Genomic DNA, 72089 nt, shown 5'->3' with positions numbered 1-72089 from the left:
ACGTCACTTTTGCTAGTTCATTACTACCATCTAGAAGTTATTTTCAAGTCATATCTGCTGATAATTTAGAGTTCACACACGATAGGTTGTCGTCATTTGACAGAATGTTAATTCTCCTGAGCTCTTCCATTTCAGATATCGCAGTCACGTGAGAAAAGTGTTACAAGTGAAAAATTGTCGATTTTCATTTTATCGCATAAAATACTTTCCATATACGTAGTTCTATCATCCAGAAAAATGTCACAAGTTGAGTCCAATACTTCAAGCGAAATGGTGCTAGTGTCACTTTGTTTAATATATAAAGTACTACGGGAATAAATCAGTTTCTTTTCGCCCTCCTGAAAAATTACACCTTTCGGACTTGTAACGCTCTTCTTGGAAGGATGCGATATGATCGTCAATGGCTTCTGCTCACCTTCCACGTAAATACCATACCGTAAAAGTACCGGAGGAACAGATAAATAAACAATTTCGATGCCCGGACACACTTGGAAACGTTTCAAAAATTAAAAGGTAAGAGAGTGGACGAAGCGAGTGGAGGGTGCAGGAAAGACGAAGGAACTCGATCGTTCGAGTTTGCTGGCTGGACGCCAACTAATTACGAATGTAAAGTTATTGTAACATTGATATCGAACGTGGAGGGGGAAAAGATGTCCGGTAATAAAACGGATATTCTACTTCAGCATTTCGGTCTCGCTCTTGTGCCTCTCTCACCTTCTTCGTCTTCTTCTTCTTCTTCTTCTTCCGGGCTGAGCGTTACATTATTCGGGACATTGTTCATGCATGATCGAAGCCAACTACGTCACGACTGGTAATTGAAATCCAATATGCCTACCTCACCTGGCGGTTTGCGGCGGGTCTGGCGGCGTTTTACTTCCTACCCTGCCATCTTTCTTCCGGAAGTCGGACCTCGCCGAATAGACAGGCTCCGTGTGGATCTAGTCGTGGTAAATCGAAATTAGTCCGTTCGAGAGACACGATCCCCGTTCGGTAACTTCGATCGTTTTCGCGACGGGATCGATGTCTGTGCATCCAATCGACTTTTTAGAGTAACGATAATTGAGTCGCGGTAAAGAGTTCCTGTTCTTTGGACAGGAATGATCCATGTTCGATTGTACAGCGTTATTTGACAGGATATGCTGGGCAAGCGAAAGGTTTGGAGTACAGAACTTGACGACATTAATATTTGTGAGGACAAATATTTGAAATTGATTTTTAAATGTGATTGTGTGAAATTTGAGCATGGATAAGAAATCGTTAACTTTTATTTTCTATGAATATGTATTCTGAGTGTTAAGTGAAGAAGTTTAAGTAACTAATTTTTATGTACACCTGTACGGTAATGTATATTGCATTAGTTTGGTTGCAGTTGTAATCTCGTGGTATTCTAGCTGGGTTTACATGTTATTCTGAATGAAATAATCAGTGAATATTAATTGTTGATATCTAGTATAATACGGATTAGCCCTATGTGTGGCAGTATTACAACACATATTCTGTATCAATGATCTACAATCCCCGCATTTAAAGTTACGCCTGATTTCCCTAAAAGTCATTGAAACACATTGTTCCTTTTTTGATTTCACGAATTCTGAAATATTTACAAGAATTAAAAGGGTGACCTGTCCAATCAACAGACATTATACATATATAAAAACGAGTAAAGTAAGTTATAACATAAGCAAATGTTTAAATATTAATTTCTTTCAATTCCTTGTTTCGCGATTAGTTAGAATTGTTAATTTAAGTAATAGTGTTCATTCACCGATGAAATCTGTATTTCTGCTTTTCAATTCAAATAATTACATTTCTCCAGCTTTTCAAATAAAAATCAATACTTTTTAAAAAAGAGATGTAGATATTGAAGAAGTTAATTTTCATAATGCCAAATACTTATTAATATTATTATTAGTTTACCTGATATATTCGCAAAATGAGAGAAGACACCAATCCAAAACAAAGTGAAGTTAAGACCAGTACTTCCTGTCCCAAAATCATAAAAAGCAGAACAAAAAGTACAATAGCATTTATCGAACTCTGTACATTAACCTAATCTCGAAGCTAACAACCAAGACGACAAAATTCCCCTTTGCGAAATTCAATCGGCCTGGCTCACGGCCACTTTCGCGCACCGCAATGTGAAACAATTAACAAATCGCGACCGTGTCGGAGATGCCCACCGTTCCTGCACATGTAACAAGCTGAACGCGACCGCCGCATTATAATCCATTAACAATTAACGAACTGCTAATGAAATGGAACGCCAGTCGCCGTGTCGACCGACGGGAGCCCCCGAAATGGGCCGATCGTTATGATTTCCATCGCGGAACGGAAACGTTCGACTACCGGATACGGCCGCCTACCCCCTCCCCCTTGGGTCCTCGTAACGCCGTCATACCAGCCGGAACTAAGAATAATTCTCTACCCTCTATCCCGTTCGAAACGCGTCTATTTTCCTGCCAGTTTACTGATACGTCGTTACGATCAGGTAATTCTCGTTCCGCGCCCGAATTTGTGGCTCGAATTCGACTTTCGGTCGCGCGACCGACTGAAATTCGATTCCGCACGTATCAAATATCGAAACCGTAAGTACCTAATACCGAACGTGATGGAATCCACCTAAATGAGGTCGATCAAATTATTAATGGTCTTGAATAAACAAGTTCATCTATGCATCACATTAACGGGGTATCGAGCACAGATGATCAGTTATCCAGTTTTATGACCGTTCCATTTCAGCTAGATACTTTAATTAACGAAGACATTTATATTACAAAAGTTACGGTTTATGAACTGAACATTTTAGTGCTCACAGTTGTTAACCAAGTGTAATATTAAACTATATTCACCAAGGATCAGAGAAATATTTGAATTCAAGCAAACTTCACGTCGCGCAGAAAGGAAAATAGTGGATTAATAATTTCTGTACCAATTCTGTACAAATTCTGTACAAACGTTTCCATTCGGTTCACGAGTCAACAATGGACTCTCGCAAACTGTATTTCAGTCGAACGTCAATTCCGGTAAACTTCGTCGGGGGCGGGTTTACCTGTCTGGCGTGATAACTTTTTTTTTTTTTCACCGCCAGTTCCTCGACTCAGTTTCCTCCGAGCGAGGTATATTTTCCTTTCAGGAGCTCCTGTCGGAATACTGTTCTCTATTCGTTTGACGAAGGGTTTGTCGTCGCGAGCCCAGCTCGAGTCGACTCGCTGGCCAGGCGGAAGTTGGGACTGAAGTTGCGAGTGCTTCTTCGGTCGTCTGCTAATTAGACGAAACGCGCGCGCGAGCGAGACGAGTATACACGGGGCGCTTCTAATTAAATTTAATGCGACCCGATGTCGCGCGATGTGTAATTTAGTAGCATCAGGGACGAGCTGGAGATGAGGAAGTTCGGTGTACACGCCTTATATTCTGTCCAGGTGTACCAATTGCAAAATCGTAAACGGTAGCGATCGATATACAGTAAATCCTCGATGAGTGCTCGAAGGCTCCTCGGCACTGAACATGAAATATTTCATAAACTGATGGTCATATGTTGCTGAAACAAATATCATTGGCTTTAGAATCCTAAGCTATACCACTCTGCGAAATCTTATTGAAAAGTCAACGTTGTATCTGAGAAACTCTGATTGTCAGGTAAATTAACGTTATTTGTTAGAATTTAGTTGTACAATTGATTCCTCGCCAACACGAACCTTACATTTAAATCGGCTCTTCTTGTCATTAATTTCTCGTGTTTCACGGTCGCGAGCACTTCGCGTCAAGTCGCGAGTTTTAGCTGGCAGAGAATTCGATCGGAACGATTAAACATTTTAGCAGCTGCAACCGAGCAAAACAGGGAGAGGAATGTCTATTCGAGAAGAATTTAATGGCGGGGAGCGACTGACAGCGGGGAATAGATGTGGAAAAAGGGAAAAAGTGGAGCGAGCTACGTACCTTCAATCAAACGGGGATTTTTATCGACCTTAACGACGACGCCCCACGTCGAAGGAAACGGTTCCAGCCGTCGTTCTGATACTCCTTCATCGACCAACGATATTCCATAGGTTTTTCTGGCGTGAAGAGAGAACAGGCTAATTACGCTAATTAGGGGAGTGTTTAGGTACTCGTGAAGCAAAATACCGATCGACGGACTGTTAAGCTCCGATGACGGACGTGAGCTTCTTGGTCGATTAGTTTTTGCGAGGTTCACTCTTGTGCAGCGCTTTATGCAACAGGACGTCAAATACCTTGGTTAATTTATTGGATCCTTTTTGCCTCTGATTTTATCGTACGACAGGGAGTTCGTGCGGGGTTTCAGCGGTACCTCGTAAAAACCACGGAAACTAATAAACCGTTCAGGGTATCCTAATTGAGATAACATTGTGTTGATGAAGAAAAAATGATTTGCTTTTGGAATATGGTGTAATAATGACTAAAAAATGTGAATGATTTTTGCAATGTTACTTTGGATCGTTCTATAATTCTATGAATTCGATTGTTTTCTCAGGAACATCTGTGTGGATACAGTCGAAGGTGAGTAAAGGGGATCTACCCAGATCAGAGTGTCGATACATCTAAATCTTACATATTTTATATCGTTATAAATACTGTAATCAAGCATGAATCAATTTCATAAAAATAAACTCAGTTTCCCTGAAATCATAGCGAATTATAAAGAAACTATAATGCATACTTTCAACTTACTTTTTGTATACGATAGATACCCTACAAAATACGATTTTTCAATGAAATCGTGTTACCTAATTAGTCGATCATGACACCAACCAAAAACTTGTAGTTACTAGAATGATCTCCAGGCGTTTTGCTTCAATCCCCAAGAATTTAGGATCCTGACTGTCGACGTCGACTCCTCGTTCAATGGTGATCTCCCTTCTAACCGAAGGATCGACCCTTTCCGGCTTTTTTATTTGATGACAACGCAGCCGCACGGCCAGTCACCGCGAATCTTCAACAAGAAATGCCACCCCTCGCTTCCACCACAGAATCGAGAATAATCCTTGTATCCTGAATTTCAATACAGCCCTCTCCCCGAGGTCCCCGGTTATTCGGGAAGTATCCGCTTGGTCTGAAGCGATCCAGTGTAGACGACCGTTTGAGTGCAATAGCTTCTTGCGGCGCAATGGCCCGTGAACTGCTTCGACGGACGGGGCATCTATCGGAGCTCTTAAACAAAGGCAAAAAGCGTGATTGCAAACCACTTCTACCGGTTGGTTTCCGCCCTTTGTCGCGGGATTTCACCGAGGGACGACTGTTTTCTTTAACTTGATCCGGCTTTCACGGGTGCTCGACACCTTTGAAGTATCAAACATCAGGCGAAATTTCACGGAAAAGCGTTCTGTTGGACAATCATATCGGTCGAGGATTCGCCAGAAACCAAATACTCCTTATTTCATTGTTCTGTACGTATGATAACAAACGTATATTCCAGTAAGCTTTTATGAATTGAAATTATAGTAAAAAGGCACTGATTAGGTTTAAGGATGATCAATCTACAAATTGAAATTATAATGAAAAGACACTAATGAGGTTTAAGGATGAATAATCTACTATTTCCTGGGAGTCTCAGAATTGTGTGTTAAAAGAAATGAACTAGATACTCATTCCAAGTTTTTATCAAATAAAAAGGTGATGTCCTCAATTTACTCGAGTCCGAAATGAAATAATCGTCGATACCGAATTCGATGAACGTTCTTACCCGAAGTTAAACTCGCTTACTCCTACGTTCGATTTAAAATTAAATTTCAAAGAAGTTTCTCCTCGAAACCCCGCTGTTGGAGTCGTTCGCCAAAGAAACGAGCAAAACGTGTTCGCGGGCAACAATCTTTTTCGGAAACATTTGTACCCGATTTCAGCAACGATTAATCGCACCACTCGGTTTTTCGTCAATTTTCACGCTTTACTACTAAAGTGTCCGATCAAGCGCATCCGAGTATCCCCAATCTACAAACGGCGCACAAAGTAACGCCCGTAATGGCTATGAAGTCGCTGATAATCGTGCTCCCCACGGAGAGCGTCGATTGTACTTCGAGGGCCATTCTGCCTTTTCTATGGCCACGGAGATAGAGTACGGTCCTCGTTGTCTACTCGAGGGAATTCCAGCCGCGTTATCAAAACTCGCTGAATTGGACGCAAACAATACCTAGGTGGCTACCAGCGATAATGATAACGCGGGAGGGGAAACGTTTCCAGGTTAAATCGTTCTGAAGAACGAACGACTTGCGTTTCGATTCGACGTTTCGTCTGGTTTCTTATAATAACCTACCCTTGAGGAAATTCATGCGTGTGCAAGGAATTCCTTCTCGGTTTTCGCGACCTTTGAGAAGTTCCAGAAATGCATGGCAATATCAATAGACCACGATAAGCATACGTCCAGATTTTTATTCGCTGTTCGATGTTGCCAACCTAAACCACCCAGCTATACGTCTTTGTTAAAGCTCGTCTCGGGATCTTTGCCGTTCCCGTGCCACTTCACAGATCGATATCGAGTACCGAAACTGTCGAGAGCACTGACACTGCACCTGTCGTTACCGAATTGTCTACCCAACACGTCCAACCCTTTCGACGCCACGCTCATCGAAGGTCGAAGTGCTCGCCAGTCTCGAGGGAGCCCTACGACGCCATTGAGAATTCCGCGTGTGTAGGCGGTCTTTAGGGCACAAGTAACCGTGAAGGCACAAAGTAGTAATTAAAGTTTCATCGTGACCCAGACGCCGCGTCTCGAACTTCCGGCGTCGCGCATGACAAAGTTCCTTTGTCTTCGTGCCGCTTCCGTGTTAAAATTGATTCTGTTATCGTTCGATCAACCCGACGAAGCGTTGCGTAGCGAGTACACGGATGCTCGAGTGGAGACTTCGATGAATTTTTGGAAGTGCTCGTGAGCTTTGTTTGTGGTACAATGGAAAATTGGGATTAGGAATTTACAAGAGGAAAATTAAACGTGGCAGCGGAGATATTGAGACATGGTGATTATAAGAATAATTTGATGCCTGTAAGTCTCCTACTGAAAGTTTGGAAAGAAATCACGAATCAACATTATGCTCGGTTTTTCTGAAAAATTATAAAATTGTTTTATATGGAGTGGAAATTGAAAAGAAATTTACGTCCTGTGAAATATGGGGTACGTAAGTTATATTGTGGAAACATTTATTTCATTCTAATTTTCCAGATTAAATACACGCTATATACGCGTATAAGTCGCGGGATAATTATAAGTTATTACCAAGCGTTCTTCACCGTACGGGTCGTACAATACCGCCGGGAGTCAAAGGCCGGCCTATTAGTGCGAGCAGTTTTCATCAATCCAGCCGGGCATGACACCCGAAATGCACCTCTGAAAGACCGAGGCGAGCCGCATCGTTACGGTTCGAACGGCGTTGAACGAAAGCCTTCAACACCGGTAAACAGCTCGTTACCCGATTTATCCGAGCTAAACGAAGCATTAGTAAACCCATCCACCATGTTTAATGAGTACAAATGGCCGGTGGAACGCCGGCACGTGAAACATATTATGTCAATTGGCCCCGAAACGGCCCCAACACCGAGTAATTATAGAATAACAATTATTAATTAGTCGTACCTTCCCCCAACCCCCTCGGGGGGATCATCTGGCTCTAATGCGTTTCATGACCATGAACAATGATTACGTCGGCGTGGCACGTGCGTTCGTTGGGGCCACACTCTGTGCTCTTTGATGAATTCTCCGACCGACTCGGTCGTGACATCGTTCGCCTGAAAAAAGGAGGTTAGCGGAAAATGAACACTTTTGGTGTCACGGTCCGAACGAAAGAAGAAGCAATTAGAGAAAAGATTGAATTTTACCGCTTGAAACATTGTTTATCTTTCCACCTTACCGTAGAATGGAACTAGAAAACAATTGCGAGGAAAGGTACAATGGGGTAGGACGTCACGACCAGGGGGAATGAAGATACAAGGGTTGAAGGAACTTAAGAAGCCCTGCAAAGAGCGTACTAATTCAGACGTAGAACGGTCCCAATGGCACAGCCGGAACCCGGACGGTGACAATTTCGTTTAACGATTATTGCCGCCACTCGGCCGCATATGCTCGGACACACCCACGTCATCCCAGTTACACGCAACACGCGATTATACTCGTTGCAACGTTTTCGCGTAATTTAGCACGCTCAGAAACACGCGCGACGACACCAGGGGCCCGGAGAGTACGCGTGGATTACAAATGTTTGGCGAATTGTCTCGTCTATTCAGTTAGTGGTCTGGTGCTGGTATACAATAATGGGGACAGTTACGTGAATTGGTAACAAGCCCCGTGACACTATCATAATTGAATGTTCAGGTACATTAGGAATTTGATTCGATATTGGCGTCTTGCTGTTTGGTGTACAGGCTACGATATAATTTGTTTTAGCAGGCTAATAAATGGCGTTTCGCAACGTGTTCAATTTTGTGTGCACAAGAATCGTTAACACTGCAATCGATAGAAATCGATAAAGTAAACTTCATTACTTATGTATTGCAATAAAAGTTGGGTAAGAAATCTTAGAGGTTGCACTGTCATGGAATTTAATAATTTTTTTAAGAGCTTACGAACCAGTCGTTCTGATTAGTTTGGTTCTTCTAATGTAAAACATGGGATACCTATGGATAACCAAGTACAGTGAAGACTCTATGAAAGCTTGAAACAGGGATAATAAATTATGCGTTTGGCACGTTTTACGACCCCTCCTCCTCAGTGGTTGGGATAAAGTAGAAACTCTCACGAGAAACTTCTTATGCATTTGAGTCTACTGTAGCTTGTCAATCACCACTAAGAATCTGTCAATTCAAACGGTTCTTCCATCAACTAATACGTTTCTGTTTGAAATAAATCATTAATTCAACTCTTTCTCTTCTGAACTCTCTAGTTAAAAATCGACAATTATTCCACAACAACCAGATCGATTCTCTGATCTCGAAAAGTCCAGTGTTTGCCGATAAATTGTGAACTCGAAACATTGTCTTCGATCCCGTTTGTTCATTGCCGGGGGTAAATTCAGCTAACGCACGAGCGGTCCCTGAATGCATATTGCTCCAATAAAGTGCGTGCGTCGCGTTCCTGTCTCCTTTGGGAATTTCATTATGGCCGACATTCAATTAGAACCACACACGACGGGCCTATATTTTGACGGCAGTCACTTAAACCTGTAACAACGGTTAACTACCCGCCACGCGAAGTAGTTCCCTGTCGCGTTATTAAACACTGGTTAAATCGCGCGGTTATACCAATGCCTCCGCGATGGGACACCGGATTTTACGAGACTTTTCAATGAGTGTTCGCGACCCGCTAATACCGTGCTATGTTAATTGACGTATCTTTCGCTCGTTTCGCGGTTTGTCCATTCCACGCATTTATGGTGTCACGATTACGAATGTTCCAACGTGCGATCGCGAAAGTTCGCAGACGAATCGCACGCGTTAAAATCGAGAAATGATTTCAGGAAGGATGAGTCCCTGGTCTGTGTCATTAAAAGCATATGAAACTCACTTTAGTGGAAAATTCGATTCTAAATTTCGATTTCGGAATTATCACGGGTAAACAGATTATTGCATAAACCATGTTTAATCCATTCCCGTTATAATTAAGGTAGCTCATGCGTTTAGTGTATCTAGCTGGGGGACATTGTGGCATGGGAATCATCCTGCAGTATCTCGTCAGGATTCTGACGAAGTAAATACTGAACAAGTCAGTGAATTTTCAATAAAAGACACACACAAAACGCAAAACGGTGTTATTCGATAACAATACAAAGTTCATAATTTTCTTTGAATAAAAACAGTTTAGAGGAACCATTAATTTACTTTCTGGGGCAACTGTAGCTGTCAATTTCAAGCTATTATACCTTACATTGTTGCATTTGATGAAATAAAACAGTTTACAAAATTCTCGTCTTTTTTCTAAAACGAAGTGATTTCAGTCTCGCTAGAATATCCATCGTCATTCGTCCGACCATCAACACGTTAATGACCCCATCCCCCCGAACAATTGAATCGCACCTAGTATTGCCGAATCGATCCAGGCGCCCATTACATACGGTCGCAGATTCGCAATCCCGGTCCCGGTGACCGATATTTATTGTCCTTCTGTTTGCCAGGGCTGACCATGAATCAGTGCGGCGCGACGTTGTTGATCGCCGAGACGCTGTTTATTCAGACTGTCAACAGGCCCGTGTGCGCGCGCGTTCTGGTCTAATATCCGACCGTGGATCTCTACGCTCTGATCTACACTGGTCCACGCGCACCTAATCGGGCTTACTTCAACGTGTGTATGTAAATATATATATGCTTCTTGAATATATACATATATACAGGGTGTCTCAAAAATATTTCGATTCCCGGAAATCTCGATAACGAAGCCTCGGATAACATTTTCGCTACGGAAAAAGTTGTTTCAAATCATCCAACGAACCCTTCATTTTTGGTAGTCGAAATATTTTTGAGACACCCTGTATATTTTGTGTATATATATATATGTATATATTCCACCTATTCAGGAATTCATTACGGTCGATTCTACGCTCACGGAGATTTACCGGATACGGAACCGCCTCGGAGGGCGAGCGAATATCAGGCATTTCGATTCCAGGTTCCGGCTCGTTGAGAACGACCTGAATTCGCCTTCGACTCGCCGCTCGAACGGACTGCGACCTCGCCTCTCTTCCTCTGCTGGGTAACGAGAGCCAAGATAAAGCTTCCTTTTCATGGAGCCCCGGCTGGAAAAATTTCGCGACTAGCGCGAATTCCTCGGCGTGCGCCACGCCACGCCGCGTGTCTTGTTTATTTATTTATTTTTCCACCGTCGATTCTATATCCGGGAATTTCCGTCTGCCACGGCGATTCGAAGCGAGTCCTGGCACGCTATGAAATTTGATTTACGACATATACTGGATGGATACGCGAGGTGGCTCGCACAGATCGCGGACGGGACGCAATTTGAGGAAGCGTTTGTCGAGGCTCGCGTGCGGAGCTTGATTAACTCTTTGCTACGGGACGGCACGATGTTCCGTGAATCGTGGAAACGTACGGGAATGGAAGGATCGTTCGGAGTGAAATCGAGAAATTAAAGGAATATGGAATATTATCGAGGAAATTATCGAAGCATCGGATTGTTTCGCGAGTTTGTGTTTCGTCGGTTTGTTGGAATTTCATTCGGAACATGGTTCATGTGGATTCTATTCAGAGTCGTCTTCCGGTGGATGGTGGCAGCTTTACATCGCACACGAAGCGCAATTAACAGAAGCGTTTGTCGGAGCTTACACGCGGCTTGATTGAGTCCGTACAGTCCGGCGATGTTGAGCGAGAGACACTGATTTGTAGTGGATTGAAGGATTATTGGGCATGAAAATTGTTTGGTCAGAATTTCTTATTTCATATAGGTTACCATTATCTATAAAATTGTTCGAAAGATTGTACAATTTGAAAGATAATTAGGTTCACAAGTTGAACAGACAAAATTGTCTATGAAAAGTAGGAAATCTACAATTAAGCATTGAGCTCGATTGTTCCAGGGACAATCAAAGAATGTTCCTTGGTTCTTCCCAACAGCACAAACCTACGAAAGAACGACGGAACTTCCGTACCGTAGATGCGCTCCAACGACGAATGGAGTCGATTTTTCCTTTAAGAAGCTCTTAAAACAACCAGAAGATCGACGTTTTTTCGCGATTGTGTCGCGAGTACGACAGAGAGGGGACTTAAATCATTGGATTCGGCCTGGTTTCGCGAGCAACGCAGAGCTCGTGGATTACCTAATCGATCAGGCACCGAGCCGGTTAAAAATGGCACGTCGGAAATGAAGCGAAGAAAAATGGTGTAACGAGCCCGGAGTGATTCGTTCTTGGAATGGTATTACCTGTACAACCGCTAAACCTCGCCGTCGTGCCCCCCCTTTAATTTGCATAATTTTCATAATGCATTAGCGAAATTTCCATCGTAGTCGGGGTCGCGCGCGAACTGCGTCGTGTCCGTGCGTGGCTGAGATCGATGGGCCGGGCACAGATGCAACGAGATGACCGCTTCCGATCGGCCAGACGCGTTGAACCGTCGAAAAATATTGACAATATTCTGTGGGAAAACAGCTGCTGGCTTTCACGATCGAAATCTCATCTTCCTTCTCGCGGCTGATAAAAGCCTGCCGCGTATATAACGTTTAGAAATATATCATATCGTACACATGACATCGAGAAAATGACTGAAAATGTGCATGGGACGAGCGTATCAATAACTTTCATACATTATTCACTTCCAATCTCACTCCCAGCGTTTCAATTTTCTCTCGAGAAAGTAAAATGAAGAGCTATGGACTAGTAGGTATAATTACTTCAGTCGTTGGTTCGACATGATAGACTTGTTGGTAACCAGTGACTGGGCCAATAAAATTAAGTGAAATAATATATTCATTTTATAAAATAACTTTTATAAAATTATATAAACTTCTAGAACAGAAAGTCATGAGTTTACACAACATTTTCGTCTCCAAAGGTATTTTATAGGTCGATTATATTATCCACCGTATTCGTCTAATTCAGTTACATCTAACTATTTTCTCTTATCGAAATTGAGAACTAACAAAGAACGGCAATCTAAAATCCTTCTGACATGCACAAGACTTCGACGATTATTTTCTCCGTCATCTTAAAGAAAAATCACCTCAATTACCATGCGTAATATATTATTTCAGAAGGAAACTACTTTCAATAATTGCTGATAAACAACACGAATATTACACGAAAAGTTGCCGTCTTAACTTTAATTTGGAAACGTTTGGGACAAACCGTGTAGGATTTCTTTTCGGTCTCTCGCAATATCACGATAAACGTGCGTCGTTATTGACCGGAAATCAAATAAAATCGTACCCTGTGCGGCTCCTTGCGGGACAGGATGATGTTTTAATAATTGAACCGTGGCCGGTGTTGCGGCGCCACGTTGCGCAACGTTTTAAGAAATTAAGCCGGACGCGACCGTAAATCCTTCGTGGCCGGGTCGACGTTAATACATTCCGTCGTGTGTACACTCGGTGCACGCGGCCGAGAACTTGGCGAATTTATCGTACGAGTTTACCGTTGTCACTTCGTTATCTAACGTTCCCTGCCGATATTACAGGGCCTTGAGGGAGATCCCGTGTGTATGTTTCTCTCACTTAATCGTAATGCACGTTCAAGGAAGGGGGGTAGCGCGGTGTGCCTGTTAAACAGGAACAAATATATTGCTCCCGGGGAGCCAGTTCGCTAATATCCGAGATTACACCATTTAAGAGGAAGTTAGTATCGATAGGATATATTTATGAGCTGACTTTTACCTTTAACCGAGGATCTCCTCGTTGCAGTCGCGGTGGAGGGAAACGATGGGAACGGATCACTTGGTATCCTCGTGGTTTCGATATAATCTGCTTACATGCCGTCTAGAGTTTCTCGAGGGCTCCAGAGACGAAAGCTTGTGATTGCAGTAGGAACTCCTAATATGCTTACGACCGTTCAGATTACGAATACTGGGATAGCTTCTTGATAATTACGAAATTGAAATGGAGAGCCTGTATACTTTCAGAGTACGGTGACTTTATAGAATAGGCAAACTCTCACGTCGATTTCAATGAAATTTTGGATTCTCTACCAGTTCTTTGATATTCTCTGTGGTTTATAGAATTTGCACGTGAATGGCGATTAAAACAATTTCCTTCGAAGGGCCACCCTTATATGCAAGGGAGAAATAAAACTTTTACTGCATTGTACAGATTACTACAACTATTTTCTATACAAGAAGAAAGAAATATGTGTTGCTCGCTCGATTGCTAATCTGCCTCGCTTTTCTAAGCTCCAGCATTTTGGATATACCTACAGACTTATTCTCAGAAATAACAAGATCTTTTTTCTCAGTCTATCCATAAACCGCCCACACAGGGTTCTAGCACTTTATGTAAAAATTTATTATCGTAGGATGAGGAATAGAATTGGTAACGATGATAGTCACCCAGATCGGAGATCGAATCGTTATGCAGAGAGTTCACCGACAAACACGTAAATCCTATCCGGCCCAACGTCCCGTAAATCTGGCGCTAATTTCTCCGCGAGAATTGGCCGATTGCCAGGATAGCAAAAACTTCTTGGTGCCTCGAATAAAGTCGGTTTCCCGGCGAGAGAAACTGTCGAATCCCGGCGACACCGTTGCCACCCGCCAGAGGGGGTGGTGTAGCCAGGACTCGAAGCAACACAGTTCTCAGTCGTCGCGAGCACCACCCCCTTCAAAGAAATACTGGTCCTTAGTATTCTAGGGTCGCGGTACACCGCGTTGGCGATGTCCCGCATTCCACGCGTTCCCACGGCCATTTTAATCCTGAAAATGCACATTATTACAGGGAGTTTTACTACGAAGGAAACTGAAATTCCCTGTGTCGTCGTGTTTCCTTGGACTTCGTTAAATTGTTTGGACAGCGCGTTAAGCCTTGGGGACTGAATACTTTCGGGCCTTACGATCATTCTTTCTTGATCGTGAGAAGTGATGCTGGTAGAAGAAGTAGTAAATATTTCTAACTTTGATTTTATATATACTTTGTTTTTATAAAAACGCCGCGTGTCACATGTATTCACTTTCCAGATATTCTCGTTTAAAGTTCTGAACACGAATTCTTTTTATTTGCAAGGTTTCTTTGTTTTCTTGTAACGGTATCAATATATATTACCTTCAATTTGCATAATATTCTTCTGTGCCTTGCGTTGTTTTTTGTAAAATACAAGTTACATATGTGTGTATCACTGGTGTGAAATTGTGTGCTATTTTTAGTAAAATACAAACATGGAATATGATTTTTGTTCCTTTTATTTTATAGAAAATAGTTATAGTAAAAGCAGGTAAAGAGGAATAGAAAATAAAAAGCAATCATAATAGAAAGATGCAAATATCCGTCGTATTCAGCAAGTTTTGTGGAATAGTGGACTTCGGTTACATTGCATTATTTTTTCGAACGTATGAAAATTGTTTTCATGAATTTTTTTTTGATTGATACATGAATCCATTATATTCCACAGCTCAATTACTGCAGTCAATATTTGTTAAAATTGTGACAAGCGGCGTTTTTTCGTACAGTCACACATTTATACAGGCATATCTGTCATCGTCGTGTAATTTATGAAAGTTATTCTTACGCTAGCAATGCACGAGTTAAATTCCTCCTAATCCAAAAATTCCAAATACAAAGGGAACTATCCAAGATCTTTCAGCGTTCCTCTTACGTCCTTTAAAGAAACGAAACAGCAGATGATGCGCACTCAAAGAATGCACCTCGAGTTTCAAGAAGCCATTGTCTCCGACGACCGCGTCTCTTCCAAAAGTCGGCGGAGTTACGACGGGACCGGGTCGCCGCAGAGAACTTCAGTACATTCTGGTGAAAAAGATCCCCATTGGAGTGTGGGGGTGAAACAGAAATTGATAGCCATCGAGCTGCTAAACGCAACCCCGTATCGATCGATGTTCGTCCGACCTGGCAACCCATGGATAAGGCGCGAAGCGTTTGCAAACTACGATTCGTAGAAGTTCGCTTTCCGTGACTGCAGTAAAAACTTCGACCTCGGAAGAACAAACGATTGTCAGCTATCCCCTTTTCCACGCAGTTCGAAGACTTCGAACAATTAATTTTCATCGAGTCGTGGAACAGAGTTCACTAGGGGATGAATCCCAGAACAAAACTGGAACGAAGACGGCCGACACCGGTACCGATAACACAGCTGCGAGTGTAAGATGGCTAATGAAAAGCCGGCTGAGAGTAAGAAAACCCTGGACGATTGCCGGCAACAAAGGCCAGCTAAAGTGGTTCTCCCCGAGACACCTAATTCGTCCCCTTTCACGCGAGTGGGGGAACAGTCCATGCCCTCGCTACCGACTCGCTCGTATAGACGCGTACTCGCGGAAGGATTCAGGGACAAAGTTCTCTGGAAGTTTCCCGGAAGATAGTCGAACACTTCGGGACAGGGGGCGAGGATGGGGCGCTAGAAATTCAAAGTTATTATCTGTTAGTAGCAGAAGGCTTTCCGATCCCTCCTTTCAGCCCTCTCTTCTGCCCTGGTACTGCATTTACTACGAAATGATGACTAGCGATTAAACCTGCTTCCGATCTAAGTTATAATAGTTTTTCGTTTTAGCCTGGTCCGGGATGAATCGACAAACTGGTAGTTAGAAATTGAAGGGGAATGACCGAATAGGCAATGAGTTAAGGGATGAAGAGAAAACTTATGAAAATGCGATTCATTCAACAGAGATGCAGTCAATGTATCCAACGTACTGATAAATAAGTAATTACAGTAAAAGTTCTATGAGAGTTTGAAACTCGGGACCGCTTCAAAACTTTCACTGTGCACCGCGAATCATTTAAGCACCTCACAAATCAATATTTTGCCCGAAGCTCGAGCCTCAAAAGTAAGGTGGCTCTAATGTATTTTCGAAAATAATATGAAATAGTATAACTTCTGATAAGGTATTTAAACGAAGATAGTACTCCTTCGGAAAAATCGAATGTGGTTATTGTTGAATAAAAACCTTTCTTAAATCAGATCAATTCATGGTTTCCAGGCACGGTTCGTAATTTACGGTGGTAAGTAGCCGGCGAACAGGAATGTAATTAGCATTCACGTGTAAATAAAATTACTACGGTGTCGGCAATTCCAACTAGCAGATTTCCCATGTGACGTTTCACGCGCCGCGTACCTAAATACGGTTACAATAATTATTATTGCGGCCGCCGGAATATATTTCGGTTCACGTGTTGAGCCTCGCGGACGCGGCCAAAGTGGAAAATTAATTAACCGCACGCGCGGATAATGAGGTCGACGTTATTTCAGATGTTCCGTCGAGTACGCCGCCGGAAATACGGGGGAGAAAAAAAATTCCGACCAGAGGATTTTCGCGAAGATTCCACGGCTTATATTCAGTCTGTTCGCGGTTGTTGCTGTTCGTTTCGCTCTGACATTCTCGGATTTCCATTAACACGTTGACCGTGCCAAACGTCGTGCAATTTCCTCTATATTCCTAGGGTTGCATTTTTAAAAAGTCGATCAATATCATTTCCGTTGAAAGAGAAACGATAAAACAAAGGCGAGGGTGGTAAACACACAATAGAAATTCAAAGTAGTATGGTTCACACGAGCAAATTTAATGTATTTGCAACAGACGTGTCCCGAGTGGCAGTAAATACATTAAACAATGCATCGTGTTGTTGATGCCGACAACTGAATGTTTATGAAGTGGTACATGCGGTCAGATGACAATGATTCTCTGTATGATAATTCGTGATGCATCTGGTGTAAATATAATTAGTAATAAATGAGGTTAAATGAGCGAAGTGTCACCGGTTGGTTACAATAATTAAATAGAAGTGTGCATGTCAATGACATTGGAAGTTAATAAAAAAATAATATGTAGTTTAAAAAAAGAATGTTTAGCATGATGTTTTCAAAACAATCGAATTTGAAATTCTATGAAATAGAACTTGGCTCACTCGACTGCCAATTATATTCAGTTTCCAGTTACCATTACCACGACCGTCGGATGAATATTGAAAATAGATTATTTCGAAAACCAAGAATCATACGAAAAAATTTCATTCCACATTTTCGACTGATCTTTGCGCGTACAATCAAATTCTCTCGGATTGTACCACTAGTTCGGAAACACTTCGTATAATTTCACTACAGCCCGATTTAACGAAGCATTCACAACACTCTGTTCACTTCCCGTAAAACGATCTGCTCCTTGCACAATGCATAACCGGAGGAATCCCAAAGCTACAAAGAAACAGACAAAATATATTGGAAGCTCTAAATACCACAATTCCAACAATTTGTCCAGCAGCCAGAAGAAGCAAGTCTCGCATCCCCATCTGTACAACTCCTCCTCGACGTTGCAAACCGTGGTCGTTAAAAAGATCCCTGTACTCGGTACCGCTTCCCGGCAAGAACTAAATAAACCATCGTCCAATCGATGAGAATCGATGACGCATGGTTGCCAGCGAAAGAACGCCTGCTCCCTCTGGCGGCGTTATTAGCGTCCCAAGGACTAACGACGTCCATCAAATAGAAAGAAACAACGGCGCCCCGGCTGAGGTAAACAAGCGGCCTGTCTTTCAGCGTAACAAAGTAGCAAATTGTTCCCGGTTGTAAAAGCCGTTTCGTCGCTAAGAACCAGGACAATGGGACACAGCCAGCGGCATTGTTTCCTGCTCGTTCCTCGGTAATTATCGGCCCCACTGCTGGGGAAGAAAATCTACCGTGAAACACGTCGAGCCGCGTAGACAGGTCCGTTCTCTTAATTCGTCTTAATCATTTAACCGCGTCACGCGATGCTACCGATCGTTGGATCTGGACAAGCTGCCCGCGTCCTCGATCTTCTGCTCGTTGCCGTTCGTGCTTCCTCACAGGCCATTTAACGGGGTATATCCCCTTAAACGCCTGCACGTCCCGCGTCAATAACGCCCGTGGAATACGAGGAACGGTTTTATCAGTTAATGGAAGGTGGAGGGGGAAGGGGGCCTGTTGCGTTTTAAGAGTCGATCATCCGACGTAAATGTACCGAAAACGAAGGGACCGGTTATCTGCCGGGAGGAATTGGCGTATTATAGACTTTGCACGTCGACGGTGGGGATCCAGGAGTATTATTGGCTGGTCTGCTCGCCGTTCGGATGGAACGGAGTTATTCGAGAGATTTATTGGATCTTTATGTAGGGTATTACGTTCAGTGTTACCGTTCACGGTGAAGGTTATACAGAAAGCGATACGAAATTCGTCGACTGTTGAACGGGATCAGACAAAACCGCTTCTGATCATTATTCAATACCGACCATTTTTCAAATTCATCGTTCGAAGGGAGGGGGAACGAAGTCGATCGATTTTCTTTTTTTCGAGTTAAGAAAACAACGTTCCAGTTTGTAGATTTATCGGGAACAAGTTCTTTCGGGATGCCCGGTCCGTGAGCACTATATCAAAAGTACCCACGAAACTTGGATCGTTCCGCGAAGTGGACTGAGCCCCGTCCGAGAAAACCGACGGTTATTTCGTTTGTCCATAATTCATAACAGCCGTGGCACATACATGTACACGTATACTGTGGTAAATTAACGAGAGCTAGGTATTGCTTTAATAATCGCAGACGACACAGTCGTGGCCGGCAGGAAATTATTGTTAGTCTTCCTTTCGGGTATGATCCGACAAAGATAAGCGGCGGGCCACGTCCGCGGCCAGCAAATTACGATGTTTGAATACTATGCAGAAGCTATCTCTCCCGCGCTTTGATGTAACACCGGGGGCACCCGTTCCCTCCCCCAACCCCAGATGGGTATTCAAAGCAATCGTCCGCGAATGAATCCCGACGAGACGAGAGTTAATTTAATTTTCCGCGGCGATGTTTAAACGCATCTCGAGCGCGAGGGCGACCCCGAAGGATCTTGTTTGATCAGAAATAAAGGCCACGGCAAAAGCTGATTATATAGAGGACCGTGTAAACGTTGTCCTACCGTTCGCGAGATCCCTCGAGGAAAGGAAAAAAGTGGATTAAGACGGTTACAATTACAACGAATTAGGTGCAACTTGGAATCGAACAATTTGCAGCGATCTTTGAACACTTTAGAGTTGGGCTGTAGGAAGATCTGGGCTGGCAGGCCAGTTTTTCAGTGTTTGATTTTTAATAAATTATGTGGGCGAAATATCATTATGATAGTTATTAGATTCTGTAAGACGTATATTTAGCTATCTGGTTGACCGATTAAAGTTGACTTAATGTGATAACAATTCAGGTTTTTTTAATATTTTCCATGTTTTAAAGTATTTCTGTAACATTTAATCTACTATAATTGTATAGAGCGTGAAAACCAGAAATCTACAAGTAAAAATATATCCTGACGTAGTCAATTTTTCGTCAAACATTGATAACTTTTAAAGAACGTGCAATCGCGTTGTCGGAAACGAAGACAGTAATTCCTCGATGAATGCGACACGAGCAACGGCGCGTTATTTCCACCACTGGGGGAGTTCCCCTTTGGAATCAATCAAAACAGAGTAAACAGAAGCTAAGCAGAGGCTCTGCTTCGGGTAAAAAACAAATTTATGAGGGGTTGAAAGCCATTCCGCCTTGCCATGAATGCTTCGAAACGGACCCGACTACGTCGCACTCATGGAGATATTACTCTAAATGGCATAGTACAAGTGACTTATATCTACAGTAAATCTGTCCGCGGTAGAGCACACGTCGGAACAAAATCATTAACAATTAGTCTACCTACCCCTATAGGCAACCAGCCCCAGTCTCCCCTATTTTCGAAATTAGTCTGTTAGTCACTTTGTAAAAATGAATTTCCTAACAACCGATGTCCTTGCATTGTAATTTCATCATTAATGTAACTACCATTTCAATTCTTCCAGTTGTCATGTTTAATGCGCAATTCGTTTGATCCACGGTTTGCCATCGACAGCGAGCACGATATTATTTGATTATTCATGAGCGTCGTTGCAGGCGCTATATCGTTTACGGTTGGAGGTGTGTGGAAGGGGGAAAAAAGGCTCACGATGCAAATGCGGTCCCGTGTGTATCGCGAAACGGTCGGAAAGTTAATCGAACGTTATTCGATAGTCGGCATTCATAATGCAGAGGAACGTTGTTAATTCACCGGCAATGAATATGTTTTAAATTTCAGATTGGTACACGCCGCCGGTTACGGTGCCGTTCGCGTCATTAATCATTCAATAAATAAGGGACACCAAACATTGTTCTGATTAATATCCCCTCTCCCCTCCCCGTTGTGGCCGTGCGTATTTAGCATTCATGTATTCATCACGCTGTTATATACCGCACTGTCACCATTTTCAATTACACCGACGGATTTTCAGCCGTTCCGCGTTCGTTCTTTTCCGATCGGATCTCATTGACTGTAAACACTTCATCGAGGTCGAAATGAGTGCCCATCCGCGAATCGCGTGCACACAACCGGGTCTGTTTAAATTGAGATATCAACGCTCGGAGGTGGATCGAAAACGATGCGGATCGAAGTACAGTGGTTTGGGTGGAGGCGCGAGGATTGTTTCGAATTCAGCTCGCAACGAACATTTTCCAATTTTCTTCCGGTCGGACTAGATGGTCGTGGAATATTTTCATTTTTTTTCTGATTCGACTTATCTCGACACTATTATCGCGGAGAGATTTCCAGTCACGACGAACGCTTCGACGTGTTAAAGAAATTATATTAAAGAGCGCCCTTTAAATATGTATTTTGCTCTCGAGCGAACACTTACCCGTATTCTTTTTCGCTACAAGGAACCTCTTCCGCCTTGTTGGAATTTCCTGTCTTGTTAAATCGAACTTCACACGCGTGTGCACGATGGGAGGGGGGGGGAGATTCCTTTCGAAAAAACAGGGAGTTTACCTAGGCTGAGTCTTCCAGCGTCTCTCTTTGATCGGTCGCTGTTCTCGTTTTCACCGAGATGATACCTACGTGCACGCGACAGTCGGTTCCCTTTTTGTATCTCTAGACTGTGCAAATAATACCATTCGTTCCTTTCGGCTGCGTCGTTCCCTGCGCGTTACTTTTACAATGTGCGAGTGAATGGACTCGGTTGTTTACCGGCAACATTTCCGAGTGAGTCCCTGATGGGGATGAAAGTGGATGGAATAGTCAATATGGGCAAAAGAGTCGAAATAAATGAAAGACTGAAAGGGGACATAGTCAATGTAGACGAGAAGAGTGAAACACTTGAACGTTACGACAATGTAGACAGTCAGATACAATGAAGAATATATAATACGCGCAAGTTTCTGATTATGACTGTCTTCATGATCTGCACAGAACAACCGATATGGGCTTCCTTTTCCGTCAGTTCAGTTACACGCGTGACGAATTAACGACTGCTATTTTTAATTGCTTGAAAGTGTAAATTTCAATTTTTATAACAATATAATATTTCTTCATTGAGTAGACACTTGTCAAACAATTATTTAACCTCATCGACTGTTTCATACTTCGACTGCCACGTCACTCAAACAACGGTGTCACATATATTGTAAAGGGAAATTTGCATTGTTTAAATAACTCTACAAAATTTTGCATAAAATTAATACTGCAGTATAATATAAAATAAACTCAACAGCCTCTTAACTAAATGCATATATTTTCGATGATTTATGACTTGAAAAAACGGAATAAAGTGTGTCTGACTACGTACGACCTTTTCCACTGTGACACTCTACGTGTTATACGTCAGGTTAACGTTCTTAGATACTGCTGCTGTTCACTATGCATTATTCGAATAAAATTGTGCACAACTCTGCTACAACTTCAACGTTCCCGACTGTCCATTTCTATTTGCAACCAAGCACACTACTCTGTTCCCGATAACGGATCGCGGTTACTTTCGTTATTTCCATTTACACGGCAAGAGTCGTACACCTGAGATCCCGCGATAAGTCGCTATTTTGTAATGTCAATACAAAGATTGCTTCGCGGAAATGACGAATCGTTCCGATCGATACTCGACAAGATGGATTCTACCCAGAAAAATGGTGAAAATAGCCAGAAGGGGAATAAACTCTTGTAATTCAGTTCCAGTGGGTTTCACTTTCCGGACGCTCGGAAACGCGAGAACATACGCACGCGAGAGACCGACCAAGATGGATGACGGTTGCCACGGAATTGAACAGCTTTATCAAGAGACATGTCGAGGTCGCGTGAAAACACGCCCAGTGAAAAAACCAAGGGACCCGCTTCCTGTTATTCCAGTCGATCCGGCTGATACTTTTTCTCGCTATCTCGACGATCAGCTAGCTGATAAACGGCGTACGATCGATGATTTTTCTCTTCACCGGGTCACGTCCCTGGATCTACGGCGTTAATGCAATTAACTTCGCGTCCAAAGGCGTGCCAGTGACAAACTCCCCTGGCTCACTAGCTCCTTTGGAAGATATATCTTCCTCGAAACTTCGAATCTCAGACATTCACACGCCGGAATTCGGTTGAAGTGGCGCGCGGAGAGAGTGGGTCAACCAGGTACTTTCATAACTCCATAAATATTGACTTTATCGAAGCTTGTTAGGGGCCAGAAGGAGGCTCTGTGCGGCGTCGAACATGATTCAAATACTCCTCCGAGGCCCATCCTTCTGGAGATTTTAACGCTGAAAGGATCACACGCCTCTGGAGAAGCTCATTGCAAATTCCGTACTGATTGTCAGTATAGAACAACGGTGGACAAAAAAGTATAAATATAAACTTTTATATTTATACTCTGTAGCACAAAATATGAATAAATTTTTAAAATAATAATTCCTTTGGTTCTTGAACATTCAAAAATCTATGAAAAGTATTACATGTGGCTCTTATTGTCGAAGAGACTTGCCCACCCCTGGCACAGAATGATCAAGTATAGCAATTTTGCAACTGATAAGTAATAATAAATTCCACAGGAGATAGAAATACGGAAGCTCACTTCTCAGCTCTTGGCCCCGAAACCGTCTTGTCGTTCCATCGTCCTCTATCAGATCCCGTTCTCGCCTCCACGGTTCGGGTGACAGGCCAGGAAAGAGTAAAACCAGAGTGTGAGTATGGTTCCATTTCTGGCGCATCAATCACCGACCGTCGATACGTTCGTGCTGTGTTCCACTTTTCGTGGAATCGATTTCGGAGTCGTCGCGTCTTAATAGCGACGCGTCGACACCGCAACCGCCACTTAGCGTGATTGCGTAGGAAAGATGGCGGTCCTCTAACAACGTTGTTTGTCTTTCACGAGTCGACATGAAATGTCACCCCGTCGAGGTATGACCGCTAGAGATCAAGGATTCCTGGATAGGAGGAACACGACGACCTTTCGACCGACAATGTGGTTTCTCCGCCCTGTTTTCCGTCGTCCAAGGAAACGAGCCACTCGTCTTGGTTGTACCGACATTTTCACGACGACTCCTCGTCTTAACCACGTCAAAACGGGCCAAGGAGGTGGATACGGGGGGACACGGCTGACGTCCGCGGGTTACCGAATGCCGTACCGTGTCCTGGCATCGATATTCGAAAAGTTGGCAGCTGTCGCCGCGGCGGGTAGGGGGCGGGGGGAACGGCGAGACACTGGGCCGAAGCAGCACGAGGGCGAAAAAGAGAAAGGATAAAAAACGAGGCGGCGAACGAAGAAAAAAAAAAGGGTACGAAGTGTCAATCGATACCGTTCCATCCGCTCCGCGCCTAAAACCACACCGATAGGGTCGCCTGCGAATCGTTCTTGCACCGTGCTATCCCATCGTCCTCACTCTTTGCTGACATAGCACTCGAGGGCTGCTATTGGTTGGTTCGTGACTCGCTATCGTAATCTATTCCCTCGCCTCGATCGTTTTCCGAACGATCGAGGGGTACGTTCCGAGCACTGGATTAATGAACCCTCTGTGTGTGTGCTCACCACGGTAATAAATATTAAGTTGTTTTATGTTTTCAGAACGGAGATTCCTTTTCGTGAGATTTCATTTTATAGCGGATCCTGTGTAATCAATAAACTAAGGAATGCTTTTTGGAGAAAAAAGACCAGTCGTACCGACAACACAATATTCAATGTAGTCTGATATTTCAATTGTATTATAAATTATTATATCGGTAACAATATACTTATCACAATCGTGAAATATGTTGTTTTCTCTACCACATTATTTTCCTCGCGCTTTCTGCATAATCTTGACCAGTTCACGCATTTCATTTACTGAAACACAAAAGGTTTATTGTGTTTTCTTTTCCTCGCGTCTAAAGATGTATATTACAAAGCTACGTTAACGTAAAATATCTCGACAATTGTAAGTAAAACACTGTAAGTTAAAGAATGGGGAGTATAAAATGAAATTCTTTTGTTCAAAAGACCCGAGCGCGTTCTACCCAAGCGTGTCCAGCTAATTTTCTTCCGCAAACTCTTCGCGGAACTGTCGAGCACATAGTAAAAACACGTGGGTCAGTCTCTTGATTGTTTCTTCTTACGGTAAAAAATTCTATTACGTAGCGACGTGGTCGTGGCTTTTCCCTCGAAGAAATTTGATAACAACGACTCGATTACGTTTCATAAAGTGGAGAAACATTCACGGAAGTTCCTTATTTCTTTCCCTGGTACGCAACGCATAAGCTGCTCCCAGGTATTGCTTATCGCGGATAAACGATCAGCAGAGCCATTGGGATTACCATTGACAAACGGAAAATCGATCGGGGTTGCTCATTGCGAATTACCTTATCGGAAGCAAGAAGTTCCACGAACAGATTCGAACGAATTACGGTCCATTAGCGTATTGCATTCAAGATGGCAGCAAGACCGAGTCTTAACCTGCGGGTCTAGGTATCTCTTTGGATTACAAGCATTCGGACACACAGCTCGTTCGAAACTACGTGAGTATCGCTTTGTCGAGGTTTAGGCGAATCGAATAAAACTCGGCGCAACGGAAACGAATCTTAGTAGAAACTGTAACGTTGATAGCAGTTCTTACAAGTTATCCCAAACGTTCGTTTGTCCCTCGATAAACGCCGAGACGAAGAAACTCCGGAGTTTTGGAGGAGCCTGTAAACGAGAGCTCTCCGCAGTCTCGTTCACGGAGTTCGATTCATTGCCCAGCCGGCCGGTCAATCGTCGAGCCAGCAGAGTCTCGGGGAATTGGTGTGCCGGACGAGCCGGGCCTATTACCGAATTAGTTAACCCAACCTTAATCCAGTTTACCCGGACTGTACACACCGACTTGCCTCCAATCCCAGCATTTCGAGGAGTATTATGCTCAATGAATCATGAAAAAGCTGATCGTAGGATTCGCCGGTTGGGCTCGCCGATCGTTCTAGGTTTAGTGGGCTGCATCTAAATCTGCCGATTACTCGAACTTCGGGGTCCTTTCTTCTTTTGGAGACATGATCTAATAATTCTGTTTTATGCGTGGTTCATTGATAAGTACCATAGTTGACCACTGTACTTAATTAATTCTCATGGTGTCTGTCTTCTGGGACTTAGGGGTTCAATCTTCTTCACTAGACATAACCTAACAATTCTACTTCATGTGAGGTTCACGGACAAGTATCATAGATGATCATTATTATATTGTTGTGGCGTTTGAAGCCACGAAGCTGGCTTCTCGTTATAACTGAAGATGCCTCCGACTCCGAGGATCGATTTGTGAATCGGTCAGTCGTTTCGCTGACAACCGCCAGTATTTAAAAAGAGAGTCTCTGATATGACATGAGAGAGAATAGACGTATCATAATTAAGTTGTACATATTTATATATAATTAACCTTGTACAGTTGTACAGTTATAAATAAACGTTGGGTTGTGTTGTGTTCTATAATAAAACTGTTATGTCGTGTGGTGGAACGCCACGGCGTAACAATGTATTAATACTAAAGGTGCAACAATTCAACCTCACGCAAGATTCTTTCATAAGTACCATAGATGGTCACTGTAATTTATCAATGCTAATGGTGTCCCTCTTCTGTGGCTTAGGGGTTCAATCTTCGTTTGCGGACATGATTTAAAAATTCTGCTTTACGCGAAGTTCATTAACAAGTACCATAGATAATCACTGTACTTGACCACTGCTCACGGTGTCTCCTTTGTTACCCAGCATAGTAGTTTTTGAATTTAGTAACAGCTGATGTACCTTCACTGTAGGCCGCTCCATCGTCACTAGACTCTAAGTCCTAGAGTCTAGGATGAACTCGAGCGTCCCCGTCGAAGTGGATAAAATGCCAGAGTGTATCTGATGCTGAGAAGTTGCCGTGCAGCGAACCTAAGATCAGGAAGCCGCAGGCTGCCGGCGGAGGCGGTCGGTTTGTTCGCTGAAATTCAAATACCTTCTGCCGGTGTGTACTTCGGCGTCTGTTCCACGTAGCCGAAGGCTCGTCTGCCAATCACGGCACGCCTACCCAACTTTTCCTACCGTGGCACGTAAACGCACACGCACGACTTACATACATACGTACACCCAGCCACGGTTGTTGCCACCAGCGCATCAACCGAGAACCGTATCTCTGACAGCTGAACTTTCGCACAACTTTTTTTTGCTCCTTATTCCGCCTTTCTCCACGGAAACTCGGAGAGAACCGGGCATTCGTGTTTAAGTAAAATTAACGAGGCCATGGGAGAGAAAGGACGTGGTTGCTCCCTTTTTACCGAATATTAGACGGGCTGCCCGTGGTCTCGGTCTCTAGTCCGATCTAGTTTCGACTATTTAGAGCTTTGGTCCTTCAGAAGAGATTTCTGTGGCAGGTAGACGCTGGAATTTAACAGCAATTTCTCAACTTCTTAATTATCGGATCGATATTCAGTGAGTCAGATTTTTTCTTCAGGATGCTAGTTCAGTGACTCGAGATGAGGACTCTGTCATGTGCAACAATGAATGTACTCAACTTCTTGGCTCCAAAAGATGTTGCACAACTCGGTCATTATAAATGTTGACCTGACCTGACCTCCTAAGCACAATTTTCTGCTTGTCTGTAACAATTTTCTCCTAATTTAAGGATCATTAGGAACTTTCATTTTCACACGGCCTTTGAATAATAGGAAATTTAACACTACCAACATCGCATCTTGATCGAAGTCCAAACCCTCGAACAGCAGTCCCACGGTAAATACTTTCCTCAGTCGCACGTCGCGGAACAGCTGATGTAGCATCAAGAACAACAACCAACTAGAGGGTCCATAAAGTCGCAAAATTTCGCCGGGAGCTCCATTAACAGTGACCCAGAACCGCAGAACCATCTGCCTCCGCGTCCCGTGGAAACAAAGGTTACACCGGAGGAATGGAACGCGGTTCCTGGCAAGATGCTACATAAATTTCCGCAACATTCGCATTATTTATCGTCATCCCTTAAGTAATCTTCATTAAAAGCCTCCGGGGGCTTTGTTTACAGAATCAACATCGTCGGGGGGCGGGCCACGGGACAGGGAACTTCGCCGTGGCTGAAACGGTCGGTACCTTCAGAACGCGTTGGCAGAGTGTTAGTGAAGGAAGATAGTATCGAGACAGTTTGGGTGCATCACGGTCAGGTATACACAGACAGCATCTCCAGAGGAAGCAGCGTCGGGAAAGGAGTCTGTCGTGGATAAGCATATAAGCACGCGCCGTTAAGGTAATTAATAGCCAGGTTCGGCGAAGTTATTGCCAGGCTTTATGTCCCGACGCCTGTTCGAAGGAGGCCAGGAACACCGGATCTCCCAGAGTTCAGCACATATTTATTAAACGAGTTACACGATTTGTCCGAGCAAATATTGCACGGTTCCGCTTGGTGTCGCGCTTTCGTCCGCGGACGGTGCCAACTTTTTTACGAGCCCCCATTACGGATCCTGGCCAGGGGGGTACAACGTCCGATTTCCAACGCGGCGGAACACACGACGCACAAAAGTGGCCGACTCGCTCTCGAAACCGGATAGACGTTTTATTGATTAATGCGTTTGCGCAGTCACCGCCCTCCCTGCCCCTCGTTCACCACTTCGCGCCGCGATACTTGTTGTTCGGTTTTATTAGCCGGAAACCGGGGGAATTCTTCACTGACGATGATTACGGTGCACGCTGACGTGCAATGTCCTCCACTTGACTCCGAAGCGATTGGCGTAACTGATGGATAGGCGTTGAGGAGTTGGAGTTGATTCTGAGTTGGTTTTTGGGGAATTTTTTTGGAACGATGTTTCGATTTGGTTGAGATTGGTTAGACGATCTTGGGGGATTTGGTGATGGAGAGAATAGGTTGGTGAAAGAAGCTTGTCTTATTAACCCTTTCATATGTTGGCGCACGTTGGTGCAGATCTGTATCATTGATAGGGACTTGAGATATACAGGCCAGAAATCGGGCGTTCAATGTGTTAAGGTACAATATAAAAAAGTAATGTGAAGTGGGAGGCAAAGGATTAATTGTGAATAGTATTTGTGCTTTTAGTGAATTTCTCGGAGCTGAGAACGAACTAGGTGACTCTGAAAGCGAAAGAAAAATTTGTGATACCTTGTCGTAAGGAATAGAAAGGTTGTCAGAGGAGATTTTGTTAAAGATTGACGACATTGATGTAGTATTTACGTTCTAGTAGGCCCTAATTCACTATACAATTTGGTGAGTATACATGATTGAGCATGAAATTCGTTTATGAAAGTTCTTGAAAGGTAAATTAATGATTTGATGAATATGTTAACCAAACAATGAACAGACAAAATCGCAACGAGCATACGTGACGTTCTTTATGCTGTAAATAGTATAAATCATTTGTGCATTTTAACATTTAAGTAAATCGAATTGTACAGACTAATTTATAATGAATAAATTTCAACATTCTTCAGTACCAAGCAAATTTTATATCGTCGTAACGCTTTTACGCTTATACGAGTCGTAAAATGTTAATTGCAACGTTTAATCCTTCTTTGACGACCTAATTTCGTAACTGACGTCACACAAACACACGCTTGAAACGAGGAGAACGGTAATTTCCAATTTTTTAATTTCCCGTTGAAACGTTACACGGACGAAAATTGTTTCTAACGCAATACATGTGAATACCTCGCTTTTCATCGTTTCTTTATCACATTGAAGTAATTTTTCGTTAAGCGAACAAAGCTTTTAATTTCATTCCGTTAATGTCCCACATAAAACGATCGAGTTCAATTTACATATCGAGTATATTTCTTGTTTCTCGATGTCAAAAAATAGATTCTCCCGGCCAATGATTCGCGAAACCTGTGAAATCAAGCGAAAACTGTCGCAATTTACTGCATGAAATTCCGAAGAAATTACATTTCGCTGAAGTTCCATTGAAAAAGAGGCGCTTTCAGACCTTGAAGACCGTTATGTTTCGCCCGTTTTAGTTCGCTTCTTACTGTTCCTAGCTAAGTTTCAATGACTGTTCCTCGGAGTTGGAAACGATCGCGCGATGTCTGCTCTAGAAAGCGTTACCGCCAGACCAAAGACGGTGGATAGAGAGCGCGTGGATGTTGAGGGAGAAAGGGAGAAAACGCCGAATGGAGAACTGAAGATTATCCGTCAGAAACACGCGGATCAACTGGTGCTGGAATGAGACCGGGAGATGAACTCCGTTTGTAAATGGCCGGCGATCTCATTTTGTGGTGTCACTTTGATTGTTAAGTGGGCGTTTTAGTTGGAACAAAATAAATTGGCACCTCATGGCTATGGTGGTGGTAGTCAACCACCACTGGAATGAACGTATCTGAACACGTTTTTATTACACCAAACATTTTCGGACCCTTCACTTTTTCACTTGACAATATACATATGAATGCTAGAGTTGGTGTTATATTTGAAAAAAATATGAGTTGTTTCAATAAGAACACGAGGTATTCATCACTTCTATAATGTGTTGTTAATTGAAGAAGTGTTTGAACGAGAGTTGCAATTTTCTAAACATTTGAGAATGAGCATAACGGAATGTATTGCACATAAAATTTGATTAAAGCGTGGAAACATTTATAAATTTCGTTTATTTACGTCGAGATAACCGCGACCTCGATGGTACGTAAAACGGACCAAATACTTCACAATTTTGATGTTATCGTGGTTTCATAGCTCCCAGCGATGGCGATGGTAATCGGCTTCCACATCCACCCCATTTTCCTAAACACTTCAGCAATTTCACCCCGAATATTGCTAGCTTCTTTGCCGTACGAAGTTCCGAGTGTCCAGGCAAATTGAAAATTCCTGTCCTTTACCTTCTCGATCGCTCGCTCTTTATACATCCCCTTTGTTTTTACAGACTTCAATTTTGTATTTTCGCTACACCGTTACCTGTTCCTTCTACGAAACTTTGTAATATCCCGAAAGAAGAAAAATATCATAGGGCAATCAAGGAGATGTTTGGAGCCATCTATTACGTGAAGCTCCAATTTCCAAAAATAATGAAACGTGGCAAAAAAAGTGGACAAGGATCTGAAGACTTCTTCTAGACACGAAGCTTCCTCTCATCCCGCGTACATTCGATCGGTGCCAGAGGATACGAGTCCACACCTGCATCGATTGTTCCATAACTTGTCGGACTCCTTTTATCTCGAAAACGTTGAATTCCACTTCGTTTCGCCTATCCGTGACGCTCCATCTGCTTAGCCGCAAGTTTTACTAGCGGGCATCGCGTTCCACGAGCGACCTCGTGGCAATTCGATAAGCGATGCTCCACTTTTTCTGCCTATCAATATCTGCACGATACTCGGGCGGCCATAAATTTCATGCATTATTTTCATCAAAACGCCATTCCATGCGAAATACGACAACGACCGAGAGCCCCGACGAGAAAGATATTCGATTTACTTGTCACTATAAAAAGTTTATTATCGCGGAGCGACATTAGCTTTCGATTTCGACGAGCACTCTCGTAATGGAGGATCGCTCCCTCTTTTCAGACACGAATTAGATACAACATTTTTTTTATGGCGTTTCCTACCTCTAATGGACCATCGTTATTTCGGCCATATTAAAGGTCTAGGTGACAGTTAGTGGAAGTATATGACGATTGAATAATAGCATTTAGAAAAGGTGGAGTATCGTTTCCTATATTTTCCGTAAGTCCGTTGTCAGTCCTAAATGATAAAATTGTTTGAAGGAAATATTTTAATTCGGTGCAAACATGATTTTGAAATGGATAACTATATTTAATAAAATGATAGGGATAATTTTTAATATACGATCATCCATTTCGTTATTCACGACAAAGTGACCGTAATGTCGGCGTGAAAATGATTTGCCTCTTGGTTTTCGGATATCAACGCTTTTTGCTGACCCGTCTTCGCTCTCCGACGTCACGAAATTGGAAATTTTTCATGCAGATTGGCCTGACAGGAGGCACACGTTCCACGCTCATGTTCTTACATCCTCCACCCCTGGTATAGCTCACCCTACTTTCGGATATTACTTCTGCGATTGACACGCTTTTTACCTTTGTCAAGAACGACGCAGGCTCGTAAAATGTGAATCGAGAATTTTACTTTTCTTTCGTTCGATCCTGACTTGTGTTTCGTAATACATTTTTTATTGAGCCTTGATACTCTAAATAATACTTTCTTCTATTTCTATAATTCGATTAGTTTGCTGGCACTTTACGAACTTTTTATAAAACTATTCTGTCAAACTTCCAACATGTCTATTGTATTTTTAATCACGTTTCGTTTAAATTATCAATCTGACTTCATTAACCTTCACTGAACACTTGTCTCACAGATAAACGACTACAACACTATTTAATGACCAACTGAATGTTCTTTTTCGTTATAGAAATAGGGTGTCACTTATTGTCATTTGAAGGCACTCAAATATATAGATTTTCAAAAATTCTCCACTAAATCGTGATAGTGGAAGAAAAATGCAAATTCATCTCTAGGTCGAGTGGTTTGTAATGAATCCTTAACCCTTCAACGCCCATACCTTTAAATCGTTATTTAAAAATTATGAGACTGATCGTATATATTATACCCTGTCAATTTGAAATCGAAAATATCAATATTAAACATACCCACGTTTTTTCATTCTTTTTCTTTTTGTATTTATTTTCGCAGGGAATATTTAAATTCCTCATACGAAACCGTGAAGATCTACTTCATACCGGTCAAACTACAGATTCTCGCTGACAAAATTTAGATATCAACCAGCAATAGAATTTGACTCAATTTTAAAATGAGTGTTTCACCGGCGCAACACTGGACGTTAAAGGGTTAACCGATGAAACGAGTGCAGAATCACGTCCACTGTTCTCTGTGCTCACGTTACCAATACCAAACAGCGCAACTACAGTGAGGGAATTCTGTACATTGAAAAAGGGAAGCGAATAGTTCTTCCTTCGCCAATAACACGTCACATATTGTATGAAATCTGGCCCTAATATCCACCTGGCGGTAAGCCCAGCGTCGCATAAAATTGTATTAACGTATCAAGCCCTATTGTCCAGAGTGTAACGCGGGCCGTCCAACCTTTCTTACGATAAGCATATTTTATTGCGGCCATGAGACCAGTAGTTATATTTCGCGGTGTGAAGTTACCCCGAGAGAGAAAGAGAGAGGCAGGCGAAAGGTGTGCGGGCGGAGACGCGGAGAGACAAAGCGGAGCGCGTACGAGAGTCCTCTTTCCATATTTTCTGGGAATACGGGCTAGGCACGGGGGTACGCGCGGTCGTAATATTAGATAAAAGCTCGCAAAATTGCATTTTCGGCCGCCCTTGTTCCGGGCTACCTGCCGCAGTAAATCGGATTTTCGGATTTGCTAGATGCATGCACTCAAAGAGTTCGGTCAAATCATACTCAGACTCGAAAAAGCCGGCCCCTAGTCGGCCGTCTGTTACTGAATATTTAATGTGGATATCCCCGGCGTTGTACGTGTGTCCGGCCTCAGGCCGCTGTGTGAGCGAAAAGGTGATACTGTTGGGAAACATTTATCCTTCGAGGCAGAATGAAGGAGAGCATGAAAGCAGAAATTGTGTGTCATGCTTTCAAGTCCTGTAAGCAAGAATACATAGAATGATTCAGATTTAATATATAAATTCATAGAAATGTCGGAGGAAAAAAGTTGAACCTGGTATAATTGATGATTTCTACCTTTTCTCTGGTTCATAAAATTACGAAATATGGTCGAAAAATGTTCCAAATTTTGTATGATTTAATTTAGTCACATTTTTTATAAAAATATGGAACGAATATATTTTAAATATGTTTGTACGCTAGTTGTTGAAATATTCTTGTAATTACTCGTTGCATAGTAAATTTGGAAGCACGGATTACAGATAGTTTAAACATGGACCGTAATAAACAGAGCGATACGTTCCGCACAGCCTGTATGACATACGGGCAAACCAGCGAAAGGGTTAACAAACATAGCGTGGAAGGAAAATGCTAACAAAGAAGCTGATTGTAAAAAGGTTGCTTTATATGTAACATCTCAAATTCAAAGAATGAATTTATCCTTCAAAGCGACAATCTCATGTTTGTAAGTCTCCCAAAGGTGTTCTTTAAGGGAGAAACGCAATGTAATAACACGAAGAAACTTAGATATTGCTGTTATAGTAGAGAACGATGGGAATTGAAAATTCCGAGCGGAGAGTAATCTTTTCTCAAAGAGTATCATTTCCACTTTATACCAAATCGATTTCGCTGCTCGCCGGGCAAGTAGAAATATCCAGTGGCGCAAAATAATTCAGCTAGTTTCGGAGAAGTATGCGGCCGGTTCTCCGCGGTATAATTTTTCATCGTGGCGAATACCACCGGCGAAACTTTTCCGTCGAACGAATGAAATTTTGATACGTTCCCATCGCTGCGGGCGGTAGTTCCTATTAATATTTCGTGACCGCGGTAATTCGCGATCCAACGGCGGGAACTGAAAATTTCTGACGATTAGGGAGTAGGATCCCTTGTGCTTATTGACTCGACTGCTCACCCCGTGGGAGCCACGAGACACGATTGTCGACGTTCGGGGGGATTCGAATTCGAACATTTTTGCTCCACGCGGAATGTAAATTCGTGGGAATATTTCTGATCGGGCGGAGCAGTGTGCTGTATCCCCTTCTCTCTTTCCATCTCTCTCTGAGAAAACGAACAACCCGTCAAGTGGAAGCATGTTTCGGCTCGCAATCAGTTTTCCCATCGACGAAAAGAAGCTCCAGGATTGTCGGCTGCATTGACCCGGTCCCTTGTAATTCGCAATTTCCTTTTATTTTCTCCGCCTCCGTTACCCAGTTCCACGCCAACAGAAACGAAGATATTTTCTGTTTCGATCGCAAGGATTCCTGGGGGTTACGGAAGTGTTAATAATTTCATGGCTCGCGACTCGAAGTTCGCTTGAAAGGGAACGGGAGGCATCGATAATTTTAGTGCTGCATGGTTCTTCTGTGTTCGATGAATACACGAAAGTATTTCCACCAATATTCATTAGATACATTTTATATACTATCTTCAATTTTAAGAGACATGTTAACCCTTCGTGAACCTCCGGATTTTTTATGACAGTGGCGAAATTTCGCGCTGGAATATCTCCGAAACGAAGTGATTGTTATTAAAAAAGTCCTTCGAACATTAATGTTTAAAATATAGTAGAGGCCCTAGAAAGTATCCCTGAATTTTTTTAGATCTTTTGGAAACCCATAAAATAAAAAAAATAGGTCTGGACATAAAAGGCTCACTGAAGTGACTGAATCAGTAAATATAACAAGAGTCTTTTAGGCTTAATTATATTCTTTAGTTCTTTAAAGACTAGCGCACGAAAGTACTGAATGATCCACTGACCGGAGCGTTTCAGCGGTAGCTTAGCTATTAGTTCGTCGCGGGTGTTTATCAGAACGCGGTGTCGAGCGGAAAAGGAGGACGGGAGAAAATGATGATTTCCCCGGGAATAATTCCTAAGGTACGAAAACGTACGCATAGGTTGGCTGGGGACCATGTGCGAGCCGAGCATCACGGACACACCGCGCCCGTGGTTCGTTTATTTTCCCAGGCGCTTTCAATCGCGAGAACGAGAGGCGCAAAAGTGTGCAGCGCTGTGCAACCGCTGGGTGATCAGCGAAACGAGATGAAGGCGGTCGATTCATAATGCAGCCGGCTCCTATGAAAATGGTATGCACGTATTTTCCCCGAGCTTTACAGGCAACGAAAGTGCTTCTGTGTCCATTCCCATTGCGAGAACTGAAAAGCAGATAGGAAGCCTGCACTCTCGAGTTCATTTCCGTTCCACTCGTGGCCCCGTACTGTCGCATCAAAAAACATCATAAAGTCGGCACCCACCACCACCCACCTTCCCGGCCGGGCAACCCCCTTCCCCTTCACCCCGTTCCACCCCCTCGCCACAACCTTTCGTGCCGCATCGACTCTCGAGGCCGACCTTTCCAACGCCACCGGCCGCCAACCCCTCCGGCTATCCCTCCTATCCAACGAATCTCCATTCCTCTCTTTACCTACTCCATAACCGCAACCGCGATCCTTTAACGTTTGCGAGTACTACACCGCCGCTGATGAGAAAGCTCAACGACACTGAGCACAGGGACAGGCTACGAAGCCACTTTATTTTCTACATTCGCGTTTAATAAATTAACGAGAGAATGTCCTTACGAGATTTCTGATCCTCGTCGACGGTTTCGCGATCTTTCTCGTGCACGGTGGATGAAAATTTATTTGCTTATTTATTTAGTTATTATACGGGTATAAATCTAGTATGTATAGGTAAAAATTAAGTAAAAATAAAAATAGAAATGGTTACAGTAACATAATATGCAGTAAGGAATTAATCGTTGAAGAGAATTTTTATATCAACATTATCTTAAATTAATTAGTTCTTAGGGACTTATGTAAGGATTTCTTAAAGCAATCAATAGAGCCATTGAAGAAGTCGATCGTATCCATAAATTTATTGGCTGTTTTCAGCAGGAAATGTTTCTTGATCAGTTTTTGTATCTTACCAGGAAAGTTAAATGGAACTTCCAATGTTCTCCTGAATAGATTATTCAGTTGAGATATGCAGAAATAAAAATTTTTTTATTTCGTACTGTATGGTATTGGTTCTCTGTAGTTATACGATGTGGAACGAACGACGCGTTTATTGAGAGGCGTGGACACGATTTTACAATAGTTTCGTTGGTTACTGGAATACTACTGCCTCGTTCCATTTCTGATTCTATGAAATTGAAGAGGGGGAATATTATATCAAACAGGGGGCGAATTTAAATTCGTTATTTCGGTAACTGAAATGAATTCTCTCTTTCACATTGGCCGAATGTCCATCGAGCCACGAACAGAAGAGTACGTTGAATATAATGACGCCGTTGTCAGAAGCACGTCGAATAACCGAAAGATCGGAAATAGTTCCCCGTTTTCGAATTTCAGCCCCTTCCAAACGCTGGATATCGGGTGAATTCCCGGATTTTTCGTTCACTCTGGACAATCAAATTTTTTTTAAACTGACGCGATTTCAGGAATATGCGGCTAAAAATAGAGGAGCTACCATCCACCTGGTATTTTTCTGCCGCGCCGTCTACGTGTTCGACGCCAGCCCACGTAAATTGAGGACGACGTTACATGAGAGCCGCAAAAAATAATATTTCAAGTCGTTTTTATCGTTGCTCGCGGAGGATACGCTCGTTCACTTAAATAAACTGATGTTAAAAATACATTGTAGCATATTCCGTTGCATTTATACAGTTTTATTAAGGTAAATAACCCATAGCGATACCCTCTGCGCGGTGAAATTGCTATCGTATGCCACTTTTGCAATTTCATTTTACGATTTATCGCACAAATTTATCCGATCATCGGATTTACTACCACGGATTTGTAAAATATACAGAATTTTAATTACATGAAAATAAGGGAAAAGCGTTTTTGACTACTTTTCAATGTTTTTGGACAGCTTTGGGAATCAATTGGCAGTGTGTCAGAATAACTTCGATCACTGACTGATTACAATAGCAAGATATTATACTATCTCCTGTTCCAATGAATAGATTAACGCAGCTATATGTACTGGGGGATCTCACCCAGAAAGAGTGGGGGAAGTACCCCAAGTTCCGGCGGCTGCACAGTACACTACCGTTCCAGATATTCGCAATCTAAATCTACTTTTGGCTTCGTGAGAGATCATTAAAATGATAAGCACTAGTATGTCATATAATTCTCCCATCTTATCGCCTCCATAATGAAGCGAAGCTTTCGTTAGGGAAAAAAAGAACATATCGCATCGAAGGGATCGCACACTTTCTACACCCTCGTCCCGTCTAGTCGGCAACGTTTCGAATTGCTTCGCGATTCAAGGAATACAATACCGTTGTGCGAAATTCCCGTGCAATTTCAACGCTCGGTGTTCTTGCTCAGTATAGTTAACGGGTGGAATTTCGATATTGTGCATGTTTCCCTTTCATTAAACTTATTCGGAATCTTCGACCATAGCCGTGACTGCGCTTTCAGAGGATTCGAGTGTACGACCACGGTGATACACGGAAATTCCGAACTCAATTTTGCCGCGCGGTCGCCATTTAATTCGTCAGCGAGACGTCGTTTCCTTTTGATAGGAATTCACCGTTCAACTCCTGCCGGTAGCAATACCGACAATGCGCTGCATTTCCAATTGTATCGGCGAAGGAACAAAAGGGAATCGTCTCTTAGAGTCTTCTATCCGTTTTTGATAGCCAATCGTATGCACACTTCCGTTGCGTTTCAGAGTAGCTTCGAAGAGGATCTTGGGATCTGGAAGTTTACTTCTCCGCGGTTGTCCCACTTTGCCTCACTTAAATGGAACAGCACTTTGTTTAATTTTCCCGGGAAGAGCATTTCGATGTCGGTGTTCATGGTTTTTCTGAGTACTTCTCTTGCAACAAGAACGCTGCATGATTTGGATCGCTGTGATTTCCTTGGATTACTGACCTTCTTCCAAAATGAGTGCTTCTTGAAGTACCGTTCAGAATAGTCTTGTACACCAAGAGAAGAGTGGAAAATACCTCAAAGTGCTAAGCACAGTATCAAATACAATAAAATATTGTATCCCCTTAATTCTTCTATGCATACGCGGTGTGGCCCAATTAAAAATAAATCGAAAAAAAAGGATTACCGTTTTTTCGTTTGATGCCTCGTTTTTGAGATAATGGAACTTATAGAATAGAACTTGGCTAAAGTGTCTCTTCATTGCAGGCAGTTTCTACTTATTGTCAGCACGAATTACCATTTTACATGAACGTTCAAAACCAATTTTTTTCAAAACGGGCGTCAAACGAAAAAATGATATTCCCCTTTTTCGACTCAGTTTTACATGTAGAATCGCCCCTTGCCCAGTTATATCACCTACTCGGTTACACCCTGTTGTATAATTAACGTCATCCGATAATTCAGGCGAATTCGCCGTTTACACCTTCCCACTGATCACAATGTTATTGAACCAATTTGTACCTCATTATACCACACGATTGTTAATCGTTCTATTTTCGTGTTCGTCGAATTCCGTGCTCATTTTGATTCAGCCACGTGCAATTACGCGCCACGCCGCAGGGGTGCACGATAAAATTATGATACAGCAGTGGACGTGTTTCGTGGAGGATGGTGGAGGGGGACGACGGTCGTCCCCCGCAGCCCTAGAAGCGGAAGCCCTTCCTGGCTTCCATATAACCCCAATCACGGTCCTTTGACGCGCGTATCTGCGCGTCTATTCAAAAGCACGCGGATCACGGCGCGAACACGAACGAATTTCAAATCCAATAGAATGACCCCGATTCCAATAAAATCTCCTGATCGCGCGGGACATTGACACCTTGTGACCCGTTTTTCGTTTTGGCCACGTTTTCGCGCCGCACATCAAGATATCAAAACTATCATCTTTCAGCCCCTCCGCCCTCTGGTTTAGCCGACCATGACTCGAACGTTCGCCTTTTCTTTAAACGAGAGTACATGAAACGGGGAAAAGAGCCACGCTTTTACCTGCGGAACTTTAAATTAAAGAGTCGGCCCGCGGTGAAACGGTTGCGCGTGAAATGTTATTAAACTTCAGGCTGGGGGGTGGAATTTCCGAGCACGATACCTGTCTCGACCCGGAAAACACGTATATTTTGGGCATCACAATGACCGAAGGGGAAGTATAGGTTGCTGTGATATAGTAAATATGAGTAGCTGAGAGAAAGTTTGTCACCAATTGGTTCCATTGGGATAATTAATTTATTAACCTACAACCGCTAACCTGCGTTCTGCCAGACACCGTCGATCATACAATGTTACATTTCGTTTCATGCAAAGTATATTCTGTATAAATTATGTACAATTTGTTCCGTTTAAAATCAAGAATTTTTTATACTTCAAACTAAAAAGTGACTGTATTCAATAAACAATTACACAAATATTTTTTGTTTTAATTATTTCGTGTTAGGCGTCTCACAGATCGGACGATAGCGGTTAAAGGTTAAGCTCTCTGAAATTTCGGTAAAGAAAGACGATTCGAGTTCCAAGTTCATTTTAATTATCACGATACTTTTATAGTTTCTTGAAAGGATGGGTGAACATTTACGAATAAAGAATGCACAATTACCAGTAAATGTCAGGGTAGATGATCCCGTTCTTGTAAATAAAATACTGTTACTGGTATTAAATGGACCATTGTACGATGTAAATTCTTCAATTCCCACGATTACTGATGTCAAGTATCGAGAGACTGTATGTATTTTTCGTTTCTTCCAAAATTGAAAAGTGACTACAGCGAAAGTATCTTTAACGCATATCCACTTTCCCGGTGAACGCGGCCGAAACAGCAACGGAACGAGATTGAATGCGATACAACGACGGGATTCATTTAAACTCAGAAAACCGGTACACTTTTATTATCGGAGATTTTCGACGCCCGTGTTCGTAAAACACGTCGAAAAATTTCGAGTCTGACGCGTATGCCGACGTCGAAATGCGGTTTTCATTGTACCCCACCCCGGAACGATATTTTCTGTCGACGGATTCTTCGCGTTTAAGAGTAATTCGACACAAAGGGTGCTCACAAACAAAAGGAATTCGATATCCAGCCAGGGCTAATGGAGATTTCTCGCGGCCTGTGTGTACGCGACGACGGATCGAATTTAATGGCGCGACGTCCTCGACGTACGAACCTCGCATTCCCGTTTTGCAAAATTCCGTAATAATTTTCCGCGACCGTGGTGTATAATCGCGATAGTTTGCCGTGTGAGCCGTAAAATGTAAATGCGAATGCAAATTTCACGCGATATGGTAACACGAGAGAACATATAAAAATAGCCTTGATACTTATTAAAAGAGTCGAATTTATTTCGGTCGCAGAGCAGTTTGTTTTCCTTGGAAATGCTTCGCTACGGTCTACGGAGCGATATACGTCTGACGTATCGTTGTTGGTCGTGAATGTCGTGCAATCGTGACGTTGGAATTAACAAAAGGACACGAAGTCTTGCAGATGTACGATTTGAAGTGCTTATGATGTGATCCAGGTTGCTTGACGCAAGGGACGTATCAGTAGTTAAAAGCTTCAAGATCTTTGAAGAATTATAACTGTTGGACAGTCTAGACCAGTGTTCTGCAACCTTTTTTGGACCATGTCCCACCTCAACGCCACAAAGATCACGATGCTCCCCTAGCATAATACTAAACTAAGCTTTGAAAAAGTTTAACACTTATAGCTGCTTCAAATAAAAAAGGTACATAGGTAGTAGAACTGTTGCCGATGAGGTGACGAATATCAATGATTTGCTAATTGCCCCCCAACATATTTAAATAGCCTTTCAATGGGGCGTATCACCCACTTTGGAAAACACTGGTCTAGACCAACGATAGGCTGCTCCCAAAGCTACTCTGTACCGCTTCTAAGACAATATTGGGTTTCATTGCCATTTTTCCTAAACTTTTGGATCAATAGTCTACAATACAAAATATAAATACACTTTTAAAATAATACTTTCTATAGCCCATGAACATTCAAAAAAGGATGAGTAAGTTTCACATGTGGCTGAAGAACTTGCCCACCCGTAGTCTAAATTGATTAAAGTTACCAGAATGTATCATCAATGCTACAGGATGTCGAACTTTTCCACGGTCCACATTCAGTTAACTAAAACTCGCTTTCCAGGTGATAGGGTTCGACCCCTTCTGAACGTTCTACGAGATCTATCAAAGCGCAGTTAACCTTCCCTATTCAGTGAACTCCCCTTCCTATCCGATCCGTCCTGGATGTAGCGTCGACACGGTGAACGAGGGTTGAACAACGGGCCTGGCGTGGCGCGATCCCGTCCGAAACCACGGATCAGTTTCCAGTCATTTTGAATCGATTTGACAGGGCAGAACGTGCGGCTGCGTGGCGCCTAGGCGGTCGAGATTTCCACCGGAAGTCGTTACGGCGCCGCGTTCCGGTTGAACCGGGGGACACGTGTAACTCTGCTAGATGCCAGCAGAGAGAGTTAATTTAACCCTCCCTCCCCCGACATTGGCCAAGGCCGCGGGGAGGTGTGTGTGGGAAGTCAGGGGCTGGAGCATCGGTGTCACGGATGTATGCTAATGGAGACCTCGGGAGATGTCTAACATCCACCATCCTGAATTGCCTATGTGCGACTAACCGCGTTTCCATGCGCGGAAACGCATCGACGGGGATTCTGGGTACGCGATTGAACCCAGCGACCGTATAAATCCTCGACGTGGATGCTTATTTCGCTCTCTGAGACGATTTTACCGTCGACGTAATCTGGAATGCAGTTTTGCTTGGGTATCGCCAAGGTCGTGTAGAGTAATGGTGATTGACAGTAAATTGTATGCTACTTAGGGGACAATAGGTATAATAATTTGTACTCAATATTCGTCCACACTCGATTAATAGTAGGACGCGAACGTTACACAAATGATATCGTGAGATACATAAACACTTAATATATAATTAAACGCGTATACAAGATATACTGGAAATTGTGCGCTGACGCGGTATGAAGTGAACGCTTCGGTGAGTTCTTCCAGAATGCTCCCTAAGACCGAAAACCTTGGGGAACAACCTAGTAAAAATGACTTGACAAAATGGTCACAACGTTCGCTGACTTTCACCCTTAACGTTAAAACTGTAGGCCTGCACGAGTCTGGTTGCCAGATGGGTACCTCGACAAAAGCCAGATCCGAGCAAGACTTCCGGAAAAACCCGGTAAATCGTCGCTTACGCGTACTACCTAAAACATGGTAGTGACAAGGTCGCTACACTACTAATCTATCTTTGCGTGGTACTTCGTTGAAATCGGTTGTTTTGGGACTATTATTAGTAGGACGAATACTAGGTTTTCCTTGTAATGCAGTGGTAATTGTGTCGCCTTTATATGAGTGTTACAGATTTGAGTTACTTTAGCTTTGGATTATCGAAGGTAACTCTCACGCTAGTGTTCATTTTAGAATAGATTCCTTCAACTTACACTGCCAGCGATAAAAGCAATAACTTTTGAAGGTAAATGCTCTCGATGCGTGTCATAAGGAAAGTAGTAGTACCCGAATGAAAGTAAAGAAATCAGCGGTGCAGAGTAAGGAAACAGTTCGAAAGCATTCCAAACAATTATGAGTCAGCCAGTGCTTTCTACTGCCAATAAAAAGCTGCGTGTCGAAGCTAGTTTCGAGACGGAAGTAGTAATCCATGTATGCTCTCCCATTCACAGAACAAACACAAAATTGTCGTTTAGATACTTCTCCGGCGTAGTTTAATTCGTCGCTGATTGTTCGGGTAGCGAGAAAAGTGTTACGACGTCTGTCGGGGAACGGGTATATTTTTAGAGGGAACGGATAACGGAGGACAGCTCGCGACGGTAGCAGGAGGTGAAACGGCGAATCCAAAGAGAACCACCGTTAATAATGGAATTATGACTCCGCGTAAAGGGAATATGAAAACGCCCCCGGGCGAGAGTAGACGCGAGCGAGCGGGCACTAGAAAATAAAACCGCGTCTTGAGGAATGATAAAACGCGAATAAACTGTTGCGGGACGGTATTACGTCATCATATCCCGAAGAATGGCTGTTTCCACGAGACTTGGGTACCCGGCTGTGCATGCAAGAGCTATCAAAGCGTACCGCGGAACGTATGAATCTCGCCGCGCCCCGACGTACCGGATATCCGGCTCGTTGTTACGTCCCGCGGCAGCATAAAGACCGTATCGCATGGATATTTATGCAAATTCGCAGGTGGCGCGCGCACTTTTCGAGACACGATGCCCGTGAAATCAAGCGGATCGATTCCTTCGATTCACGCTGGAACAGAGAACTAGTGAGATAGAAAGATGATCGGGGACCAATAGATCCTTGTTCAAGGTCATGTGTTTTGAGAGGTGAATCAACAGTAATTACCGATACAAAGGAAACTTTGAGGTGGTGAGAATCCAAATACTGTAGGATTTATTCATCTCCACAGGGAATCGTTAATAACAATGCTTTGGTTTGGACCTATGTTTCATAGAATTTCTTTGATAACTTTCGGCTCTAGAGTATTCGCAAGTATGGTGATTAGTTCAGTTTAGGATCATCAGGTCGTGAACTTCGAGAGTAATGGACTACTACTGTATTGAGGATAAACTGAAAATGAGAGTCCAACTGGAGGAAAAGCTGAAGAAGGTTCCAAAACCGAAATCTCTTCCATCGTAGCAAGTGTGTAGTCTCATTAAGTTTATGGAAATCTGTTTTAACAAACGCAGCCACGGAAGACAAACTTTCAGTGCCTACATCAATTTGCATGTTAATCGTCGCGATAATTCGTGACAATTTTAAGCGGACTACTAACCGAGCGGCGGATAGCTCCACGCCTCGGCCGTGAATCATCCTGATTCGCGTGATAAAATGACGCCGTGAGGGGTAATAAAATTTTGCAAAAATCGCTGATCCACGTAACCAGTGACGACGGCGGGGCTACGTGCTCAAAATATCGTCGCGGTGTCTGAAAAGGAGGTCGTCGGAGTTGAGGAATGTTTGCTTTCTGGCCCCCAGACACCATCGAGGAGCGGCGTTAATGCCCAGGAAATTCGATTGTCGGTGATAACCGTCGCATTTCCCGAGGAAATCTAAAAACCGATCGTTACCCGCCTTATGTAATGCTCGAACGTCATTTTATTTCGCGACCCGAGTTTGAATACCGATTTCACCGTGAATTCAGTTAACGATTCTTATCCGAGTGTGTTTCTCCATGCTCGGGATCATGAATCTTATGATTCCTATTTAAAGCCACTTACTGTTCACAGTCGTATTACTTTTCCAGACAGGGAAACTCGTTCGAACGGACTTCGTAATATCGAGAACGAGCGCTATCCATAAAACGGTTGTCATTTATACCTGCTCCCATAGTCTACTACGCCATCAAAACATGGCGGAATTGCTGGAGGGTTTTTAGAAAATGGTTTACGTTCCGTTTTAGTGGCACCGTTCTGATTAGTCTGAGAACGTTTACTTCAATGTACAATATTACACCGACTCGAATGGAGGAAATTAGGTCTCGAGGCATTCTTTACACCTCGTTGGATGGGTCCTCCTTTCATTATTTCGAAAATTACTGTTAAGATACACACAACACTACATACAAGCCTTACTTTCAGTGTATACAAACTTTCTTTTCATTAATAAACAATCAATGAAACTCAAAAGTTCTCCAGCAACATTGTGCGAATCACGTTTTACCCGTCATACTCCCTGTTCGTTCCAGCGAAAGGTTAATCATGATTTTAATTTACGGAAAAGCAATTTCCCCCAATGATTGCATCATAGAGCAACCGCTAAACCGATTGGCCTCTATCGATCACACTCCGCGCAACGTTTATGGCAGCGGCGGCAGAAGCAGCGTAGGCGTGGCTTTTAAGCCGCTTCAGATACGCATCAAATTATTATCGCGATCGGCGGATAACGGTTAATAGCAGAGTTAACTCGAAACCGTCCGTGCACCACGGGCACGCGTAGGCGGTTTAATTACTTTATACCTACCGACGAATCGGGGGGCTGGATCGCTCGGCAGGTTTTTTCGGCTGGTATTATTAACCTCTCGGCGGTCGCTTCTTCATCCGCGAATCGGATTCGTCCATGTAGCGCCGCGCGTCTGGTTATACGTCCTGCTGAAATTGGATCACGTATTTCTTTGCACCCGGGGGCGCAGATATTAAACCTGGAGTAATGCAATAAAGTGGTCCGATGTCCGTCTCCGCCCACCTTGTCCGAGACGGGGCGGGGGACCATGCGACCGGAGAGTGCTGGACGCTCCGTAATCGCTGCACGAAAGAAGCTGCAGCTTTATGGCTCTGTGCTCGATATAATAGCAAACGTATGACATCCTTCGTTCAACAGCGAATCGCCTGGAGAAGACGGTGGACGTACAACCGTCTGGTGCTTTGAATTGCCTAGACGCGATCGAACATTCTCTATATTGACGTCGTAATACGTTCAAAGCTATCGTCAATCACCGTGACATTAACGATTAGGACTTCAGAATTTCCTTCCTGACATCATTCTACGTGAAGTTATAGATTCTTCCAAATGCAATCTTATGCTGTGTTTTCTCGTAATTGTAGGCCGGGTGGGTGAAGGTTAAGGAAAAAAAAAAGATCGTTTATTAGGACACGCGGCGGGCAGGACTACGCGTCGTTCCGGTCACACAATGAATCTGTTGTTTCGACGCGCTTCGCCCGTAGGCACCACCGTCAAGACAAAAATCGTAGCTATTCGGATACGACGCACGGGGATGTCATGACAGGAGCGTAGCTTAGAAGAATAAAATCTTGCATAATAATACTTTTAATTCAATCGTTGCAGGTACCTCTTCGAAGACCGCTGAATGTTCAATAGCAAAAGGCTCTTGACTTCACTACCATTTACATTCATGCTACTCGACGTCTTTAAAAGGATCTCCTTCTACCAACGCAGCGCGTATACATCGTCCTGCGGTAGCTGGACACCGTGATCTCCGACGGTATAAGCCACGACTTTACGTCTGCCTTGATGTAATAGCTAATGTATGATGTCCTACTCGTGAAAAGGGAAGCGAGGATAGAAACTCCAGCGAGATGTGTTCGAGAGGACCGAGCGTAACGGGTCTCTCCACGTCGTAGAGCCACGGAATGGACGAGAAGAAGAAGCTGCAGGCCAGGATCGGTGGAGATACAAGGGGGAAACGAAGGGAAGAGTGGCGAAAGAGGGATGGTTGAGCGACATTGGATAAGGGGGAGGGAAGAAGAACGGTCGGGAAGCGAAGGAGGACGAGAGAACCGGGACGAGAGAGCCTGGGCGACGCCACCCTTTTCACCCTTTACCTATACGTTGGCAGCCGGTAATGGAATTGCAAATCCGACGACATTACATGCCTCTTGGCAACTTGTGATTTCGCGCCCAGTTCTACGCCAGCACACGCCCCTCTCACCCGTTACGTCTCCTCCTGTTTCTCTTCTCGATCTTCACAAGGACTCGAATTAACTAACCAGCAGACGCCGACTCTCACGTGGATGTGACGTGATGACGAAGGTTCACTGGAAAGCCTCTCCCCGCCCCTACCCTGGGTCCGTTCCAGCACACCTTCTGTCCTTCTCCAGCCATCCACTGGAACATCGGTTCTTGCCCATCCGAGTGGTCTTTAGTCACGGGACATTGGCGGGCTGGCGCGTAGAGAATCTGAGGAATTGTCCGGGGTCGCGCGCGGGACCATGGTGGACTGTCCACCCAGGTGTCGGCCAACTTCGGACGTTGCACACTTGCCTGACAGTGGCATGGTCTAGGGGGTTACTGTGGTGATCGTTCCCTGTTGCTCCTGTCATTACCTGCCTGAAGTTTCTGTTGACAGAAACCTTCACCAAAGGGGAAACTTTAGTCTGAATTAGTTTAGGATTGTAAATGAAATACTGCATGTATTTTTTCTTGGAAAATTGTATTCCTTTATGTATCACGTGACTTTGTGCCGCATTTTTTAACTCTGACTTTACGGGATTCGTCAATTTGATGAGTTTTTGGATTTCACGAGAAAAATGACAGAAGCCAGTACTGTTGCTTCAGCAATTTCTGCTGACTGTTATAAGTGGAATGATACGAATATACATATATCCAAATCGATTTCCTCAGTAGGCTTCGAATTTTGAAATCTTGTGTATAGTAAGTATATCCATAATTTCATAATTAATCCTAATAAATTGTCCTCATTCATGAAATTATTACTCCAGGAACAAATATAAAAGTAATCAAAAAGGCGATAGTAAATAAAAAACATATTACGACGGAGATATATTTACTGCTTCGAACCCAATATATCTCGCACGCGCCGGGGCACTGTAATCTAAATAAGGTCGTATCGGGGTAATATACTCTTAACCAGATCGTATGGTGTGTTTAATATTATATTATCTAACTATATAACTCAAGTTAATATTATATAACTGACTTCTTTCTAAATTAAATAAATGGATTTTTTCAAGAAAATGCGTATTTTCGTTTACCCGTTAATTTGACAAATTTCCGTAGAAATAGGTACCTGTACAGGAAATGTCCGTAACCGTTAAACAGCTACAGTGGCTCCAATTAGGTGATCCATCGATCAAACATACCTGATACGTCGTGAATGAGATTAATCCGTGTGATAACTGTAATCCATTTATTTTTAGAAGTATTAAAGTTAGCTCCGTCTCGGATGAGAATAATTCTTCCGTAGACGTCAGTGAAATATGCAGGTGACCGACGATACAACCAGGTCGGGGTTTATTTCTCGCGCAGAAATGGGTCGGAACCGTGGAATAACTTTTTCTCCGTCAACTGCGGGGAATGCAGCGCCGTTCGTCCCGTCGTGGTGGTTCGACTAATTGCTGGGGACACGGGGGAGCGGTCACGATCTTTAATGCCGCGGCTCATGGGTACAGGCGAAATTGAAATATCTCACGAATGCGGCTTTGGCAGAACGTCCCGTGTACCGGAGTGTTACGTGCCGTTTCGCAGTAGCCCGTTGTCCCGGTTGTCCTCGTCGCAGTCCACGACGCCTTCTCGACGCCGTGAGATTAATTTTCCGCGAGAATTTTGCGAAACAGTCTCCGGGAACTAATTGCGCGAGCAACACTGGACGGTACTGTGTGGAAATATGTCCCGAGACTTTCGATAATCGTAAATTTTCGTCGGCTTCTTTTCCTCTGTTTCTTAATGGAGATAATATTCTCTGGAATTTTGCGTTAACATTTAAATGAAAATTGAATACAGAGACCGACCCATAGAATCATGTATTTTCATTCATTCTTATGAAGAATTTAATGATATCAAATGAACAATAGGAAGTACATTTCTTCGGTCGTATTAATATTAATTTAATATTATCGAAACTGTAAGACATTTATAATTATGGAAGGTCTTTGTAAATTTTCCCAGTTCCAAAATATTATCTTTCACCATTCGCTTCCATTGTTCTCGTAATAAAGTTATATTATTATTTCCATTATTATCGAAGGTTTCAATATCTGCATAATTCCCTGTCCCCAGACAATGCATACATTCCCTATATGACGTTCATCATTGTTTCAACATACCCAACATCATTTCTACCAAACATATGGTCAGCGAATGTCGGTACCCGAATTTCACTGGAATTTTCATATTTATTAAAACATAATCTGAATTTAATTTTGGATTTCCATGTTCAATTAACCGATCGTATCCGTGCACGCTTATGCGTGGCAGATATCTGAAGTCTTTCGCTCCCGGAAACTATAACGCTTAACACCTCCACGCTCTGGCGAACGTAAAAATCGTAGCTCAGGTGGAACACGGTGCAACAGGCGATAAACCATAAGTCGTTATAACCCAGACGGGGAATAATATCGGCGACACGAATTTCGCCGGAATTTAAATCATACACGCGGCCGCGGTTAGAGAAGGAGCGAGGATTGTAAATCTTACTGGGTGCGAACGCCCGTGCGGCCAGATTTATCGTAGCTCTACTAATCCGACCGCTCCGGCGCGCATTTGTTGCGCCGCCCGTCTGATATTATTAGCCGGACAGCCCGCTGAGATATCACAATTAATTCGTTTCCTCTGAATGGGCTAAACGGCCGGAAAAGAGGGGCGTTCTTCTTCACGCTTCCTGGCCTGATATCGGTTATCGGTTGCACGGTTGTAGAGTCGTTAACTGTTTGGGTACTTACAGAGATTTATGGGCAACGAGCGATAGAGTTCTTCCATGGTTAAGGCTCTTCGATTTATCCCACGCTTGAAAATTTTGAATCAACCGAAATTCGTTCATCGCCATGCTTCGTCGCTAACGAACTATAGATGACTATTTTGAAACACTATTTTTTGTTACATGTGTAACACTTTTACTGCTACCTCACTCAAATGTGGCTGATACATAGGCACATTGCAAAGAGACTGGATTATTTAAATACCATTACAGAATTTTGTAAGAAATAAATATTACAGTATAATTTAAAACAACATCAACAGCCTGTATTAACTAAACGCATATATCTTCAACGATTTATGAGTTAAAAACGATATGTAGTGTGTCTGACTACTAATGGCTTTTTTCGCTGTGCCAGTCAATGTGTCATCCTGCCCCACTCCATCTTTCTGGTATTTTGAACAAAAATTTTGTTTCATGGAATTAAGAACCAACAATCATTTTAAAATTATTCATTACATTTTTTTGTATAAACAATGTGTTTTCTCATGATAAATAACGAACTAGTAGGAATCTAAAATGCAAGGGGTGAAGAAAGTATTCGAACAACCTGATTCTCTTTACGAATCGTAAACAAATTATTTTGATTTACTATTATAATTAACTAATTTAATAACTTCTGATTTAATTACTTGAATTCATTCTGAAATTCATATGTAACGATTGAAGAAGCATGTGCTTGTTATTCCAATTTCGTTTTAAAGAAGTGTGTATTATTTTAATGTGAAAGCACAATTCTTCTAGGGCGGAGTTGATACTGTAATTTATTTTAATGTGAGTTACTGGCTCCTAGGATGCGACAGATATTTTCAAGAGCACGGTTGTTTGATATTTGAACAATTTCAAGGGCTCGTAGTTCGAAATGATGTTGCAGTTCCGAAACCACAGCTTTAACTCGCGACCGTGGAGGCGAATTCGATGACCCCCAGGCAGCACTGGGGGTTGACCTCTCTTTTGAACTCTGAAAAGATGAAAAAGGGTCGTCAAGCCGGAGACTGTAATCCCGGAATCGACAGTGACGCGAGACGAGCCCCCTTTATCCTCTATTCCGCTTCTCTTCTGCCACTTGAAACGTACTCACATTTAACTACCCTACCTTTTCATTTTCTTTTCACTTTGAAAGGCCCACCATCTGCATTACAATATTTTACTTCTGTAACTTTCCCCTGATAGTACAACCCAGACAGGGGTACAGAGAGTGAAGGTATGTACATGTCGGGACGAAGTATCCTCGCGTGAAACTTTGGAACACGTCTTTGCAGTCCATTTCGAAAATGATATGTCTATCCGTGTACAGTTTCGACATTCCATTCGAGACAATTCTTCTATTCAACGATTGTGAATCAATGCTTCCTGCAAATTCAGATTAACCGAATATAGATAGAATAATGGAAAACCGAAGTGTGTGTACAAAAAGAATGGAACTTCACTTCGTATAATGAAGTAAAATCGGAAATTATGCAAAATACTCCTCGATATCGGTGAATTTCAATTTCCACGCGAGTGGAACTTGGGAGGGGAAACGTATCAGCGTTATCGGAAAATCAAATATTCCGCAAAATATTCAGTTCTTCCCGGTCCGTAGAAGCCTGTTTGCCTTCCTGCATATCTTCAGTCGTTACTTATTAACGACCAGTTACAACCCCTGCGCTGGTGCAACAATAAATTAAAAATGCAAGTGGTGCAGATATGATGAAACGCGGTTACACGCACGCTACACTGTCAATGCTGGAAAGTTAGTCGTGAATGAAACGCTTTTATGTTCAACACGGGACTTCAATTGCTATATACGAAATATCTTCGTGCAGTTTGACTTTCACCTTCCAATCACCGGTTCTCCTTATCATTCCCTAATTCTTCTGAGCAATTTTTAAGCCCTTTCAACGCCTACCGCCAGGTCACTTTCATAAAACATTTAAAAATAAAAAAACATTGCCAAAATTAAATTAAATGCTTAATGTTAGGAAAATTAGTACGAATTAAAATTTGTTACCCTCGTGCAGTCTAAATTTCCCCTTGTAATAATCGATCCTCCTTATCATCCCCCTAATTCCTCCAAACAATTCTTAAGCCCCTCTGATACCTGCCGCAGCGCAAACTTCACAAAATATTAAAAAAACGTCACTAAAGTAAAATTTAATGCGCTTTAATGTCAGCTAAAACTACAGAAACACGTATACACCTCCGTACAGAATAAGCTTCTTTCAGCTTTTTTGTTTTCATCGCAGTTAAAACGAACTTTGCGCATTCTAAAAGCACGCTTACCAGCCCATCGGTATAATTTTATCCCTCCGTAAAGGGTTTCAATTCGCTCCGTAACACTAAAGATCCTTCCGTTGATCTTACGCGTTCCACCGAAGCGAAATACTCATCGAGGAAAACGGTTCGAATTCCTGTTACGTCGCCCCTCCCGTGAAACGTACTCGCGTTTCCAATTAATTCGGTGTTTCATTGGCGGGCAGGTACAATTCGTGGGGAGGGGAACTCATTCGCGGATCGGTAAAGGGCCAACGGGTCACGGAGGAAATTCCGTCTCGCCGTAGGAATTCGGCCCACTCTCTCTACTGCTTTTCTACCTAATCGCAATTGGAAACGTTTATTGCTGCGTTTCGTACGTACGATGCCCTTGGGGCTCGTTAGTAACCTGCCGCCAGGGCGGTTTCTCCATTAAAGTGGGCTTGTTAGTACACGTTAAGCCCTGGTCGCGACGCGATTCTCGGGCTCGATCGGACTTTCATATCTGTCCGTTGTTGACCATCCTCTACGAAAACACGTTTGCTACCCTGTGTGTTCAGTTGCTCCTGCGTCAGGAAACACCCACGGAGCGCTCACCTCGAAACATCCGCTGATCCCTTGATTTGTGTTAACAAATGGCGGAGCCGGATTTCGAAGTATATAGGTTGCCAAGATGGCTCCCTTGTGGTTGCTTCTTCCCCAGGCCGATCTAACGAGAAGAAATTGAGAAACGTCGAACAAAAGGTAAATGGTACCGAGGTTGAGTGTTGTTGCTGGACTTGGAGCTCCACGAGACGGTCCATGAATGCTATAAACCCTCGCGCCAAAGTTTCTCGCTCGCTACATTTCGTACACGTTCTCGCTAATGCCCACGGAATCTACATAATCCCGCGCGAGTTCCATTCAGTTCCGACGGGGGATCGGTGTCCCGGAACAAAGAGTCAAGACAAGTTAACTTATGCAAACAGGGTCGAACTGGCGTAGGTTCTGGTTCCGTTGTGTATGTCGGACTAAACGTCGTCACTGCAACTTCATAACAGGAGTCTCGACGGTGCGTTGATTACTATTACAGGTGTGTAGAACACATCGAAATTTGCTTCTTTGATTCACTGGTTGATTATACTTGTAATGTCATTAACGATCTTCACCTTTAGAATACAGTAAATCATCGATCAATGTTCAAAGGCTCCTCGGCCATGAGTGTTGAGACGTCATCTCTGTGGGGGGTCCCCCGTGGAACCAATCAAGGTGGGGATGTCAACTGAACACTCAATGCAGAGGAGCTTTCGAACACTTATCGATAATTTACTGTATTTTCGTTGTTCACGGTCTGCTTTAGACAATGGACTTTAGAAACGGTAGAATGTGTCAATAGTAGTCGGACTAGAAAGAAGCAAGGTAGGTAGTAGATCATCTTTATGAAGACTAGAAGATAGGGAAGTTTCTTTTTTTACAATTAATATAGGAAGCCAAGGAATTTAAGATACTTCAAATGGGAAGCAAGTTCGAAGAAAATGGCCACAAGGAGAAGGGACATTTTCAGAAGAACGACCAGATTCGGTATTGAGGGACGTTCGATCAATCGTTGTAGACTGGCAACGTGGGGCCAGGACGCTCTCGTAGGTGATATTAAGCTTTCCTTGACAGGATGAAAAGGATAATCCTACCGTATCTTAGGAGGACGTTACGTGCGAGGATTGCTTAAGGTTGCTCGCGAGGCGGAAGTAGGTGAAAAACGTGCCACAGAAATCTAGCGAACTATAGGGGATTCGAGAGCGTACAATAGATGGGATCGAAACGGTTCGACGATTTTTTGTCGGCGCGCGGCTACTTACGAGAGACGTTGGAACGAGTCGATTCCGCGCCAACTACGATCGATCACTCTAATTAAATCGTTTTGTATTCGTAAATTACACGAGCGCTCCTGCAAAGAGATAGATTCAGATATCGAGGGAAGCCGATTAAAGGTTTTACGATCGCCATTAAACACCGTGTCCAGGAGAATCGTCCAGTGCGTCACTTCGTTTTCCGATTCGCGCTACTTTTTATATCGTTCTTCCTGCGCCTCGATGGATTACAAACGGCGGATTTCACGCCCAAGTCACGAAAAAACCGTTCGTCCCGAAATTTTATTATTCATTACAGAAATAAAAAAAAAAACCGTCTGAACACGGAATCGCGCGATCCGCCACGTGAATCACCGTGGATTTACTAAAGAGCAGAAATTGGAAAGGAAAATCGATGATACAGGATGTTTTCCCGGATACAATGGCGCGCAATGTTTCCACCGGCGAGTCGCAATGCGCTACAAGAGAGCGACATTAAATTGGCCTGACGCGTCGCAATAATTCGCAAGCTCGAAAACGTCACTAAATGCTCGTTCGCGCGCGTTTATCGGCTCGGCTCTGTGTTTGCCCTCCCGTCAGAATTCGAGTATTAGCTTATCAATCCAATCATTTCAACGAAACAAAACGTCGATGGTGTATCGCGTCGCCGCTGTGCGTTCCGCCGTTTACAAAACGCGCGCACGACATCCGTTTCCATGACGCACCCGCGACGGACTAATTTTTCGTTCGGCTCGCGATTCGAACGAAAATCGTTTGTTTTTTTTTTTTGCTCGACGTGCATTGTTCCGGTTTGGGAAAATTGCGTTAAAAACGATGACGAATGATTGTTAAGCCCTGGAACTGCAAGATGGTATCGCATCGATATTACCTGTGAAGTGCAGTTGAAATATCGATTTTGTACAGTTGTAGTCGAAATTTAAGGCGAAGTACTTCGTTTTACAAAATTTCCTACTTCATTCTGGAGCACAAGTGCTTCAAGGAGTCAGTGATGTTAACACCCTCTACTTAATAAGAACTGAGAAATAACTTCTGCCATCAGTTATAAGTCTTGCCTAACTTTGGAATTCTAAATTATGGGGGTGTTTGTGTTAAGGGTGTTATGTAACTGGTGGCGCAACCGGGTAGGTGATGATTCTACGTAAAAAAATATTCATTTGAAACTTCGTTTTCGAGAAAATCGACTTTGTAAATCAATTTGCAACGCGTGTATTTATGTTAGTAAGTAGAAATGGAATGCAATCAACAGACACGCTAGTCAAGCCCCATTCAATCGCGCTTCTATCTAGTACATTTTCATAGTCAATTTCCTCGGAAACAAAGTCTCAAATTAGAAAATTTTATTCTACATTTTCGGCATATTATTTCACGTCCAACTCCCCTCCTCTACCCGGTTGTACCACAAGTTATATGATACCCAGCATACAGAGGGAAGAATCACTTCTCCTACTTTCCCATACAATAAGTTTAATTTGAAGACGTAGCTTTACCCACAGCCTAATTTAATTCAATTTCCTACAGCCAAAGTTCACCACCGATTCTTTAAAACTTTCACCAAATTCGATTACAGACCAAAAACACCCATTCACCTGTCGCGACTATTAATTGACCGTTCCACTGTCGAGCGAACAGAACCCAGCCCGGCGTAACGAATGTTCCGAAGAGGGATTAAGGGCGAGGGATGTTCGTCCGTCGCAAATTGGGATTATATACGTGGTCGCCAGCAAATCATTTCGAGGATATTTATGACGACAGAAACAAACGGGGCGGCTGTAACGAGTGCCTCTCGAAGTGACTCGCCCCGTGTTTCCGTTCACCGGTACTGGATCCACGTCTACCAGCCGTCCGGATATGAATTTCTACAGGATGTCCACGTTCCCGTGCACCCCTTCTATCGACTGCAGAACGTCGTTTCGTGATACTCTCACCGAACCCCTCCCTCTTGTCCCCTCTTCGCCGTAGGAAATTTTATCTATTCCTCCATTTCGACTCCGCGAAGCAAATAGGATCAATATGGGTGCACTCTCTTTTCTCCCGTGGCTGTGTTGGATAGAGTTTTACTACTCGAGAACGGATCCCTCTCCATCCCTCCGCCCCTCTCACTCTCTTTCACTCTATCCGTTTCCCTCGACCTCCAGCCGAGCGTCGTCACACGAGTCCACTCGAAACGAAATTACCCGATGCAGCGGAGGCCCGTGTGCGGCTTCCTGGCAAGAGAGGGCCAATTGGATGCGCGGCTATCGAAACATCAAACAAAACTTTCCTCCGTGCAAAGCCAATCTAACCGGGTGGTCCGCCGCCGCCGACGTACCGTCTGCTGCGTCGCACTTACCAATCGAGACGAAGAGCCGTCGGTCGGGGAATCGCTAATCGCCCAACGGCCCCGTAATTTAAACCGTGCTCCAGTTTTCCGGCCGCCTTTCCGCAAATATACGGATACTGGATCGACACCTGCCCCTCCCGTCTCTCGACTACGACCATGGCATCCCACGGTATTGCACAGTGTTACCGGGCCAATCGGCATCGATTATCGATGGAAAAGGCCCGATGATGATTATCGTCGCTGCCAATGGTCATATCCTGCCGTGGGAATAAACGCCCGGGCTGTTGTCTGTCAATCAATCACCGACAGATACTTTCGGTGCTGATAGCGACACGTTTCGATATTCCTGTTCTCGGAGATCATTTTTTCTATCGATGTTCTATTCTGCGCATGCATCTGCTCTGGTATATAGCGGTCAATCGTTCGGTATTTGAGAGTTTCTATGAGTAAAGCAACGTAATGATTATTATGTTTTTGAAGTGAAACTTATTCAGACGTGGTAGAGTAATTTTTTTATTGCGAACGAGGGGGCATATGATGGTGCTCGAATTGAAGATCGAATTTTTTTGCATATGATTTGAGAGTAGAAGGTAGTACAAATATTACGTTTAGTTGAAATTAACGTACATATCGTAAATCTTAACGCTGAATCCCCTTTTAACGCGGCGCTTGACGTTCCCAGTGCTAATGTACATATTTGATTCGAAGATTTCACGTTATTTATTGTAATGTTTGGATAACGTCGCATCTGCGTGAAACTTTTATTTTCGCTGGGGCGTGGCAGGGACGGATAAATGATGTCGCGAACAATCGTTTGCCCGATTATATCATAAATCGCAGGCTCCGGGGTGGTTAACGGTTCTAGTGATAATACTATTTATTATTCGCGATACGTGTAATTCGTTCGTTTAGTTTCGCCGTTTCCCGTTTCAATTACCATTTCGAAATTGCACTTTTTATAGCGTCGCAGTCATTGGAAGTTTTTGATCGGAACGTTTTTCAAATCTCAAAATTGCGCATCGAGCGGACCCATGTATACACGCGAAACGATATATGGAACAGCGAACGGTGATGCGTGTCCACGGTTTTACCAACGATCCGTGCACGCGTGTCCCGTTACAACTGATTATCGATTGAAATTTTATCATCGGCCATGTCTCTCGGCTGTGACACCATGAATTAAAAAAATACAAAACATCAAAAGGAAATACATCGAAATGTTTACGAGAACGTACATAAATCAATATTGTTTCAGTGCAATGCAATTTTGCGTTCCGATATTGCCAGACCAGTGAAAAATTTAGCTTTGACAGCATCCTACGTAAGGCCATATTCTAAAAATATAAAATTTTATGTACATTGATAAAATATGTCAAAATGCACACTTCCTTTTTAAATTGACGCTTTTTTTAAACAGATGTATTACCTCTTGCGTTGTGTGAAGACGTTAAAGTACAAAATAGGTATTCAAATTATTGAAATGTATTATTCGGTGAAAAAGTACAGTAACCCTTTGTATAACGTCGTTTGGTACGTGAAACGCGTTTATAAAAAAGAATGGACTTGACATTTTTATAGGCTGATTCCTTTAGTACAGTAAAGGCTCTATGAAAGTAGGATAGAAAGTCCCTCGTTAGAGTTTCTACTTCATCTCTACCTCTGGGGGAGGGGAGACCGTGGGACCTGTCATGCGCATAATGTATGGACCTTCTACTTTAGTTGCCGAAGTTCGGTCTTCGGGTAAAAAATAGATTTGTGAGGTAGTGAAAGATTTACGGTGCCCCGTGAAAGTTTTGAAGCGGTCCCGCGTTTGAAACTATCATGGAACCTTTACTGTATAGTTCTGAATATTGTATGTGGAACAACACACAGGCAAAGTAATTGCGCAAATCAGTTCATGGATTTAATTTTTATATGTGAAAGATATACCTACAAATTACTTCTAGTTTCTTTATAGAAACAAGAATATGACTGTGCCAGCGAAGGTTCTAGTCGGGATAATAGCAAATATATGAAGACTAATGATTGTGTTTATTTGTCTAAAACCGTTCTGGCGCTGTTGCCGCGTCGATTCCAAGCTTTTAATATCATCGAGAACCTTGAAAATTTAATAATACAGCCTAACGCGTCGCGGCCGCCCGCCCTTCATTTCAGGGATTTAATTATCAACAGGGTATCGAGGTAACATTCACGCAAGTTAATTGTGTTCCAGCGGGGACCACGTAGAAGTATTGCAACGAATGACCGTAGCGAAAATACGCAGCCGTGTCCACCGAAAATTAATTACCGCTTGAAGTCTAGTTAATGTGTTAATAAGTCTATTAGCGATGCTACGCTGGGTAAAACGGCCGGTCGCCGTGCTTGTCGTGTAATTAAACCGGATAAGAGTTAAAAACATCATGTTTTATCCGCCTATATTTTCTTTACGTAGAGAACAACACCTACATTCTGTAATATCAAATATTAATCGGATATTGTTTCCATTAATTGCATATGTCTACACAATTCCAATATTTTAACAATATAATCCGACATGGAAATTTGCACAACCAAGTTCAGAATTATCTGATTACGATCAAAAGGATCGTGTTGATAACAAATAGCTGAGTACTGACAAATTATGTTTGACTTGAATTATGTCTACTACATCGTAAATAAACAAACGTTAATTTAATTTATACAGTGATATAGCCTCTGCTTAATGTGTCGATTTATTTAAATAAAATGTTATGCAGTACAGTAATTCCGCCATGAGAGCGACGAACCCAGATCCACTTCGGAACATTCACGGCAAGGCGAAAAGGTTTCCAGCCCCTCGTAAATTTGTTTTTCGTCCGAAGCCGAGCTTCTACTTAGCTTCTGTTTACAAACAGAACCAACAACCGCCATCTTTAAGTTCTATTATCACATTTTCTACAAAGAGAAGTACCCTCTTGCGCAATTTTCTCAGCCAATCTCCACCGGCATCCTCCTCGAGTCGTCCTCGCATTCAAGGCAACCATTTTCGTCAAATTCCATTAATTCCACTTCGGGCCCGCGTAATAACGAGTACACAGCAACCTCTCCTCGAGATATCACTATCGGTCTTCTCTGGTTATACAAGCCCCCGTAACAATCCTTGAAAGACTCCTTCGCTTTTAATTTCTCGTCAACGAAATATCACGCCCCCCGTTACGGCTGTGGTCGTCGACGAAGAATAATCCCGTGACAAAAGTTAATATGGAATACGATTAATCGAAGGGAACTAAGACCGGACGATCTCTAAAGGATCAGCAGCAGTTTTCGTTTGTCGGGCAGAAACGTGAGAGAGTGAAGTTTAATTATGAAGCACCCGAGGCCTGGGACATAAATTAATTTCGTCGGCTCGGGAAGCATTGAGAAATATTAACACGCTTTAGATCCAGGTATGGTTGCCTGGCATAACGTTAAAGGCTGTTTCTCCTCTTTTTTTTTCCACTCCCTGCGTCAGTCATAATTTCAACCCTTTCACCCGTCTCCATTAAGCCGCCTAAACCGCGCCCTTTTCTCTACAGTACAACTCTGTTTCGTCGTTTCATTAAAACGAGAATGTATTAATCCGAATGAAATCTCACGAACCTTTTATACCTGCGTCGTTATTCCATGAGGTTAGGTGGACGAATCGTGATTCGGAACGAATGTCAGAAAGGCAGAAAATTATATATCTGCCATTCAGTTGTTTTACGAGGCATTGAAATCTCCAACAATCTCTTGAAAAAGGGGGGACGTCGATTATACACGATCCACCCATAAATCAGCTTCTCTGTTTCGCTAAAACGAGTCAAGCAGTTAGGAACAAAGTGTGGCGAAGGGTAATCGGGTGCATTTAACAAACTCACGGCAAAGGTAGTAAATTTAATTAATTAACCGGAGAAGCCGGTTTAAGTTGCCCCCCTACCCGAGATTTACGAGCAGCCAACGTTTCTTGCCTTTTCCGGTATCCGTGGAGGGTCCACGTCGTTTCCCTCGATCAACGTTAATATTGAACGAATTAAAACCGTGGGAAAATTCGTCGACGAAAGATTCAACGGAGATAGGTCGACATCAACGACGTTTTAGTGGTGATTCCTCTGGCAGCTCGACTATTTCGGATGACCTTATCAGGATCGTTTCACGCGAATAGAAACATATAAGCTGTCCCCGACTAATTGAGACGTTACTTTTCAAGATCCAGTCTCGTTAGGAAGGTGCGTCGTGACGCGATACATTCGAGTGGTCTTCTCAGCTGTGAAAGGAAGCTTTTTCTAAAGGATCGCCTGGGTCAAGCACAACCGTAAAATTAGTCCTAGTTTCTCGCGTCGAGCGTTCACGCGCTAAACGACCTTTAAAACGTGAAACGTCATTCGAAGTAGCGTACAGTTCTTCAGGAATGTACGTAGCCCGTTAAATTCAACGTTAATTAATAACTCCACCGCGGTAAAGGAGGTCGGTAGCAGGTCTTTGATACCGCGACTCGTTTGAACGATCAAACGTTCTCGATCTTCCACAGAATTATTTTGCCGTGGTAGGTTTCAAAGTGGAAAATGGCACACTTCTGACCACGACCCATTGGTAGAGTCGAACATTGTCGCGACGATGTCAGTATTAATTTTATCGAGCATCATCGTGCGTATCGACACACGAGTTCGCCTGGTCGAGAATGAACGATCTTCTTCCCTCCATTGAATACGGTTACCAGGTGACCCGTAAATTTCTCCTTCCAAGAATTGGTTTTGGAACGCTTCCATCGAAGGAGGGTAAAGTACGTCCGCGAAAAACTCTCGACATCGGCTACGTAATTGGCTGTCGAATAGCATTAACGAGGACCGAAGATTTATGCGTACTTTTTTATTCAGGGTCCGATCTCTGCCACAGCCAGAAGAGCTCGCGAATCGACAGAAATTCCTCCCCTTCGATTCCCCCTGTGAAAATTGTTATGGTAATTAGCTCATAATGTACATGGACTAAAGTCCGATTAAACCACCGATCGGGCCGCACGATACGGGTCGATTATGGATATTCATAAATATAAAGAATTCGTGCGCAAGGCATTCCGATTTAATCGGCGACCATCGGACAACGTTTGCGTTTGACACGGGATGGCTTAGGCTATAGGCTAATTTCACCCAGAAATGCACGTACGATATGCATAAATGGAAATTTAATGATAACGTTTCGGCAGGTAGTATTATTTATTGTATCGATGTTCACGTGAGAATTGCGGTTTAAATTCATTAAATGTGATTTAAGCTATTCGTAATATTATTCTATATGCAGGGTGGACCACGAAACGTGATCAGTTTAAATTATTCTACTACTGGCTGTTTGATTGAAGATTTTTTGCATACTTAACCATCAGTGAAGATATCATACATAAATAAAACTAGGCAGTCGTTTCCTAACCATTTACGCGAGTGTATTGCATTTGACGGGCATCATTTTGAACATTTGTATCCGCTAAAAGATGGGTGCAAATACATTGTACGTTTGTCTATAAAAAACCTGAAGGTGACCTTCGATACTCTGGAAAAAAAGAATAGAAAAAAATTCGGTACAATCACCTTAAAGCTCTCGTTGAATCGTGTTATACCAGCTAAAAAAGTTTTCGATCGAGGAGCTAGAATAATTTAAGATGATCACGTTTTGTTTTCCTCCCTGTATTATAATTGAGTTAAGTTATTATTATTCTACTTCAGATCGAAGGATCAAGGATATTTGAAGATCACCAATCCCGTTTCAGTGAGTCATACGCCTTCTTCGATCCTGAGTGACCTTGAATCACCGACCATAAATATTGTATCATTCGACCAAAGAAGTTCGCCACCTAAAAACATCCCACAACCAAAACAACTGGAAAACTTTCGTCTGGACCATTTGTCTGCGCCGTGTCGTAGCCTCTCGCGACTGTTTGCTCCCCCTGTCATGTTTATAGCTGCCAGGGAAAAGGGAGCCAGAAGAGTGTCAAGGCTAGGAAATTGCACGTACCGACACGTTCTCAATTTGTTCCATTATAACTTGGGGTTACTTTCACCCTCGATCTTGTTAGCCAACGAAGGAAATTCCCTTCTACCCAATCGAGAGCTCGGTCGCTCTCGCCCTCTCCAGACAGAAGATTTCTATTTCGGGGAAACCCAATGTTATTTCCCTTTCACGGGTACCACCAGGGGTGTGATGGCGGACACTTTGGACACACCACCACCCCCCCTGGTCGCAAGTTTTTCATTGCAAATAAGAGAAAACTACCTCCGTGCGCAATGTTCCCTTAATTTCCATTTCTTCTTGTTATACTTAGGTGAAGAAAAAAAGGCATAGAAGCGTAATCCTAAAAAGCATTCAAAGAGTGGCTTCATTCCACCGCGAGCGGGGGAGTCAGGGCTCATTCCTTTGCGAATAACTCTCGCTCCTGGAAACACCGTAATATCCTAGCGAAATAATACGGGACAACAAAGAGGCCCCCGGCTCCTCTATTATCATGCAAAGAATCCCGAAGCAGCTTCTCACGGATTCTGCCGCTCGGCCCTAACGACTTCTCGTAATACGGTGCACAGCAATTAAGAGTTTTCTTCCTTCTTTTTTTTTTTTTTTTTGTTCGAACGAAGTGTATTCACCCTGAAGGAGGGACTCGAGGTGAGACAGACAGAGGGAAGGAATGATCGAGGGGAAGAGAAAAGGGAGCCGGGATATGGGGCGAGCGGAGTCGAGTCGGTGATGAAGAGGTGAAACCGTAGAATGGGAAAAGGGTTCCTGAAAAACGAATTGTGGCGCGGACGAAGGGCCGCAAAAGGAAGCGATCGAGAACAAAGGGGTCTCCGAGACAAAAGCTTCTCCTCGGTCGTACTTTTGATTTTGTGATCGCTCAAACGAGGAAAATAGCGATTCGAGGCTCTATGGGAGAGGAGTTTGCGGGCGGGGCGTGTAGGAAAAAAACAGTGGAACCTATCTCCATTTTGTATCAACGTATACACTCTCAATACCGGGCTGTGACGGTTAATACCGTACTCATTTGCGAGTTAAAACGATACTCGAATGGTGGTTACGATACGCGTTTATCAATCGGTTAATTCACGCACGAAGTTTCCATAGGAAGCTGGCCGGTCGGCGCGTATTAATCGAACGGTTTGGATGTCAAATAATATATAATCCGACAATAACGTGATTTTCGTGATTCCCTCGACGCAGATACGGAAGTACAACTATCTATCGATGCTATTGACGTCGGTGGTAATCCGTGGATGGCCTGACCAGGTGGAATGAAATCGTTTTCGACAGACAGAGATAGGGAGATTACTTTGATGCCGAAAGTGACTTGTTTTGCGAACTGTCCTTCAAACAGGATTCTCTCGATTGTGTGAGTTGTGTTAATCCTTTCTCCTTTCTCGCAACTCATCGTCGAACTCTGACGTATCGACGGATGGAATTTATAATCCCGGGGAAAAATAAACCGACCAGGTCGAAAGATGTCCTCATAAATAACAATTAAATACCCGTGATTGGCAGCTCGGCTGACCAGATTAATCATCGGACGGAGGGGTGTGAGGTTAACCGGACGAGATGTAGAATCCTGAATAGTTAATGACGAATCACTGTTCACTTCGGATCAGTCGTGTAAATTCTCGTGGTTAAACGTTGTTCGAAACTTCTGTTGAGTCGGAATCGTTCAACTGGACGAGAACTGTTGGATTCGGGGACAGTAAATGCCACGAAGGACATTAGAAAATATATATAATCTACAAGGTATATTGTTACAACAGAAATTTATGTTCCCTAAATATTGAAGGTGGACAATGACGATATCTCTGAGACGCCAGAGTCACTGCCCCCACCCCCTCCAACATCTCCTTCCTATCTTACATTACATCAGAATTCAGTGTACAGTAAATCCTACATGAATGTTCGAAAGCTTCTCGACACTGACAAGGAAAATTCCCAGGTGTAACGCTGCCTTTTTAATGAGGTTTATCGTAGTGATAAAGCGTAGAATTCTGAAGCAATTAATTTGTTCCAGCAAAATGTCCATTATTTTATGAAATATTTAATGTTCCGCGCCGAGGAGCCTTCGAACACTCATTGAGGATTTACTGTAATAGAGATATTAAAATATTAGATTTATAGTTTAAAGTGCGGATTATTTAACTATTTTATTCTCTCTGTCAGTTCAATCAATACTCAAAAATAATGAAACTGTCATAAGTGATTCACGATGCACTGAATATTCATTTAATTCTATTTGACATCGTAGGATATTAAAAATCGACGAAAAAGAGGATCGTACCACCAAAGTTCAACGGCGACGTATTAAAACGGCGTGGCAGCATCGTCCATGTCGCAGGTGCATATTTCCGAGCATTGCATTGGTGAAACGGTGATACTATATACCTGTTTGTTTCGAGCCCCCACGAAAACGGATATTCCGTTTCGCGAACACGCGCCGGCTCGCACTCCGTTCCGAGCGGGTAGCAATCGATTTGTCGCAATTGAAATGCGATGTTTGCCCTCCATTCAAGCTGTCTAATGTTTTTTGCTCGCCAACACGTGTCGACCGTTCGGACGATACGAGCCCGGACGCCAGGAGAAAAAGGTGCGCGTATGGCAATACACCTGTTCCAGCGAGCGGTTCTGCGCATCGTGACCGAACCTACTTGACCGTCTAACGTTTTAGAGTAACACAGGGAGGACCACCAAACGTGATCATCTTAGATTAATCTACTGCTAGCTGTTCGAACGAAATTTTTTTTAGCTAGTATAACATATTCCAAGGATAGCTTTAAAATGATTGCACCAAATTTTTTGTCAACCCTTTTTGTTCAGAGTTTTGAAGGTCACCTTCAGGTTTTTATAAATAAACCGATATTTTTTTTACGCCCATCTTTTAGCCGATACTGAGATGAATTCGGGAAGCATCATGATGAATAATTTTTTTTTCATTTAAATCAAAGAAACATTAAGGAAGTATCATTTACCTTAATTAAAACAATGTTCAAGATAGTGTCCATTAGCTGCAATAAACTCGCGTAAATGGTTAAAAAAACGACTGCTTAGTTCTATTTATGATTTCTGCACTGATGGTTAAGCATGCAAAAGAATTTATGATCGAACAGCTAGCAGTAGAATAATCTAAGCTGATCACGTTCCTTGGTCCACCCGGTATGGAGATCATTTACGAAAAAAATAAAAAATGAAGTAGGTCGGAGCCTTCGTCGTCGCTCGAGATGCTGGAGTTGAAATTTGACGTGGTGAATGTCGAAAAGAGACGAAAGTCCTGAAAGAGAAGGCGCAGCTTAGAACTCTTACCAGAATCGAAAGGAACGCGAAGTAAGAAAACGTGCAAGAAGTCGTGAACCGAACACGCTGAAACTTTCTACGATTTTAAGAAGAAATAAAGGAAAGTATGAGCAAGACCTCCCGCGAGAGGTTTTTACGGCGTACACAGGATTACAAGTTCGTGGATTTATAGAACGGTGTTAATATCGTTAGAGCTGGCTGTTAGCGGTAAACGTGGGTGGTAAAGAGAATCGTCTGGAGGAATTTGTTATTGAGCTGGAACTCAAAGCAACGAATCTGAAAAAGCACGAAAAGAAAGGAAGCATACGAAATTGATATTCCACCATGGGAACTTACTTGAATTTTATGGCAAGATTAGGCAAACATTGAACAAGATTTTTGGTATAATTTCTGTGATATAGACTAAGTGACTATAGAGTTTTTGGATCGATCTAACTATTAGTACTTAAATATTAGGAAGAATCATCTACAATTTCCGAGTTGATAGCTCTCAGCATCTGAATAACAGAAGTTAAAATTCGTAAATGTAAGCTTTTCGGAATTTTAAGAGTAACCGAAGGAAGCTACGAGCCAGAGATTCTATAAAACTCTTACGAAGTGTACAGTGTATCGAATGATACACTGTATCTGGAAATTTCCCAGAAACTCGAGGTCGGATCATTCACTCGGTTAGAATGGCCGATGCAAGACGGATGGAACATGGATCCCGCACGAGGATGCGACCCGAATTTCGTGCACAGAAATATTTTCTATATCACGATGAGGTAACGATCCTCTTTCGGGCTTTCCCAACCAACGCTAACGAAGTTCTCCGACAGTCTGGAAAATCGAACCACGTCTCCCGGTCGTTTCTAGCCGACCTGAATCCGCGTCGTCGAAAGTTCGGGAGTGGAGAGAAGAAAGAAGACAATGTGAGGCAAAGTAAAGGACTCGTCGGCTACCTACCAGAGCCAATGATGATCTAGCCTCCGTGTCCAATTAATTTTGACGTTTGAATCCAACCAACAATAAACTGTGTCCCGTCCTACTTTTGTCCCCCTATCTCGAATCGATTCCGCGGTTTATATCTTTGTACAAACACGATCCGTTTCTGTTGTTTGAGCTCGTCTTCTTTGAATGAAACGACTGTGTTACTTTGATAATCAAGGATCATGAACCAGCTGTACACGTTTTCACGACTGCAATTACAGGGCGTCGTTTTCGACTTCGTGTAATGCCTAGAACCTTAAATCGTTATTTCAAATTTATAAGCCTGATATACTGGGTGAAACGAAAAAAGGATTCATCATTTCAGGGGTAGATGGTACTTGCCCAATTATGAAAAAAAATCCTATCTTACATGGGTCCAGAAATTAATATTTTTACAGTTATAAATAAGTCTTTGTTTCGATTAAAGCAAGTGACTTTCTCAGATCGGGAGTTATCGTACTGTATGGAACAATGAAGATAATTGAGAAAGAAACCAATAGGAATTGTAGAAAAATTTCTGTAACCAGGAAAAGAGGAAATGATAAGGTAGACAATTTGTTCCATACATTTTTACGACTAATAATTACATTATTACGACTTCCTTTCCTTATTTCGCAAGTACTATCTACACCAGAAGTTGTGTTCCCTTTTTCTGTTCCACCCTGTACGTATGATGTATCTTGTTATTTCAAAGTCGAAAATATCGATATTAAACAGATCTATTTTCTTCATCCTTTTCTTTTTTTATTTACTATTGGACAGAATACTTTTTCAACTGAAAACGTGGAGGTCTACTTTCACATCAATGGAACTGCAGATGCTTGCTGGCAAAAGTTAATTAACCTTATATATTTTTTATTTAATAAAATTAACCGACGACAGAATTTGACGCACTTTTAGAATGAATTCATCGTCGTTAAAGGGCTAAAATTGCTTCCCTAGTTTCATTCGATGGCGCGACTGTTGTATTAACGGAGAACGAAAAAAGACAATAATAACAGAGTTGTCCCCGCTATCGACCCGAAGGGATTAGACCTCCAGAACTGCGCGCTTCCACCAGAAGAATTACACCGCGAACAAAATTAAAATAGCCTGGGTTAATCAGGTCGCGTCGAGAATAGACCAATAGCTCGGACTTAAATTAAATCCGCAGGCCGGTCGCCGTTGAATCCATCATCCCCCGAGGCCGCATGCACGCGCGCGCGTTTCCGCCCGAAGCATTTTTTGATTAATTACTCGCGAGTCCGCGCGCGTGCTCACAGGGACTGTGTCGTGAAGTGGGCCGCGTTATCTAAATGATGCTCGCTAATGAAACACTTATTCACCCGAAGGCCGTGGATGAACAGGTAAGGAGGAGAACGTTCGACGAACTTCGAAACGTATCTTTGAAAGTGCTGGCGGAACTCAGGGTCGCGGACTCGCCTCCATTTGCGTCAGTAATTAAGCGTACGGGGGTGACGGGGACGTGGGACGTGGGATGGGCGTGATTAGACAACTTTGTAGTACGTCTGAAATACTCAATATTCATCTTAGCAGCGTGTACTAATGAACAAAATACTTTTATTCTCATACGGATCAACGTGAAGTAAGTTTTATGGAATATTGTTACTTTAATGGAATATCGTAGCTTTTACAGAATATTGTCACTTTCATGGAACATTGCAGCTTTTACAGAAAGTACTTTTTAAATGTTCGCCATTCAATAAGAATTGCGTTGACCACACCTATATTACCCTCTTATAAGTAACAACAAAGTTTATCTTTTATTCTTAATTCCCTAAATCCCATAATAAACAGGACAAATTCAACTTCGATTCTACTTCCCGTAGAATATTCCAGGACAGCAACAACTTGTATAAACCTCTCCAGCGAATTTAAGAATATCCATTCGACAGCGGCTGAACTCTAAGAAAAACACGACACCGAGTTAACCGGAAGGTGAATTCAAAGCAGCCATGTCAAACCTTCCAAGGAAAGTGTCTACTTATCACGAACTCTCGTTATTCCTTCGCGCCGCAAATTCGATCGTCCGCCCGGCTAAGCGACTTTCGTTATTTATTTATTCAATCCGCTTCGCCACCGTCGATAAAACTCGAGGCGCCCGAGCAAAAATATTCGACCTGGTCCCGATACACACTTTTCCCCGCGCGAACACGGCACATTGTGAAAATATTATTTCGACAAACCCTCCCGAGGGCTCTGATACCGTCGTAATTTCGTCGTCGTGTGCTCCCGTCTATGGATATATATTTCGCGTGGCCGGAAACCAGGGCAAAGTTTCGCCGAACGAAAGACGGGTCCCGGCCATCCCTGTAAAATGAAACTCGCCCTTCCGAGAGCCGCCTGAGAATCTGACGCGCTGAGAAATATATCACAGGCCCAGGTGTCAGACGGGCAACTATACCAGGCGACCGCATACGAATTCGAGTTTACGTCAACGACGGATCCCTCGGTCCTGGCCGTATGATGACGATGAAATCCTTTCAGCTTTAGAATTGATCCGTTTAGCTTTGTAAAAGCTAGTACGACGAGAGATCACTGTGCACACTGTACTTTTTTCCTGATGTACCATCCCTCGGAATTATTAAAAAGCTAAATCTGTCTACGATAAACATGTTTAACAGTCGTTAGATATGTTATCGTTGGGGGCTCGCTTTTCTACAAGTAGTTTCAGTTGCGAGCACCGAGATAGAGAGAGGGAAGGCCACGGTACATTATCCACGAGCGCCAAGCAGCCAGCATCGGCAAACAAGACACTAAGGAAGTCCCCCATTTGCGCGGTATTTATCGAAGATATATGTAAACGATTATAGTCACGTCGTAACCGGCATCTACCCCCATCCACCCAACCCCGGTTAATGCCTCTCCGGCGTTGCGCCTGAACTCCGCCTATCAATTCAAAAGTTTTGGAGAATCTCGGTTTATGTCAATGGTACCGGAGCCACCCACGGCAAACAGGGGACTCTCCGCTCTTGCGGTGCACCCACGTTGATTAAGCGGTCCCGAAATTTCGCTGTGCTGCAACGACGGCCACTGAAGACTAATTTAACCGATACACGTGACCGTACGTTCTTCGTTGCTCTCATTGACAGCCAACAACGCTATATTTCCAGCTGCGAGATTAACGAAGCAAGAAATTCGTACATCTATCAATCGTGAATCTTTTATCGAACGAAATAAATATCATATATTGGTTTAACAGTCTGTGAATGTCAACTTAGAGAATTTGTGTAGTTAATTGTTGTTCCAATGGGCTTACTTGTCTTTTAACTTTGACGTTCTCCTTGGTCCAAATGACCCCAGATGAAGATTCTGTTTCTGTAAGTATCATACTTTGAATATTTATTTTTAGTACTCAACATATTTAAATTTTTCGTCTACTTTTTGTATGTTTTATGTGTCTAAAGAACAAATTATTTCCACATTTGAAATAATTTTATCCGAAGGGATATAAACGTGAGAGGTAAGTAAGGAGAACGTTAAACACTAAACACTGGATGACTGAATCTTTCACATATCTCCCTATGAAAAATTTAAATACCAATTTAGCAACAGACGTTTCCCTTCTGTCGTGTCTTTCGAAGATGTCTATTTGAAATTTATGACAGTATCTAATCAACTTTCATGAATGACTTCATATCAGTGGATTGAAGCATTAGTTAATATTTAATTCTCACGATACGTTCCAGGTCACCTAAGAAGCTTCCAAAAGTCAGAAAATCATGCACAGAACCATATGGAGTAGAATGGTCCCTCGTTCGTGAAACACCTGTACATATCGACTTCAATTAGTCCGTTTCAATAATCAGCCGAAATAATCAACGGGATTCCGTAAGAACTTCGATCCCGTAAGCGAACGGTCCGTACACCGGTTCTATTGTTTCTCATTACGATACAGCGTGCCCGAGACGGTGGGATTACTCCGATAAGTAAGTTTCGAGTTTAATTGAAACCAATTTTGCCCCAGCGGCGCGATGGAGAGGGGACGGGCTGCAACGGTATGAATGGGTTTGTTGGCTGTTGGACTAGACTTACGGCGTTTCTACAATTTTGCGATAAGTGCGCTGCAGCTCCCGGTACTTCGTGTTCCCGGCTGCTCGCGACAGACATTAAGAATGAATAATTACACTCGCATCGAGCACCATTAACGCTCCCGCGCGGGTTACACCAGGATATCTCCGCGATTGGACGATTTACCAGTCGATTTTTATTGTTAATCCGATCCTTAAATCATGGAGGATTACTATGTGTTTTATGGGAGTCTAAAGTGGACCTCGGAATAACAATATTCGAGGGTTGCTTCCGCCGAATATAATAATAGCAAACATGTGTAGGTATAAGATACTCGATTATCGGGGAAGTAGTGATTTATATTTAATGTTAATACTGCGACAGTATCGTTGTTGTCAATGTTATACCTGTAATTGCTCGTTGGTGATATTGAGTATTGACAGTTCGTAACTTTTTTTATGATTGTCAATACCCATGATATTTACTATACTCTGAAACTGACTACGTTATTTGTAACGAGAAGAGAATACGATTTTACGATTGTCAATTCACTTTTAGCTAGAACTACATTATTGTAGAAAAGGTATAGCAATTATAATGTGGGGAACAGAACGTGGCTGTAGAGAGCACCTGTTCATTTCTCAGCAATGTATGGCGAACAGTTTAATTTGAGTGTAATGTGCGGTGATAATTAATAGCATGGTGTGTAATTATAAGCCAAAGGGAAAGGTCAACTGTACACGTAAACAAAATGATTTCTGGAACAGTGGTTGCGTGAAATCTAGAAATAATTGAAGGTTATTAAATAAACCGCAGTCCTTTGAATTGTAACTATACGTCGAGCACTCAAAGTACATCCAACCGACAACATAATCGTTTAAGCAGTGCGCGTGCAAAGATGGCCAGGCGCAAAACGTGCCCAATTTAAATTCGATTAAATGATTAAGTGTCCTCCTGGTAACGAAACACAAACGTATCCGAATTGCAGCGTACATTACGTGGTGCACGGGTGATAATGATCGCGCAGGTGGCACTCGGAGGTGCTAGCAATGGAAACACGTGAATCTATCAAATCAATCGCGACGGGGAGGCTGCTCATCGGAAGTATTCTTCCAGGCGTGTGATTGGGCAGGCTGCAGGCCGTTCACCGATCCACGGGATACCTTTCGCGTAAATAGTGACATTGCCAGCGAATCCCGCCGATTGAACAACACAGTGGCCAATCACCGAATTCGGTCGGCCCACCATTCACCGATAATTAATATTAATTCGTTGCAGCGAAACGGAAACGGTCCCAACTGGGAGGCTCGAACAATGGCTTACATTCGGTCGGTTGAAACTCTTGACGTACACTGTTGGGTAAAACAGTTGATCAAAAAACTACTGTTAAGAGTCGATCCCAAAATAATTGACTAGCACACCCCGCACCAGAAAAGCCACATTTACCCTATAACAACATAATATGAAGTAAATAATACGAGCATACTTAATTTGTAACATTTTGTTCAAAAATTTGGAACAAGAATGACAGTAGAACGGAAAATATAGTCCCGAAGTAACCACCGTGATATTCGTCTTTGTAAAGAGAAATGTGGTTTACATGGATCCGGGTCACTTGACTCAATTAGCTTCTCTTCAAACCCCATCTTTATTTGGCAATCGTGGTCCTGCTCGGGATACGTATATTTTCCAATGTCTTTCGATAGTCAGGAGTGGGGAGGCAACTACTTTGCCTGATATCGTAGGTCCACGCGAAAAGTGCGATGTCTCTGTCCCCTTCGACCCGGTTCCATTAAGACCCGATGCAAACGCCACCTCCTGCCGAA

The sequence above is a fragment of the Dufourea novaeangliae genome, unplaced genomic scaffold, assembly GCF_001272555.1.
Source record: "Dufourea novaeangliae isolate 0120121106 unplaced genomic scaffold, ASM127255v1 scaffold39, whole genome shotgun sequence".
NCBI classification, from domain to species: Eukaryota; Metazoa; Arthropoda; class Insecta; order Hymenoptera; family Halictidae; genus Dufourea; species Dufourea novaeangliae.
This window is presented reverse-complemented; position numbering follows the sequence as displayed.